This window comes from Meriones unguiculatus, chromosome 3 (genome assembly GCF_030254825.1).
Source record: "Meriones unguiculatus strain TT.TT164.6M chromosome 3, Bangor_MerUng_6.1, whole genome shotgun sequence".
NCBI classification, from domain to species: domain Eukaryota; kingdom Metazoa; phylum Chordata; class Mammalia; order Rodentia; family Muridae; genus Meriones; species Meriones unguiculatus.
This window is the reverse complement of record NC_083351.1, coordinates 15,123,430-15,192,956: the sequence shown is the minus strand read 5'-3', so window position 1 is coordinate 15,192,956 and position 69,527 is coordinate 15,123,430. Positions and strand designations below refer to the sequence as shown.

The window sequence follows — 69,527 nt, the reverse complement described above, 5'->3', positions numbered from 1 at the left end:
CAGGCTGGAGCGGTGCAGCAGCACGTGATAAACCACGATTCTCGTGGGGAATGGTACCCGCCGCTCCAGGTGTTCCTACTGTCCCTAGCGAGGGCGCCGTTTCGTTTGGTTGGCTTTTTCGTCGGTTCTGTGGTGACAGGGACTCTCTGCATAGACCAAGCTGACCTCGAGTTCACGGCCATGCTCCTGCCTCGGACTCCCCAGTGCTGGGATTATAAACCCGAGGGCCACCACGCCCAGCCTCTATCACACACTCGTCTGTGTGAGCAGCCATGGGGGCACATGACACCAGGCTTGAAGCACAGTCCCCGTCCTTCACATAAGTGCGAATTTAGATGTGACGGGACCTGTTCAATAAAGTGAAATGTGCCGCAGCTGCCAAGCGTGAGCCCCAAGCATCTCATGGCCCCTCTTTTGGGTGCTTGGATGGTTGGTTGGTATTTTCGGCATCGTTAGGAATCGAACTTGGGCCTTACGCATGGTACCTAAGCGCTCTACCACTGGGCTGTCCTCCTAGTCAATCAGGCTTGTGACAATCCTCCTGCCTCAGTCTGCACAGGGCTGCGGTTGTAGGCTTGGGCCAGCACACCAGGCTATTGTCCCCCTTCCCTTTACTGTGTCATGTGCGTTGGTGTTTTCCCTGCATGCGTATCTGTTTGAGGGTGTTAGATTCTCTGGAACTGGAGTGACAGACCGTTTTGAGCCACTGTGTAGGTGCTGGGAATTAACCTGGGTCCGCTGGAAGAACAACCAGCGCTCTTAACCGCTGAGCCATCTCTCCAGCCGTATTTTGTATGTCTATGGAGACCAGGCTGGATTCAAGCTCATAGTGATCCTCCTGCCTCTGCCTCCCAAGTGCTGCAATTACAGGTCAAGTGTGTAAGCCACCACACCTGGCTTAGATTTTTTTTCTTTTTCTCTTTTGTGGTGCTGGGGCTTGAACCCAGGGCCTCGTGCACACCAGGCAAACATTCCACCCCCAGCCTTTTGTTAAGGCCTTGCTCTGTAATTACAGTGTGGAGAGACAGAGGCAGCAATGCTTATCACTAGTCCTCCTTCTCACTTAGGGTTTCCCCTCTCTGCTCTCAGCCTTCCTGGGCCCTAGAACAGGCTCTGAGTGGTCAGGGGGAAGTGTTTGGCTGCAACCCTTGTGCCGAGGACAGAGAGCAAGACATGAGGAAAAGCGCACCGGCTCTTCCTCCAGGTCCCAGTGTGATCTGTCAGTCACAGAAGTGGATGTGGAGGGTGACAGGGTGCGCTGGACCACGTGACAGAGGCGCCAGCAACTAGGTAATAAACCTCGTGTGCTGGTGATGGGTGTGTCTCTGCCCTCTTGGTGTGTGGTCTGGGATGGGGGGGGGGGGCAGGGATGTGTGCAAACTGCCCAGAAGCCGAACTGCCAGGAGAATGCTGTTCCATTCCAAGTGTGCTCATTTTCCTAGGCCTTTTCCTTTTTTTCTATTCGCTATTTATTCGTATGTGCCTGTGAGTGCATGCTTTCATACCCAGGGGCTGGAAGACGCCACTTTGCACACGTGGAGGTCAGAAAACAGCTTGCAGGAGTTGGCTCTTTCCTCCACCGTGTGGGTCCTGGGATGCGAACCCAGGGCATCAGGCCCAGCAGCAAGCACCTTTACCCTAAGCTCTGTGATGGCTCTTTTTTTTTTTTCTGTTTTGTTTTTTGTTTTGTTTTGGAGTAAGAACTCATGTAGCTCAGGCTGGACTAAGGTTCAGTACGTAGCTGATAATGACCTCGAACTTCTGATCCTCCTGCCTCGACCTCCCAAGTGCTGGGACCACAGGTGTGCACCACTCCACCGCCATTGCATTTTTCTTTTCAACAATTTTTTTTTCAGCATCGAGGCTTGAATGAGAGCCCCTCACAGGCTACTCAGGTGCTCTGCCACTGAGCCCCAGCCCAGCCCCAGTTCTCCGTGGTCTTATGAAATATCATAAGGCATGGGCATAGCACACTCATCCCACTGTTCACTGCGATTTTAACAACGCTGTGTTGATTTTGCAGTAGCGAGTTGAATGTCGGCATCTAGATCTTCTTAAGTTAGAAAATTGTTTTCTTTCACCGTGAGGAAAAAAAAACATAAAGTTTACAGTGCTAGCCACCTTTCAAAGTCTTGATGAGCAGCAGTGAGTGTATTTAGAAACTTGTGAGACTTTCAAGAACCTTTTCTCACAAAAAAAAAGCCTAACATACAAAAGGCCCATCTCTAGTGCACGCGCGCGCGCGCACACACACACACACACACACACACACACACACACACAGAGAGAGAGAGAGAGAGAGAGAGAGAGAGAGAGAGGAGGGGAGCAGCAAGTTGGCTCAGTGGATAAAGATGCTTGCTGCATAAGCCTGAGGACCCGAGTTTGACCCCCCTCCCCCAGATCCTACAATAGAAGGTGTGATGATTACACACATGAAGAAGAAGAAGGAGGAGGAGGAGGAGGAGAAGAAGAAGACGGTGATGATAGAGGGTCTTGAGGGCAGAGGCCAGTACGGGAAGACATCTGAAGAGGAAAGGTTTGGACACGTGGGTATCATCATCACTCGGTGATTTCCACAAATGATGTCTCCTCAGCCATTGCAGACCAGTTACCCTCACATGTTCGGATATCAGAGCCATTATGGTCTCCAAGTTGTTGTTGTATCTTAGGTGCTGGGACAGGACCCAGGGCCATAAGCAGGCTCAGCAGACCCGTCGTGGCACATGCTGTCTATGTCAGGGTACTTGGAGGACAATGCCCTTGTTTCTCCTGATCACCGTCACGCGTCGTTAATGTGTTATTCACATGTATCGGAATATAGCTTAGTAGAGTGCTCGCCTGGCAGCCACAAAGCTCTGAACGCAACTCTCAGTACCTCATAAACCAGATTTGATAGTGTGAACTGCTAACCCCAGCACTCCAGAAGTGGAAGCAGGAATATCAGGAGTTCAAGGCCAGCCTGGGCTGTAAAAGCCCTTGTCTCAAAAAAGAATCTTTTTAAAAAGAGAAAATATAAGCATATTTATTCCTTTCAAAAGAATAAATCTTTCACATGCTAAAATAGTTGTTTATCTTTTTATTAAAACAAATTCTATTTCTCAAGATGAAAGCACTGTATGGGCAAGGTGACCTTGCTGGTTTTTTTGTTTGTTTTGTTTTGTTTTGTTTTTGTTTTTTAACAGCTCTTACAGTTAGCTAGTTATTACAATAATATTTGGCTTTTTGCAGACTCCCCCAGGAAGGGGTCAGGGGGACCCTGAGACCCTTGAGGGTGATTGGAAGCATCACCCTGCTGATGAGAGGTGGAAGCCAGTGGGAATAGCTTCTCTGAATGCATAGGTAGAGGATTGGAAGGGAAGCCAGGGCTGCAGGGAGGCTTGATGGGCTTTGCCTGCAGGGGGCAGAAGTGAGTGCCAGGAGCCACCAGGCTGGCTAGGTGCCCAGGCTGGGCTGCTGGGGAAGCCGCTGAGGGAAGGCTGACGAATCCTGGCTGCACTTCGCTGGCTTTGGAGATCTGTGGATTCTTCAGAGGCCATGCTCAGAGAAGCCGTGGGGCAAGAAGGGAGGCACTATCACGACAGTGTGACTCCAGAAAGGCAAGCTCTCAGGACCCCAGAGAAGGGTGGCGGGGGGGGGGGGGGGCTGGCAGCAGTGCCTGGTGGCCAGCAGGTGCCACTGGGAAGGGTGTGTCTGACTCCTCCCTGCTGTGAGGCCAGCACCTGCTCTAAGGTGCAGCTGCCTCGGTGGAGGGTGGCAAGAGCCTAGCCAGAGCAGACCTAGGGACACGGACGTGTTAGGCGCCCAGCTGGGTCGTAGCTTGGGAAGCCGTGTGTGCAGGGGAGAAAAGGAACCCAGTGCCAAAGGAACCAAAGACTTCTCATGTCTGAATCTCTGCTGACTTCTTGCCAGGAAGAGGCAGCTGAGCCCGCAATGGTCCTTCCATCAACTTTCCCTGGCCCTGTGGGACACTCCGAACTAATACCCTGGGTCTCTGGGAGTTGGTTTGGGATGTACCCAAGCCATATCTCTGCCTTTATGCTTCTGCCCTCTCGAGTCTTCCAGGTCAGCCAGCTCCAAGCCGACCATTTCCTAGAGAGTGGCCAGCCTCAAACATGGAGGGAACCACAAGACCGCTGGGAGGGAGAGCCCAAAGATCTGTATCCGCGTTAGGGTGTCTGCTGCTGTGATCAAACACCATGACCAAAAGCAAGCTGGGGAGGAGAGGGTTTATTTGGCTTCCACGTCACAGTCCATCCCTGCAAGGAGCTAGCCCAGCACCTCTAGCAGGGCAGGAACCTGGAGGCAGGAGCTGATGCAGAGGCCATGGAGGGGTACCGCTTACTGGCTTGCTTCTTGTGGCTTTCTCAGCCTGCTTTCTTATAGAATGAAGGATACCAGCCCAGGCATGGCACCTCCCACAATGGGCTGGGTCCATCCCCCATCAATCACTGATTAAGAAAATACCCAAGAGCCATACATTATGGGGCATTGTCCCGAGTAAGGCTCTTTCCTCTCAGATGATTCTAGCACAAGCTGATGGCGGACCCTGACAAGTGCTACATCCTACACAGAAGGAGATTTCACTCCGATCTCGGGACTTAGAAGATACTGTGGCCCCTGTGCTGAGTATGAAAACTAGAGGAACAGAGGGGCTGAGTAACTCTCTAGGAGTTCACACAGCTGGGAGAGGGCAGAAGTTGGGGTGGGGGAAGTGAGGTTTGAACCCAGGCTGCTGGTCTATTGAACCTAATGTTTCCAAGGCTATGCTCCATGGATACCATTCCAGGATGCCATAGGGTGGCAGCCACAGGAAGAGCTGTGGAGTCTCTGAGTTGGCGCTGTCACAGAAGGGCGGCAATGGGGAAGGCTTCCTGGAGGAGGTGCTGTGTGGTACAAGTAATTACCCAGGAAAATGAGATCAAAGGATGGGGCCATCTCAAGCAGTGGACACAGAGTAGGCAGAGAGGAGACAGGAGGACCCTGGCTGCCTCAGAGGCTTGTCAGGGTCTTCCACAGAGTGGGGCTGGGACATTGAAAGAGCTGCAGGGGACCAGGACAAGATAGTTTGAAAACTGATTAATGCCACTTCACTCTGGAGTCTGGATCCTTCACACTTCAAATGTCCAATCTAAGACCACTGCCTTCCTGTGACCCCTGGCCACTGATGCTCCCAATTCCTCAGTGACATCCCATCAACTCTTGTTTGCAAAGAATGGGGAGCTGCATCACCATGGCTGGTCCCTCCTAGCCTTGCCCCTTACAACTATCCCGAAGCTCCCTCCACACCCTCCATTCCTTGAGCCAAGCTACCCCTGTACCTCTCTGGCCCTGAAACCATCTCTCTTCATCTTCAAACAATCTTAATTCCCCACCTCCTTTCTTCCCCTGTGCCTGAGCGGCCTCCTAAAGCTTGCAGGGAACCCAAGCTCTTCAGCCAGAGCCCCTGCCTGCATGCTCTGCCTGCTCGTCATGATTCTGGCTTCTGGTGACCTCTCCACTTTCACGGAAGCCAGGCACCTCTGAGCCTTTGCACAGGTGGGAACCTCCATGGAGACTGAGCTACCCATGGGCTACATCTGAGCAGGGGGTCTAGGTTCTCTCCATGCATGGTCCTTGGTTGATTCATCAGTCTCTGCAGGGACCCCTGGGCCCAGATATTTTGGCTCTGTTGGTCTCCTTGTGGAGCTCCTGTCCCCTCCAGGTCTTTCAATCTCCCCCTTCTTTTATAAGATTCCTGAACTGTGCCTAAAGTTTGGCTATGAGTCTCAGGATCTGTTTCGATACCCTGCTGGGTAGTCTTTCAGAGGCCCTCTGTGGAAGGCTCCTGTCCTATTCCCTGTCTTCTCCTACTTCTGATGTCTGTCCTGTTTGCCCTTCTGAGTAAGGATTAAGTATCTTCCCTAAGGTCCTCTTTATTGTTTGGCTTCTTTAGGACTATAGATTTTACTATGTTGGTCCTATGTTATATGGCTAATATCCACTTATAAGCGAGTATATACCATGTGTGTCTTTCTGCTTCTGGGTTACCTCACTCAGTTCCTTCCATGTGCCTGCAGATTTCATGATTTCCTTGTTTTTAATTGCTGAGTAATATTCCATTGTGTAAATGTACCACAATTTCTGTATCCATTCCTTGGGTAAGGAACATCTAGGTTGTTTCCAGATTCTGGCTATTACGAATAAAGCTACTATGAACATAGTTGAGCAAACATCCTTGTTGTATGGTTGAGCATCTTTCAGATATATGCCCAAGAGTGGTATAGCTGGATCTTGAGGTAGCACTATTCTTAATTTTCTGAGAAAGCTCCAGATTGATTTCCAAAATGGTCGTACAAGTTTACATTTCCATCAGCAATGGAGGAGGGTTCCCAATTCTCCACATCCTCTCCAGCATGTGTTGTCACTTGAATTTTTGATCTTAGCTATTGCTCGGTAGTGTTTCTTGAGTGACTGAATGAGGCATGATGTCTGATGCTAAGGAGCTTGGGAACTCTGGACAGATATTAGTACGCAGTGCACCAGGCTTCTGGCCAGAAACAAAGTATGGAAACAGGAAACAGCTATGAGAGGCCAGAGGAGGCTACTATAAAGCCCCCAATAATTTCTCTACAGGAGATAAAAATGAACTGTTGGGCTTTGAAGGATGAATAGGAGTTTATTAGCCACAGTAGCAGGAAGAGCTGCTCCTTCCCCAGTTGTGGTGTCAGTGAGTGAGGCCAGAGATTCCAAAAGCATGCCTGGAGGGCTATCACCTGATGGCTGACTCACTGAGCTGAGGCCCTTCTCACCGAGAAGGATAGCACAGGACCCTCCAGGGCCCACAAGATGAAGATTTAGTACTATGTGGTTCCCTCTGCTGGCTCTCTGTCCCCCAACTGTGTGACCTAGGCTGGGCTGTTTGCCCTCTCTGGACCCCAATTTTCTCTTCTGCAAAGTGGGACGAGTCAATCTAAAACAAGGAAGGTACTGTGAGACTGGGTTGTGTAGAGGAGCCTGGGAACCTTAGGGGCCAAGCAGAGGGCAGTGGGGTCAGGAAAGACATTGCCTAAGCCCGCAAAGGAAGCCTGGCCTAGCTACCGTCGGCCTCTGCCTCCCAGAACCAAGCAGCCGCGGCTGCTCCTTTGTGCCACTAGGGATGTGGTACTTTGCTGTGAGGCCTCCATCACTGGCCGTGAAAAACGATCTTGTTTATCTACGTTCTTATCCTCTGTTTCTTTCCCAGGAGCCAGACTTCAAGAGGCCAGACGCTATTATGATCGCCGCTGTGTCACCGCAGATCTGACACCGTCTTCGGTACGTTGATGCTCACCACGCGTTTGGCTAGGTCAGTAAGTGGTGCCTGAGCCCCTTGGCCTGACAGACTGGTCCCAACACACCAGTCCAAAGAGGCCCCTAGGCTACCCCATGTCATGTCCTATGCATCCTGCTCTTCAAACCATTTTAAAGGTCCATGTATTCCTGTGTGCGCACACACACACCAGGGCATTTGCAGAGAGCGCAGAGCACAACTTTCAAGGGTTGCTCTCTCCTTCCGCATGGAAATTCTCAGAACAGAACTCAGACTGTCAGGCTCCTAAGCAAGTGCAGCTGTCTTGTCAGCCTGCTTTTGACAAATTGCTCCCTCCCCAGCCCCAGACACACAGGCTATCACTCACAGTGCTCCTGCAGAGGCAGGGGAGCCTGTGATAACAAGCTTGGGAGCATGGGGACCCCAGACCTGGTTTCATCACCCGTCACTCTTCTGCCTATCACTTTTCATCTCTGGAAAATAAGGGCAGACACCCCCAACCTCTCACGACAACTCACGGTACAAGACATAGTAGGTGCTCAATAAACAGTAACTGGCCTCAGCTCTCCTTCATGTCTGGACTTCCCTGAGAGGCTGGAACTTTGTGACAGTAGCCTGTCTGATATCTCCAGCTCCTGATGGGCTTCCTAGACACTCAGTGCTGCCTGTAGGCATCTGGGAATTCTTTTCCGTGTACGAGTGTGTCTCCCCAGTGGGCCGCCCCACCCTGGCTGGGTTTTATTGAGGCTTTCTCCCCCTGGAGGAGGGAAGCCGTCTTTGATCTCTCCCTGCGGGTCCTTGCTTTGATGCCCTGCACTTAGGGACTGCTGCCGCTTCAGGCCGGGCCCCAGGCAGCTGCCTCCTCTCTGCCCGCCTCAGTTTCTCAGAAGGAAAGCCTGTGCAAAGGGGATGTTCTGCTGTCTGTCAGTCAGTCAGTCTCTCATTCAGAGTGATGTCATCTTCCCCCCAGGCCCTCTGGAAACTTCCCCTCTTTAAATTTCTGGGACAAGCCAGCCCATGAGAAAGCATGAGGCCAGGGGAGGTGGTGGGCCCATGCCATTCCTCAGAGAGGATGGAGATCCAACCCAGATTGCCTCACAGGACAACTCACTTATTCCTGAGACTCCCAAGGCCAAGGTTACTTGGAATGCTGTGGTCTGTGACATCCTGGTTTCAGTCAGCATGGGGATTTGCAGGCTCACTCTGTCCTTGGGAGGAGGGCAGCTGAAAGCTCTGGGCAGGAGGCTGGGGACCAGAGCTTGGAGGAGGCCTACTGCTAGAGGTAAGCAGATTCTCACCAGATACGTGGATCGCCCCGGGGCCAGTTCTAAGGATCCAACAACTGTGGGGCCAGCCCCTTTGTGTGTGCCATGCGCAGAGGAAGGGCTCCGGAAGGAGGAAGGTGTCCTGGGTTTTGTGATGGGCAGGGACAATGCCTCGACTGCTCCCTGTGCTCCAGGACAGGTGCAGGGTCGGTGGGGAAGCAGCCAGCAGCCTCTGGTGTATGGATGACACGGGGATGGAGTGGCCTACCAACCAGATTCCCTACAGACATGTGGTGGCTGGAACTGGAGAAGAGGGCAGGGAAGAAGAGAGGCAGGGAGTGAGGGGCAGAAACAGAGAGCATGGAGAGAGAGAAAAAAAAAAGATAGCAATGAGGGCTGGCGGGGCAGCTCAGCAGTTAGAACATGGACTGTTCTGGCAGACACCGGAGTCTGGTTCCTGGCACTCTGGTCTGTCTGCTTACAACCTCCTGTAACCCTAGCCCTGGGGGATCTGCACTCACATAGACATACCCACACATTAACATAACTAAAAATCACACACACATGCATGTGCACACACATTTAAACAGCAAGGAAGGAGCAGGAAGAAAGGAAAGCAGGAGAGAGACAGAGTCCTAGACTCATATGTGTGTTCTGGATAGAGCAGATACAGACTGGTGTGGGGAGCATCATAGCTGTCAATCAGCTTCCACGAGGACCCATTGATACCACCGCCTTGCTCTCTCCTGGCTCCCAGTGTGGCACCTAAAGAGAGGCTGGCAGGGTCCAGGACAAGGGTCACCTTTCGTCCCATTCCTTCACCTCCCATTTGGAATCTGAGAACGGTCAGAGTTGGGGTCCTGTGTACGTGTGTGTATGTGTGTGTGCATGAGGACATGCCCATGTGTGGATGTGTGGGTATGTGTGAATAAACACGCATGTGTGCATGCACAAACAGTGTGTGTGTGTGTGTGTGTGTGTGCATAAGCATGGACCTATGTGTATGAAGGAGTACAGGCGTGTGCACACGGTACGACTGACCCCACTGATCTTGGCTCTGGGCCTCCCAGGGGGGTGGGGAGAGCAGCTGTGTCTCAGTCTCCTTCTGGGGAGAGATTCAGCTCAGGGCCCCAACTGTTGCCCCTTCTGCCCATCCCAGCCCCCAGCTTCTTTCTCAGCTCCTTCCAAACCACCAGGAAGATCCCCAGCATGGAAGAATGGATGCTCTGGGGCCACACAGACAGAACGGTACTGTTCCCAGCATTCTCTGCTCCAGGACTGTTAGTCTGCCGCCGCTGCTGGGGTCTCTCTGTGTAGCCAGACTGTAGCAGCTGAATGATAAGCTGTAAACCTCAGTACCTTGCTCTCTTCTGATGCCCACGTCATAGAGGAAGAAAGGGAGCTCATTCAGGTGAAGTGTCCCACCCGAGGACATGCACACTGAGTTATGATGACGAAGAAGAGACCAGCATGCAGGGCAGATAAAAGCCAAGCTTTTTCTCTGGCCTCTGACACGGGGACAAATTCTGTTCTCCCAGTGGCATCAGTTTCCCTATCAAAAGGCCGCAGGTGGGAAACAGAGATGCTTGCAGAGGCTCTGCCTGGAGAGGCCGGGCATCCCACAGCTCCCCAGACGATGACATTTAGACTCAGCCCTGATGGAGACCCTGACTCTGCCAGGTGGCAAGCATCTGGGTGACCTCAGGCAAGTGACTCAGCCTTGCTGAGCCCATTTGTAAACCAGAGTGGTACAAGGAAGAGGGGCGTATATCTAAAGGGCTCCCATAGAGCGGCTGGCACAAGGAGAGGGGAACCTTTGATCCCCTAACCCCTCCTCTGTCTTTGGCAGGGGTATGGGAAGGAGAGGCCTGGGGCAGGAGGGGATTAGCCCTGGGTCCCTCTCCCTGGGCGGCACTTTTAACCAAGTCTCCTGGAGATCAGCCCTGCCCCCTCCCAGGCCCTGGGCCAGGCTAGTGTTTGCCATGGGGATCTGGGCAGCCAGGACCCGGCTTTCATTGCTGGAAAGCTTTTGCTTGCTTTAGGAGGCGCGCTCTGCCGGCTCCCGGGAGCAGATGGGCCGCAGTGGGAAAGGAGCTGCGCCCTAAGAGGATTGGAGGCCTTTCTTCCCATCCTTTGTGTGGTTTCCTTGGGCCGCCAGTGCCCAGACCATAAAGGCCGTTTGTTTGGAGGCCTCTGGGGGCATAGGGGTCACAGCTGGCGTCAGGGGCACCCTAGTGTGTGTGGGACACCCAGAGCTACTGGAGCACCCAAGCTGGGGGAGGGAAAGTGGAAAGTCCCAGGATCCCTACTCTGTCATGCGGACCCTGGACGATCTAGTAACAGACTAGAGGGTATCCTTGGTTCTTTGAAAGCCGGAGCCCCACAGGGGACCACAAGCTACACTGTCTCACACACAGCAAGTGGGCCCCTTGGATTCCTTCCTAGGAACCCCACACCCCCAGAACTCACTACAATCTTAGAAATGTGGTCTTATTTCTGCTACAAGGTCCGGAGGCTCTGCAAACAGGAGGAGAGGGAAGGTTTGGACCAGCTGAAGACCAGCCATGGTGCCAGGGGACTGGAGCTGGGTGTGGAGGTGGAGAGAGTGTCTGAGGAAGGACAGGTGAAACCTCACCCATGAAGTTATGCAAACCAGAGGTGCTGAGTGGCTGCGTTCTGTTGGGTGCTGGGGAAGCAGAGATAAGATTGAGTTGGTCCCGGGGCCTCTGTGCTGGAGACAGGCTGTTGTGCACCAAATACATTTTCTGCCTCTCTGACAATAGTCCTCAGGACCCCAGGGGCTACCCTCTTGCATGTAGTGGGGTCCTTGATCACTATCTTGAGATTTTAGAAGCACCTCCAGTGACATTTACAGCATGCCTGTAGATATGACCAAATGCCCCCTGGGTGGCAATCATGGTCATTCGCTACTGCTGGACACCATTCCTCTGTATGGTGTTGCTGAGACAACTGGAGATGCTACATTGGGGTTGCAGGTACCAGGCTCACAAACACCTCACCCACCTCCTCAGGGACAGGATGACCCAGTCCACGCATGGATGAAACGGGACAGGTGTTCCCATTTCAGCTTCCCGGAGGAGCTGGCATTTGAGCCAGTCCTAGAAGGGTGAGTGGGGGATTCCAGGAAGTGAAAAGAGAGGACATCCCAAACAGTCAGAGAAGAGCACACAGCCCCTTCCACACATCACCCAGAGGGTATGTGGGGATTGCCTTTGTGCAGAACAGCTCTGGGAACACAAATGTGGCAGGACAGGCTCCCGCTGGCGTGTGTGTGTGTGTGTGTGTGTGTGTGTGTGTTGGGCGAGTGGGGGCTCAAGGCCCCTTTGCCTGTGAAATGGAGAGGCATAGGCTAAGCAGGCAGGGAAAGGGACGATGGCAGGCAGACAGAGCAGCCCCGGCCCCAGCTACTGGGCCCTAGAGCTCCAGAGGCAATGGCGGGCAAGGAGGAAGCTGGGATAGAAAGAAGTCGAGGGGAGAGCACTCCCGGGTTTAGAGGCTCCGGAGAGGGACCACTCTGAAGAGCCTGGACTTTATCCTGGGGTGCTGGGGAGCCATGGAGGACATTTTGAGCAGGAGAGTGTTAGTTTTGCCTTGGAAATTTCACTGTGACTGTTGTGAAGTGATTGGATCTGGGGTGGGGGAGCTTGGACCAGAGGCTGGGAGGTAGTCACAAAAATCCAGGTGTGAGAGCAGGCTGACAAACGCACGTGGAGAGCAGGGGACAGTCTCACAAAGCTTGAGGACACAGGCTGGAGCGAGTGGAGGAGGGAGATGGAGGAGACATCTGGGCAGATTCTGGGTGTCTGGCAGCCCGGCCCTGCAACAAAGCCCCAGATTAGAAGCAGCAGATAAAACGCCTCGTGGAGAAAGAGATGTCTGCAAAGCGGAGAATACAAATTATTTTTGGAACTTTGCTCTCATGCACCATCTTTAAATATTGATAAGCAACATTTTTAAAGAGCTTAATGCGACGTGCCAGAGCCATTCTGAGCACGCCGTGCTCATCAACGCGTTAAGTCCTCGAAACAGCCCTCTGGAGGAGAGGGTTCTATCTCCGTTTTGCAGATAAAGAAACAGGCGCAGAGAGAGTAAGTAACTTGTCCGGGGTCACACAGCTAGTGAGCAAACCAGCCTGGTTCTGAACTCAGGAAGTGTGGCTCTTACAGTGTTTTAAGCCTGCTTCTCTTGGGCTAGTTATAAAGTCTCATATGATACAGTCCTTATCTGCCGGGCATAAGTCGGCTGTAATAAAGTCTCTCTCTCTCTCTCTCCAGGACTAGGACAGAACTCAGGCATTTGTGCATGTTTGCCACTGACCTGCACCCCAGTGTCTTGCTCTTGAGCGAAGGCAAGCATTAATATTTCCAAGTCATGGCTGATGGTGTCCGGAAGTGAAACTACAGGCGAAGCATCAGGTGAAGGCAGGGCACAGAGCACAGCTTAATACAACGAAAAAAATAAAAAGCGCCAAGTGTAGCAGAACCCAGGCCAAAGCAGGAGAATTGTTCCAGGCCTGCCCGGACTAGAGAAAAGGAAAAGGTGACAGCATTATGTAGCCCAGGCTGCCCTGGAACTCATGGCTCTCGGCCTGCCTCAGCCTCCAGAGTGCTGCGGTTACCAGAATGAGTCAGCACACCCCGACCAGCAAAGGCAGTGAATCATTTAAAAAGGGGGAAAGGGAATCATTTTGGGCAAATCCTAACCTGGGTGGCACTGCCGCCACCTGGTGGAGCCATCATAGAGGACCCCCTCCTTTTCTTCTTTTCTTTTCTTTGTCTTTTTTTTCCCCTTCACATTTGTGAAAGACATCCCTTCCTGGGTCTGAGGGCTTACCCACAGAATCACCACTGTGGTGGAAACAGGTCCTTGGCTGGACAGGAGGGAGACAAGGCTGCCAGTCTGCAGGGAGGGCACAAGAAAGGACAGAGATCATGGGTACCAGAGTGGGTTGCCAGGACCTGTCCCAACTCTTCCCGGTCTCCTAGACGACTAGCATCAGGCATGTCTGAAACAGCTGGTGGGAGCTCGCGGTGGGGTGGGTTCTACTCTGCAAACAGGCTGTACCCATGACCCCGACCTTCTAATCCCAGGCTTTAACTGACTTCATTAACTCCGGAGGCCTCAAGGGAGAACCTCAGTCATTCCTCGTCAAACCATACTCATAAAAGCCCCCATCTTGGGAGGTATGCAGGAAAACCTCTTGCCCCAAGGCAGAGGATTGAAGGGGATGACCCTGGACATGAACCATTGACCGACTTGGAAAGAGCAGGATCAGCCCTACCCCCTGCCCGCCTAAGGGCAGTGAGGGAGAAAACTGGGTGAGAGCAGAGCATGCTGGGTAGCCTGGCCGAGAGCAATCGGTCCAGCTGCCCACCCCCCACCGTGGTTGCCATGGCAACCGAGGGTCCAGGGAGGAGGAGGAGAGAAGAGACCACTCCCCTTCAGACAATGGGAATCTATTCCAGGTCACCCCTGGCCTTATCTTGAGGAGCTCTCCATACCCCGTGCCCGAAGATTTGGGGTAACAGTCAGTCCAGATCTAATCTGAGGTCCCCTTGAGTGGAGGTACAGACAAGCTCCTCCCTCCTGGAAAATCCAGGTTCTGCTGCCGACTTCTTTTGTGGGGCACCCAGATCCCCCAAGATGAGGCATTGAACATGGCTGTACAGGGGGAGATGTGGGCACAGGGAGGGGGAGGCCCTCCCTGCTCTGGGGACAGAGCGAATATTTTATGAGTAATTTACTATCTGGAGCAAGAGCACTGAGCAGAGAATCAATCTGTCAGTCAGCCACCCAGGCCAAGGAGCGAGGCTGGGCTTCTTAATGCGGGTCTGAGGGACATAACAGAGCCACTGGGAAGCTAACCCCTTAGGGGATTCTGGGAGGAAGCTGGGTGGGACAGGACCATGTGGCTGCTGCACGTGTGCCCTAGATCTAGAGCCCAAAGGCTAGGCAGCACAAGCATCTCGGGGGCGGGGGGAGTCTCCCAGACTTAAGGACTGAGTTTGGCTTCTGCTGAATGTTGACGGAGGACCAGTGGCTCCGCTTGTCTGAGCCTCAGTTTCCTTACCTATAAAGTGGAATGATAACACACCCACAGCACGGGTTCACAGCCCATCCTGTAGAGCCTGGGACACAGCAGGTGCTCAGTGAGAGACTTGCCGTGGACATGACTTTGATGCCACCAGGCTCTCCCGGCAGCCCTTTAAAGCCTTCATCCCAAGGACTCCTATATGGTTTTCTGCATCGCCCTGCTTTGGAGGGGATGGGGCAGCGTGGCCTTCCTCCCATTCTGCAACAATCAGGGTGGTCACAAAGGATGCTGTTGACAGCTGGCGACAATAGCCTCGTAAAGTGTGAACACACAGCCTGGTCCTCATCAGGTGCTTCCAGTGAACAGCTTGGTACCATCCCAGCTCCTCTGAGCGTGAGCTGTGAGGCTTCCCTCACTCAGTTTCCTATATATGAAACTGGCTTCTCTCTACCTGGTGAGGCTCCATCTAGATCCAGGAAGCAGTTTAGAGGGAAATAAACCATGGCTTTCTGTCTTCCCAGGCTTCCAATGGTGCAGGGGCTTCTGTCAGACACTTTCTACACCGTGTTAACCCCAGGCAAGGAAACCTCCCCTTACCACAGCCTTTCCTGTGTGCCAGAGTTCCAGTGACCTGAGGCCAAGCTGGCCCAGCCTCCTTGTCTTACAGAGTGGCAAGATGAGACTCAAAGCGGGAAGGATAACTCCCACAGCCCTATGGAGGGTGCTGGAGCTAGGACTGGCCCTTCTGCGTGCCAGGCTGCCTCTGTCGGCTGGACACAGCCAGGCCTCAATGCCACTTTTTATGAAATTGTGACCAAATAGCTGGCAAAAAGCAGTGTAGGCAAGGAAGGATTTTTGGTGGCTCGGGGTTCATGGGACACAGCCCCTCATGGTGGGGAAGGGAAGGCAAAGGGCCTGGAACAGCAGGGCCCGTGGTAGGGAGAGATGGCAGGAAGAGAGCATGGGCAGAATTGGGGCCCGGCTTTAACCTTTAAGACCCACTAAAGTGACCTGCATCCACCACCAGCATGTGAGTCTGTGGGAGGGAGTCCACATTCAGGATGAACACCCTGATAGGGATGTGGGGGTCTAGATGCCTCAGGTCCCTAGATAATGACGGGGGCAGGAGACTGAGCACTCTACGATCCTGCTGGGGCCCATAAAGCCTGGCCAGTGCCGTGTAGACTCCATCACAAGTCACAGGAAGGTTCTGGAAGGAACAGCCCAGCCAGTCCAGGGTGAGCCTGGAGGGAGACTGCCACTTACCTGGGGTGAGTTTGGAAGCCAGGAACTGTGGGACGAGTGGTCCTATGCCATTCTCTCCCTCCACCCTGTGTCCTGTTGCAATGTTTCACTGAGGATCTTCTTGTCCCTGCTGCTTGGGGACAAGCATGGAGCAACAGCGCAGCCTGTGTCTGACTCCATGCCCCAGTGTCCCTCTTTGACTTTCTGGTGACTGTGAGCACTTACTCTTGTTGCAAGGCCCTGGACTCGGCACCTTACAGGTGTGCCTTTATCTCTTAACTATTCTACAAACACAGACTTCATTGTTCCCATTTTAGAGGTGCAGAAACTGGCACCTTGGAGGGAAGGAGACCTCAGGGCTCACAGCTCTCCACCATATACGGGCACCCTGGAAGCTCATCTCTAGTCTCTTTTCCATCCTGATCTAGAGCTCCAAATCCCCTCCTCACTCCTGGCAGGGCCGACCCTTCATGGTGACTTGCTCTGATCAGACCATGTTGGGGGGGACTGGGCCGTGAAACAGAATGAACGGAGATGTCTTTTTCAGGTCTCCTTCCCCCGGAAACCAGCTGGGGCTGGGTCCCCGAGAGGCTGGCATTTATGTCCTGCCTTTAATCACATTAGCTGACATATTGCAAACAAGGCCCGCAGACACCGTGTTAACGAGGGCCGGGCTGTCTCTCCAGGGGAGACCTGTGAGCAGGGACAGCTGCCCTGGAGAGCTGCTCGCTCGGGAAATGGAGCTTCAAGACAGCCTGCACTGTGGCACAGCCCTTATGTCTCCCACCCGGCTGGGAGCCTGGCATGTGTCCAGTGTGGCAGAACACAGGGTGGAGGGAGAAGGGAGACCACCCCAAAGCTTTTATTTATTCTGAGGCATCTTGCCTGTGGTGGCTCACCTGAACCGGGGGACAGGTCTCACAGACGAGGAAGCCGGCGTTTACCGAGAGCCTACTATGGGTACGGCTTTTCATAATGGTGCCCTCCTCGGGGCATACCTACCGTGTGCCAGGCAGATGTTCTGCATGGCCTGGCTTGTTCAGCTCGGGCCAGTGTTCATTAGTTTGGCTCAGCCTCCAGGTGAAGAAGCAGAAACTCAGCAGGAAGGTGGCTGACTGGCCCAAGATTGCACCTCTGCAAAGGGCCGAAGCAGAAAGGAACTTGGTGGAGCTCAGATCCTGAACATACCCCCAAACGCACGTGTGTTACAGGCTGGATGCCAAGGACGGAAGAGACTTTAGAAAGTGTGGCCTTGTGGGAGGCTTATAGGTCATTGGGTATTGGCAGGACCATGAACTTGTGTGTGTGTGTGTGTGTGTGTGTGTGTGTGTGTGTCTGTACATACATGCCTTGGAATTGGGTCTCTCGTCCTTGAACTCTGTGAACTAATCCTTCTGCCTCTACTTCCCAAGTGTTGGGGCTATCAGCGTGGACTTCCATGCCAGAATCTCAGTCATGGTTTGGGACTAAAGTTTGGTTAGCAGAGTGCTGGCCTGGTATGCACAAGGCCAGTAACCTAGAAAAACATGGGTGTGTTGGAACATGCCTATAATCCCAGCACTCAGGAGGTAGAGGCAAGACAGACAGTTAAGACCAGCCTTGGCTATATATCAAGGTTGAGGCTAGCCTAGGCTACAGGAGACTCTTACCCACCCCCACGAGACAGGGTTTCTCTGTGTAGCCATGGTTAGACTCACTTTACAGACCAGTCTGGCCTCAAACTCACAGCAATCCACCTGCCTCTGCCTCCCTGAGTGGAAAACTCTTGTCTTAAAAAAAAGCCTGTGAGCCAAGGGGACTTTTCTTCTCTTACAAGTGAATAATCTCGGGTTCTTTCAACAGTGATGGAGGGCTGAATCACGAAGTTCCCCGGGGAAGTACTGAGGGACCCACAGTGTACATTCACACGGCTCGCACAGTACATGGAGGAGCTCCAAGCCTTCGCGGCTTCCACCCGGCTCACGCTCTCCCTAGTTCACAGAGGCCACGAGGCAGCTTGAATACCAGAGTGTCTGGTAGATGAGATGATCCCATGGGGTCATCGGAACAAGGGCAGGCAGGAGGCAGAGTTAACGTGGGAACGGGGGAAGTCCCCCACGCTGGGCTCCCCACAGCCTGTGTGCTCAGCCCTGTCCTCAGGCCCCAGGTCTCTATGACCTGGTAGGGTAACCTTGACTTTCTTGCCTGGCTAAGGGTCAAGGATGTCCATGTTTACGAGGCTTGAACCTAGCACATTCAGGATGCTCAGCTAAGGCCCCCCCTACCCACCTTGGTTTCTCCTCAGGATGCCACGCCTAGGGTGACTGTCCCAATGGCATGCAAGCACTCACTAAACATTTTTTTCTTTCTGGGTGGGACATCACCGTGACGTCCTTTTTGTTTGCTGTCCCTCCTTGCCTTCAACAGCTGTTCATCAAGAAGGTGTTATTACGTCTTGCTCAACGCTCACAGGGGAGGGGTTCTGGAGCCCTCAGATTCCAAAAGCTAAGCCTGCTCCAGTCTCACTAGGAGACGTCTCTGCATTAGCCCAGGGCTTCACACATCCTTTCATGTACTGGGTCTAGTCTGTGTGTGTGTGAAGCATGTTTGCCTTTGGGTGGGCTTACACGTGTGCACATGCCTGTATGTGAGCACGGAGGATAGAGGCCAACACTGGGCGTCTCCTGTCACTCCCTACCTTTGCTTTCAAATTACGATTTTATCATTTTCCCCCCGGTTATCATTTATTTATTGTGTGTGATCACCCACGCCGTGGAGGAAGCCTTGCGGGACTCAGTTTTCTCCTTCCGCATATCGACTGGCTTGTCTGCAAGAACCCGTCTCAGGTTTCTGAACACCATGACCAGAAGCAACTTGGAGAAGAGAGAGTTTATTTCAGCTTACAGTTGCAGTCCAGTGCAAAGGAAGGCCAGGGCGGGACTCGAGGCCGGAACCTGGAAGGAGACACCGAAGCAGAAGCCGAGAAGCCGGGAGGAATGCTGCCCCGATGGTTTGTTCCTCCTGCCTTTCCATGCACCCTAGAAGCACCCAATCAGCGACAGCACTGCCCACGGCAGGCTGGGCCTTTCCCTGTCAACCAGCGACTGTCAATCAAGAAAATGTGTCACAGGTCTGGCGGCAGGTCCACCTGACTGACAGGGGTATTTTCTCCACTGAGCGTCTCTCTTCTCAGACGACTCTAGTTGTGTCAGGTTGACAAAAACCTGACCAAGACTTTATCCTTCGCAGTGATTGATGCCACCTTGTTTTTCTAGACAGTCTCTCATTGAACTTGGAGCTCAGCAGTTGGTTAGCTGGGCTGACCTGCAAGCCCTCGGGATCCTCCTGTTTCCACTCACCTCCCGGGTTACAGACTCAGACACCCAGCTTTTTCTGGTGTTGTGGATCCAAATGTAGGTCCTCATGTCTGTACAGCCACCACCTCACTGACTGAGCCATCTCCCCAACCCCTGAATACTTGAAAAAATGCATTTATTGTATGTGTGTATGTACGCGTGCGTGTGACAGGGAGTGTAGGAATATGAGTGTGCACGAGTGTGAATGTCAGGGACTGTGCATGTGCACAGCTGTGTGATTGTGTGAACAAGCTGTATTGTTTGAACATATGTGCATAAGCCTGTGTGTGTTTCTGTGTGTGTGTGTGTGTGTGTGTGGTGTATACATATATGGAGAATACAATATAGGCCACAGAAAGACATCTGAGGTTCTTGCTCTTTCACTCCTTATTCCTTCGACACGGGGTCTCTCACTGAAGCTGGAGCAAAGCAGGTGGCCTGCAGATGCCAGCAATTCCCTTGGGACTGCCTCCTCATAGCCCTGGGATTATAAGCATGGAGGACCATGCCAAGATTTTGTTTTGTTTTGTTTTGTTTTGTTTTAATTATTGTTAACAATTCCTTGAGAATTTTACACAGTGTATTTTGATCATATTCAATCCCAACTCTCCCTCCTAACTCTCCCAGACTCTGTCCCATCTCTCTACCCACCCACCCCAACTTCGTGTCCTTTTGATCTTTAATTTAACAACTCCAGTTTGCACTGTCTGTGTGCTTCTGCATACAGGGCAAGCCACAGGAGCTTGGTTGACCTGCCAGGAGCCACACTCTTAAAGGAAACAAACTCTTCCCCCTGAAGCCATTAACCATGCGTAGCTCCTCAGTTAGAAGGGCTCATGAACCCCTTCCCAGCCCACGCTGGAAGGTTGGTGGCCTGACCTTGTGCGGGCCACCACAGTTACAGTGTTCACGAATGCAGAGGTTCTGTCGCTTCCAGAAGACACTGTTTCGTTCTGGTCTTCCCTGACCTCTGGCTCTTAAAGTCTTTCTGCTGAGCCATCTCTCTAGGCCAATGCTTTTTATGTAGGGGCTGTGGAACTGAACTCAGGTCTTCATATTTGCACAGCAAGCCATCCTGCAGCCCGAGCCACCTTTGGAGACCCTCTGGAGACTCTTTAAAAATTATTTATTAACGTTATGGCCTCTCCCATAGCTAAGTCACCTTAAAATGACTTCTAGTAGCTAATGCAATGGAAATGCTATGCAAATAGTTTTGTTATCTTGCTTAGGTAGTAATAAAGGGCAAAGGAGACTGTGCCATTCGGTGCAGACACGTGGTAGCACACAGGCTGTGGTTATGAGAAGGACATGAAGATGCGTGGGGACACAGAGGGATGACTGTACTTGGCTCCAGGCCCTGGACTTGATGAGGCAAGCAAGATGAATCAGTTAGTTAGGTAAATAAGACATCCACACATTCATTCATTCATCTGTTCATTTCATTCATCAAAGTACGCACGCAGCCCTCCCAGGCTCTCTGGGCTGTGAAAAGTTGGCTTCTGGCTTGCTCGGTTCCCCCCACCCCTGGTGTCTATGCAGGGGAGCACTCTACAAAAAGGCGGGGGAAACTCTCTGCCCTTTCCACATGGGCATCACCAGAGAGCCTGGGTCCCCGAGCTTCTGTGCGGCGTACTTTGAGTGAGCCTTAGAGCCTGTTTCTACTGCAAGTTCCTCAGGCAAGCTTAAGTCAGTTCATCTCTTTCAACCCCTTCTTTTTTGGGGCAGGCTGAGGTTCAGAGAGTTGACTGAGGTCACACGGTTAAGTCAGGTGCAAAGTGAGCCTAGAACAGGCATTCTGACTTCTCGTTCCAAGGGTTTCCTGCTCTGCCAGGACCCCTCACTGTGGGTGTTTCTCTCTGGGTGGGCCTTGCTGGGTTTCTTGAACAAACACCTCCTTTTCTTCTGCATCTGGCCAACAGGGTCGTCTATGAGAATGCCTTCTGGCTGTTTGCAAAAGTAAACTCAGCTTGCTGGGAAAGCAGGGCGTGTGTGGGGTGTGTGTTGGGTGGGAAGTGGGCATGGTACCTGGCGCTGGGTGGTCACTGGGACAGGAATGGGAGGCTAGGACAGGAAGAGGAGAGGCCGCTGTGCCCAGCATGAGGACTCAGGACACATTCCCACCAGAGCCCTGTCCTGTGTCCTTTGCTTTGGAGTCAGGTTGTCCTGGGTTTGAAGCCCTCAGACTCTCCCCCAAGCTTGAAGCCACTCCTTTGTCCACAGCAGGACAGTGAGCTCGACCTGGTGCCAAACCTCACCACAGCCTGCCGCCTGAGGGTGTTCTTCACGGTTTTAAGCAGGTAGAAACAAATCAAAAAGAAGGTCATGTCAAACTCAAACTCCATAAAGGAGATTCAGAAGCTGTGCAAGGTGGAGCACGCCTGTTACCCCAGCACTCTGAGTTAAAAAAAGAAAAAAAAAAAGGTGGGGGAGACAGCTTGGTGGGTGAGGTGCCTATGCAAGTAGGAGGACCTGGGTTCAGATCCCCAGCACCCATGTAAGTAGTCCTTCCAGGGTTGGGCCTGGTGGTGCACACCTTTGACCCCAGCACTTGGGGGAGACAGAGGCCAGCAGATCTCTTTAAGTCTGAGGCCAGCCTGGTCTACAGATTGGACTATGGGTCAGCCAGGGTTATACAGTGAGACATGTCTTTACAAGTTAAATTAACCCACTTATAATCTCAGCCTTCCAGAGGCAGAGACAGGTCACCCCTGAAGAAAAGCTGGCAAGCTAGACTAGCCGAATTGGCAAACTTCTGGCTCGACAAGAGACCCTGTCTCAATACATAAGGTGAAGTGCCCAAGGAAGGCTGACTGGACACCAGTCTCTGGTTTCCATACACATGTGCTCTCACACACGTGCAGACACTCACACACATACACAAACACACACATATCCACGCACGTCATACGCATATACACATACAAACGTAGCTGAACTTAACCATCGTCTGTTTATACACAGTCATCCCTCAGTCTCCCAGAGATGGGTTCCAGAACTCTCTCAGGGATCTCAAAATCCGCAGATGCTCCAGTCCCTTCCAGAGAAAGGCCCTGTGTCTGCGTGGGAGCTGAGCAAACCCTCTGTGCGCATAGCTCATCTCTGGATGGCTTGTCATAGCAAACACGGTGTAAACACAGCGAAAGCGGCTATGCTGGGCTGTTTGGTGAGCGAAGACAGTGTTCCCACACGTTCAGAACAGATGCGGATTTTTTCGTGGATTTTCAGTTTCCACTTGGATGAATCATGAATGCAGAACTGGTGGGTCCAGGGGGCTGACTGCATATTATGTATGCACAGTTCCATCCTACAGAAACAAGGCTGAGTGCTTGCAACAGAGTCTGCGGTACCCAAAACAATGTATTTATTTGTTTCTTTTCCTTTTTCTGAGACAGGATCTCTGTCTTAGTCAGGGTTTCTGTTACAGCAATGAAACACTGTGACCAACAAGCAAGTCGAGGAGGAAAAGCTTTATTCTGCTTACAGTTCCAAATCACAGTCCATCCTTGGAAGAAGTCAGGACAGGAACTCAAGCAGGACTGGAACTTGCAGGCAGGAGCTGAATCGGAGGCCATGGAGGGTGCTGCTTACTGGCTTGCTTCTGGTTGCTTTGCTCAGCCTGCTTTCTTATAGAACTCAGGACACCAGTCCAGGGATGGCTCCACCCACCAAGGCCTGGGGCCTCCCCCACTGATCATTAATTGAGAAAATGCCTTTACAGCCAGATCTCATGGAGGCACTTCCTCGACCAAGGCTCCTTCCTCTCTGATGACGCTAGCTTGTGTAAGGTTGACACACTAAACCAGCCAGTACAATCTCATACGTCCCAGGCTGGCCTCAAACTTGTTATGCAGCCTGAGGATGGTTTAGAATGTCTGACCCCCTTACTTCTACCTCCCGAGCCTCGGCACTCCAGCCATGCGCCCTCCTCTGTGCGCCCATGCTGGCATGGTGTAGTATAAACACCTTGGCAAGGGGGCTGGAGAGTGGTTATGAAAACATGTTGCTCTTGCAGAGGACCGCGGTTTGATTCCCAGGGCCCACGTTGGGGTTTCATAGCCATCCACACTCCTGTTCCGGAGGATCCAGCACGCTCTTTGGCCTCTGAGGCTCAGCATGGACATGCTGGCAACACCCCTCCCCCCAACAATAAAGGAAGATAAGACAAACACCTCAGCAAAAAAAGCAACTTAGGGGGAAAAGAGTTTATTTCAGCTCACAGCTCCAGATGCCTCCCTACCATAGCGAAGATGTCAAGTGACAGGTGCCTGAAGCGCTTAGTTATATCCGAAGTCGAGAGCAGAGAGGGAATGAACCGACGCACGCTCGCTTGCTTACTGGCTTGTGCTCGGCTGCTTTCTCCATTCCTCAGCAGGTCGGGAGCCCCTCCCTCGAGAATGATGCCCGTACCGGGCTGGTCTTCCCACTCCACAGATCTGCCCTCCGGTCAAGCCAATGCAGACTACCCCTTACTGAGACTCCCTTCCAGGTGACTCCAGGTTGTGACAAGTTGACAGGGCTCACTGTTCCATGCAGTGCTGGAGATCAGATCCAGAGCTGGCTTGGTACGTGTGTGTGTGTGTGTGTGTGTTTATATACATACATATATATTTTTTGAGACAGGGTTTCCTCTGTGTAGTAGCCCCGGTTGTCCTGGAACTCTCTTTGTAGATCAGGCTGGCCCTGAACTCACAGAGATCCACCTGCCTCTGCCACCCCAGTGCTGGGATTAAAGGCGTGTGCCACCACTGCCTGACAGATGCTCTGATCATATCCCAGCCCTGCCATCTGTTTCTTTACAGGAATAAAGTATGGCACCCCCTTGTCTGGAGTACTGCCCCTTCAGTGCTTACTCGTTAGCGTATGCTGGGGAAGCAACACAGGCCCTTGCCATGCTGGGCTTATGCTCTGCCACTAGTTTATACAATGGCATTTCTCAGCCTCTTGACCCCATACACACACACACACACACACCATGGGCAGCCTGTTCAAGCAGGTTGTTTTCCCTCCTTAGAGTTCCTGCTTCAGCTGGTACAAAGTAGGGGCTGAGATTCTAAGTTCCTCTATGAAGGTGAGGCTGACCAGAACCACATTTGGGGACGGACTTAGGGAACCTGGATCTTCAAACCCCATCCTTAGAAGGTCACATCTCTCCCTAAAACTGGGAAGAGAAGGGAAGAGGGGGAAGCTACCGTGCCACCAGGCTTCAGTCCTGGGCAGGCCATCCTTCTCCTGGTGTCTACTCCCCCCTGGTGGCCGTGAGACTAAAGCTGGCCAGTCCAGCCTTGGATGCCAGTGGCTCTTTGAACCATTCCAGGGCCTGGAAGCGACGGGGCACAGTGGTGTACACTCGTAATCTCAGCACTGGAGAGGCTGCAGCACAGGGTGCTATGAGTCTGAGGCCAACCTGGGCTGTACAGTGAGATCCCGCCTCAGAAAATACAAAGAAAGCAGATGGAGAGATGGCTCGGCCGTTAAAAGTACATGATGCTTTTGTCTAGGACCTAAATTCAGTTCCCAGCACACAAGCTCTTGGCTCACAGCTATCTGTAAGTCCAGGGATCTGACGGCCTTGACCACCCTCATAGGTACGTGTGCACACACACAGACACACAAGTAGCTCTTGTTTTGAAAAATACAACAAGTCATCCTGATTTCCCCAGCCCTGTCTCAGATGGGAGAATAGCCCAACCTGTAATCCCAGCTACTGTGGAGGCTGAAACAGGAGGATCACCTGGGTGACGGAGATCACGGCCAGACCTTAATAGGTCTAAATGGTATGTGTGTTTTAAAGGGGAAGGCTTTCAGGAGGAGGAAGTGCCAGAGTAGAAATGCTTTGGATGGAAGACGCAAACTCTTTTCAAGATGCCCAGGCTCACAGGCTGGGACCCTTTCTAGCAGACACTGGAGAGCCCCTGAAGGTTTTCGGCAGAGGTTCGATATTCGTGTCAACAAATGGACGAACATGCACCAGGCTGGGAAGATGCTAAGAGGAAGCAAGCAAGGCGGAGGGTGGGCCGGGGTGGGGAATCCCCTGATCTCTGGGTGGCAAAATGTGAAATCACAGAGCAAAAGACCATTAAGGGAGTGATGGAGACAGTGTTGGCTTAGAAGTGTCAGCAGAGCCCCCTGGGGTCCCCGCTGTGCTGTGGGATCACCATTGTTCCATCTTCTGCTGCATTTCTCTCCTCTGTAGCAAGATATGAAGCACCCCGTCTCCAAGGAAGAGTGTGAGGGTGCAGGAAAGTCACCTGCTGAGTCCTGCCTCCCACTGTGTGCTGGCCCAGAGAGAACTTCAATGCAGCCTTTCATTCATCTCTGGTTACCTGGAGTGTGTGTGCCTGTGTGTCTGTGTGCAACAGAGGGCATTTGGTGTCGTTTCTCAGGAACATCCTTTGAGACAGCCTCTCTCGCCGAAACTGGAGCTCATAAATCTCCTAGACTGACTGGCCAATGAGCCCCAGAGGCCCATCCCCCTGTCTCTGCTTTCCCAGTGGTGGGAATACAAGCACATGCCGCTGTGCTCAGCATTTTCATGTGGGTGCTAGGGATTGAACTCAGATCCTCATGTCTGCAAGGTAAGTACTTCTCTGACTGAGCCATCTCCCAGCCTGTGAACATTCATTCATTCATTCACTCATTCATTCATTCTGTCTGTCTGTCTTTCTTTGGCTAGTGCTTCTCAGTCCTCCTATGAGCCAGGTGCTAGAATTAAGACTCAGATTAGATGACCGTCCTTTAGCGTTGGAGAATTTATTTACCCGCTCATTCTGTAACATCTACAGGGCTCTGGTCTGGGCTTCAGGCAGTTGAGTGGTGGTGTCGGGGTGTAGGGAGGACTGCTGGCAGGGGGGCAGGAGATGGCTACGAGTGCTGGTTTTGACGCTGGGATCATGCATCCATGTCAGGGAAGAGCAGAAAGCCCGTGAAGATGCTGTTGGCTCCCTCCATGCCCAGCAGGGAGTTCTTGTCCGTGGCCTGCAGGTGAACAGTCTCACCTTGCTCCAGCTTCAAGACCACGCCGCCAGTGGTGACCTGGAAGGTGTTCTGGGCATAGTCACAGAAGGTCAGCACTCTCCGCATGCTGTCCCGATCCCGGCCGCGCACGAGGTTCACACACAGGTTCCCCCGGGAGCTGGCGTGGTAGGTGAAGTAGTAGAGGCCAGGCACCGCGCAGGTGAACTTGCCGTTGCGTGACTCATAGTTTTCGTTCTCATTGGTGATCACCTTATCGAAGCGGATGGCCTGGTCCCGTCGCAGAAGGTTGCTCATGGTCCTCAGGGCAGAGAAGGCAACCTTCTGGGTAGCCTTGTAGTCCCCAGAATCACCTTTGGGACCACGGGCTCCAGGGGGTCCCGGTGCCCCTTTAGGGCCGATGGGACCCTTGGGGCCAACTTTGCCTGGGATTCCAGGAATCCCTGGGTCTCCTTTCTCTCCAGACTCACCAAGATCTCCAGCCAGTCCAGGAAGCCCTGGAGAAACAGAATCAAAAGGAAAAAGAATCAAACAGATCAAATGGGAAAGAGGAGACCAGAGATCAATGCGACAAAAGGAAGAGGTTGGGCTGGGACCTGGGGTGTTTCCTTGAGCCTCTCTAAGTCCAACACTCCGTGCGGGTGTCAGACAGAGCCACGCAGTCTCCTTCCACTCCCGGTCTTTAACTCTTGTTGTGTTTGACAGTTACGAGGAACTGATGCCCAGGGGTTGGGTGAGTGGCACCCCCATGGAGAAAATGTGAGCCCTGTTCTTGTCCTCAGCTCCCACCTCTTTGACAAGCTTAAGCCGAAAGCAAGGACAATGAATTCACAGCATACATGCTACCCTGCCCCTTCCCATGGCAGACATCCTTAATCAATCACAGCACGCCTCTGGCTACACCTACTTATGGATGGTGGAATTTCTCTCACATCACCCCTCTAAGCAGCCATGGTCCCACCACCATAAGACAGAAGGAAATGTTCTACTAAGAAATCAGAGAGCAGTGTTGAAAGTGTGCACTGTAGATCCTCAGCCTTCCTAACGCCGTGGCCCTTTGATACAGCTCCTCATGTTGTAGTGACCCCCATCCACAAAATTATTTTGTTGCTACTTTATGGTTGTAATTCTCCTACTTTTATGAATTGTAATGTAAACATCTGATATGTGGATCCCAAAGGGGTTGCGATCCACAGGTTGAGAATCGCTGAACTAGAGACACAGATGTGCCATGTGATACCTTCCATTCTTAGTCATGTCAAGAACAGACATAACAAGACACAGTCTCTAAGGCTCAGCCTCCTCACCTGTAAAGTGGGCTGATTGTATTTTGCAGAACTGTGAGGATGCAGTTTGCTTCTGAGAGAAGAGGGGCTACCACAGAGGTGGTTCAAAGCCCCCAGATTAAATGAAGCTTCATAACAAGGAGCCTCCCAAGCTCCAGCTGCCTTACTTAGAGATGAGAGCAGCTTCTTACCCCGGAGGTCAGGACGAACGCAGGACTGAGGCACTGTGCGGTGTTCCCCCTCCTAGCAAGGAGGAAGACAGGACTCCTTGTTTGGTCTGAACCCCACTGCTGCCTCCCCGTACAATTCTTCAGTTTGCAAAAGGGCAATTAGAAGCCCTTCCTGGAAAGGTGCTGGAGTCTCAAATTCTCTTGCGATCTCTAAGGCAAGCAGCTGTGACTCAGGAGATACAAGATGGGACCAGGGCCAGAAACATTAGTGTGCCTCCAAAGTATGCAGTACCTTTCTCCCCCTTTACCCCTGGGGTTCCAGGTTGACCATCGGAGCCAGGGACCCCAGGGATGCCGGGAACTCCAGGAATGCCAGGGGGCCCAGTGCAGCTGCTTTGGGCCCAGGAGACATGGAGCAAGCCCAGAAGCAGCAGTAACAGCAGCGTTGAGACCTTGCCCCACCACGTCTTCATCAGCTCAGCCTCAGGGGCCTCCTACAGGGTGAAAACATGTGGAAAGTTACTGTAATGGTGGCTCTGTCATTCATTAATCCATCCCTTCATTTATCTATCTACCCATCTCTCCAGCCATTCATCCATCTCCAAATAACATCCATTCGCCTATCCATCTCTCCGTCCATCCATCCATCCATCCACCCATCCATTTATCCATCCATCCATCCATCCATCCATCCATCCATCCATCCATGTCTCTAGCCATTCATCTATTCATCATCCATCCATTTATCCAATAATCTCCTTTCCATCAATCCATCCATCCACTTGTCCATCCAATCACCCACCTACCCATCTCTCCAATCATTCACCTAGTCTCCACTCATCCAGCTATTCATCCATCATCTACCTACACATCTTTCCAATCATCTCTTCTATCCACCATCACATATATCTCCAACCACCCATCATCCATTCATCTCTCTTCTCATGCATTTATTTGCCATCCAGCTGTCTACCTACCCACGTCTTCACCCATCCATTCATGCCCTCATGAATCCATGTATGTATGCGTGCATTCATTCACCCACCCGTCTATCCATCCATCCAATCATTCACCCATTTCATCTTCCACCCACACATCCATGCACCCATGCATTCATGTATTATGTATGCATCCGTATGTTTACAGATTGCCTTTCATACACTGGCCCCTGAGGGTGCAGTGACAACACGGCACTTAAAGTCCTTTGTTACTAAGAAGAGCCAAAGAGCACACAAATAAACTGAGATGGAACCAGACAAATTGGTGCTCTGGAAGATGGGCAATGGTGCCCTGAGGGGGGAGGAAGAGGAGGACTTGGTGGGGCTAATCTCCCCAGGACTGTCTTCTCCACAGGGGACAAGTAATGTATTGACTGAGATCTGAAGACTCAGAAAGGCCTGGGATGAGAATGTTTTCATGCTTCAGCGAGGGGCAGGGGCGGGGGAGCTGGAGATGTGTCTCAGAGGTCAAGTACCTGCTACTCTTCCAGAGAACCTGAGTTCAGCTCTCAGCATCCACATGACGAAGCTCACAGCTGCCTGTAACTCAGCTCTAGGCAATCCAACACCCCCAGCCTTTGGGCACCTGCACTCACATGCGCACATCCACACGCAGGCACACACACCTATCCAGAGTTCAAACTAATAGATATATGGGGCTGGAGAGATGGTTCAGCGGGTAAGAACACTTGTTCTTACAGAAGACCCATTTTTGATTCCCTGCGCCCATTAAATTTGCACACAACCATCTGTAACTCCATTTCCAGGGGACCTGATGCCCTCCTGACCTCTGCAGGCACCAGAAATGCAAATGGTATATATACATACATGTAGGCAAAATATTTATTATTATTTTAATAATAATAATAAAATTATTTTTTTCAAGAAAAAAATAATTTATCTGTGTAGCCTTGGCTGTCCTGAAACTCACTCTGTGGACTAAACTGGCCTCGAACTCACAGAGATCCACTTGCCTCTGCCTTCTGATTGCTGCGAGTAAAGGTGCGTGCCACCATCACCTAGCATAAATCTAATTTTAAAAACAAATAATAAAGTCGATTTCTCTAAAAAAAAAAAAAAATGATGCCGCAGCAGGAAAGATGGTGTGGCCTGTGTAGACCACAGAGGCTCAGCACAGAGGTGGCACAGGGCCCAGCTGATGTGAATGCTGGGTCTGTCTCAGGGTTTCTCTCTCCTCATTTCTCATGTCTGAGCCAGGGCGTGTATGCAGTGGCCACATGGTGAGGATGGCTGTTGCTGTAAAGATTATGCCCAGGCTCAGTGAGGCCACGGGACTTGCTCAGATCATATAGCAAGGAAAAGAGTCAGTATCTCTGCTGGTTCCTAGGGGACTGTGGCTCAGTGAGAGAGCTGTGTGGCTCCTTTGTCATCCCAGCGGACTGAGAAGGATGCTGTGGGCTGTTTTGAGCAGGTCTGCCTGCAAGCCTTTTGTCAAAGCTTTTCCTCCAGGAAGCCCTCCCAGGCTACCCTCCTCCCCACGGTGCACAGGGAGAAGGGTGGGTGTGCTTCCTTTCTCCCACATAGCTATGGAGACCCTGGCGAGAACAGGAAACCCTGAGCTCTTGTCAGAATCTGCCACTCCTGCTGCTGTATCCTTACAGGGTCTGGGTGGTGGGTTGTGGCAGGCTGCCCATCTCACAGATGAGGAAACTGAGGCTCAACAGTTTGAAAATACTTTCCAGCATCACCCAGCAAGCTCTTCTGGGGCAATACTATGACAGGACTTCTCTCTGGGCACAGATGGGGACAGTGCTGATGTCTAGTCTATATCGGGAACCTTGAGTCTCAGCTTTGGGGAGGCCTTCAGATCCTCTTGGTTGGACCACAGGCCTCTTCTGCCAGTCCATGATCACAGCCCCCCACCTGTCCCTGACCAACTGCTGCCTGGTTGGGTGACCTCAGACGGGTGCACAACCTCTCTGGGTCATTTCTTGCTTTCAGGGCTGTCAGTGGTATTAAATGAGATGGCACCAGGAGGGTTAAAGTCCCTTGGGCAGCATGTGCTTTTGACGGACATAGCTCTGTCACTCGGGACTAATCAACAATGATCTTCAACCGCAGGTGCCAGGGACTTGTGATCCTGGAGAGGAGAGACCTGGCTCCTTATCCTGCTCCTGCCTCACTGACATTTTCAAACCCCGAGGGCCCTTGAGCTTGGTCTCTGTCAGGGCTCACGGCACCCATAAAAAGGCTCTGATGTCCCCAGAAGGGATTTGGAGATCAGAGAGGTTCTGAGACCGGTTGGAGGTGACCAGAGTGCAAGAGACAGAAGTGATCTTTGGTTTACGTATCTACGGTTCCTGAGACCACCATCCCAGGAGCTACAGGCTACAGGCTGTCTACCCATCATTCTCTGGGCCCAGGCACCCACAAACACATCCACCCCTAGTTCACCCTGGGGAGCCTGTGCTGTGAATCTGGGCTTGGGCTCTGAGAGTTCAGCCCAGTTAATAGTTCAGGGGTCTGTAGCTGGAGGCAAGGCCCGTGTTGGTGCGTTAACCCACCTCTCTCCGCCCCACCCCGGCGTGCTCACCTTAGTACAGAATCCTGCTGTTCCGTGGTGCTTCTAGGCCAGACAGCAGTGGGTTCCCAGAGCCCAGAGCCTGCTGCTGTCCACAGAAAGCGGAAGTCTGGGTCCCTGGAGGCAGGAAGGATCTTCCCTTGTTGTCCCCTCCCAAGGACCAACAAACTGACCCTTCTCCATTGCCCCTCTGTCCCCCCCTCCCCCGTCCTGCTGCCCTCAGGAAGTTTCAGGTCCTGTTTCTGTTTCTGGGGGGAAATTACTGTAAACGATGGCCACAACCAGCATGGTTTCGCCAACTCAGCGCCTGGGGGGGCTCGGGGGGGGCTCGGGGTACAGCCTGTCCTTGGGGACTGTCCCCAGATGGTTGCTTGCCTGCCAGGGCTTTGTGAGCACATGACTTCCACAGGGACCAGAGTTCCTCCATGGATGCAGAGAGGCTCATCCTGAGGCCTGTGCCCTGGTTTCACAGCCAGGGACCCTGACTTCTACCACAGCTCTGCCCCTCGCTGGCTAAATGCTCTCCATACAGGGAGCCCGTGGGTCAGGGGAGGGAGGAGTCCCAGTTTCCTCCACTGTATGATGGAGCCATGTCTATGTGCACTCTGCGGCTCTCACGGGCCTCCAGGAGGAGCGAGGTGGGATTGGGGAAGGAACAGTGCCAACTAGAGCACCCAGCCCATGAACTGTTAATGTCTCTCCTTGTCCCCCGCTTCCCCTCTCCTCTGCCTTATCTCTTCCTCTGCCTCCCGCTCTCCACCTCTGCTCTCTTCTCTGTCTTCAGAAAATAATCTAATAATGAATTTTAAATGTATTCATTACTTATTCATTCACCTCCTTCCACTCCCAACAGGGCTTGGAGCCCTTGATAGCATGAGCCGCAGGCCGGGGACCGTTGCATGTGGATGGACACCAAGTTAGAGCTACAGAGGGGCTTGGAAGTCACTGTGCCCATTCTGTCCCCCATTTTACATTCAGGAAAACTGAGGCCCAGAGGCATGAGCCATCTTTAACAGGCCTTTGGGGGAGGGCAGGTATTCTGAGCTATATAACCTGGGGAGAGGGTAGGGGTAGCAATGGGTCCTGTCTTATGGGACATCCCTTTAGGGGAGCCTGGAGTTTGACACTAAGTGTTTTCTGTGGTAAATGCCACAGAAAATCAGTGAAGCTCAGAACCCACACCCCAGGACAGAGCTGGAAGCCAGAGAGCTCTGGGGCCAGGGTCTAGCTATGCCACTGGGGCTGCACCCGTGTCGAGGGGTCACCCAGCTCCAGGATAGATACCCAGAGGGATGAGAGGGAAAGAGGAGACAAGTTTGATGAAAGCAGATCTCTAGGCTCAGCAAGATTCAAAGGAGAAGAGAGAACTGAGGACCACGTGCCCAGGGGGACCCTCTTTATTACTTATTTAGTTTTAAGACAGGGTCTCACTATGTAGCTCGGGTTGGCCTCAGATTCAAAATCCTTTTGTCTCTGCCTCCTGCTGCTGGGATAACAAGCATGCATCGTGACTGCCAGCCTCCGGTTCTTCTGAGGGTCTCATGGCCATTTAGGCTGAGACTCTGATTCCTGAGTAATTGCCAGTAAGAAAAGGTCAGCCTGAACTTGAACCTGGAGAAGCATCAGGGTGAAGAACAGGAAGCAGATGCAGTTGGGGGGTGGTTGGGATGGTCACCCCGAGTTTGACAGTATCATCTATATGAGGAGGGGCTAAGCTTGGAACAGTCGGGGTCTATACTTGGGGACCAGGAGCTGAGGAGTCAGTCTCTGAGTCTTGGCCTCTGAGTGAGTGGTAGCACTGCTTCCCTCACTTCCTGATAGACAGGGATGACACCTAATATGTGGGAAATGCAAGAAAAACCCCAGTTGCACAGGGCCTAAAGAACTCCCCTGCAGATGGGTTCTCTTTCTATTTCCCGCCCCGCCCCGCCCTCCAGTGTCCATTCCCTCAGCATGGCACTAAGCAGGCACATTCTAAGGTCTTGATGTAACAAGGACAAGGAAACAATGATGGGGAAAGGGTGGGGGCGAGTAGGATAACAGACCTTGTTGTTTCCCAAGTACAGGTTCTGGCTCTGACACCAGAGCTGCCTATGGCTGACATAGGCACTGTGCCGATTTCCTTAAACCAAAGAAACGTGGGAAGAAAGATTCATCACACGAGCCGTCTCTGGATGGACCGATGAACTGCTAAGTGGTTGATGAAGCGACAGCTGGGAATGCTGTGGCCAGTGACCCAGGCTGGCCCTGCCAGTGCCCAGATGCAGTGAGCTAGGCAGGGTGCTTCAGCTCTTGCCTTCTGCTGTGTGAGTGTGTGTGTGAGTGTGTGTGTGTGTGTGTGTGTGAGAGAGAGAGAGAGAGAGAGAGAGAGAGAGAGAGAGAGTGTGCGTGTGTCTTTATTTCGCTCTTTGCCATCTAACCCATTTCATGAGCCTCTACTGGGTGCCAGGCGGGCATCACCTGATTCCCACATAGGACTGCTCACAGCCCTGTGGGTGGCACGGACCCGTGAGTACTATGTGACAAAAACCATCCCATGGACTACGGAACTGTGCGCACCAGATTTACCTGCAGCGCGCCTGCTGCTTTAGGTCAATTTTAGCAGACTTGGGAAACTGGGCTCCAAAGAATCCAGAGTTTGGGGTTCAAATCTATGAAAGTGGGGGACTAATGGGGGGAAGTCAGGGCTGGCTTCACGGGGGTGATGTTGGTGAAGGACATTGCCCAGGTTTGTGTGGGTGGTTTCTATGGAGGGAAGGGGCCGCCAAGATGAAGGCATGAATGTGTCAAGAGACGCCTTGCAGAGTGAAAGGACCAAGTGGGACAAAGAACACTCATTCACCTGACTGACTGATTAATCAGAGATGCTCGTGGAGCTGGTCTAGCCTACCCCTGAGCCTCATGAGCCATCTGGGAAGAGAGCCCAGAGGGTTGCAAATTGTTCTCCCAGACTGAGGGACCTCCCTCAGACATCTCTGCCCCAGAAAACAGTTGCACTTTGTGATTCTTTTGTTTCATTTTTAATTGTGTGTGTAGGTGTGTGTGTGTTTGTAGGGGGTGTGTGTGCGCACATAATGAGGACAGGTGCCTGTGGAGTCCAAAAGAGGACTCCTGGAGTTACGTAGTTGCGAGCTGCCTGACAGGAGCGCTGGGAACCAAACCCGAAGTCCTCTGCAAGAGCAGCAAGCCCTCTTAGCCACTGAGCCATCCTCTGCCTGACAGCTGTGCTTTGCATTTTTCTGTTCGAGGATACCAAGAAGGAGCCCTCCTGGTCCTCTGAAGACTGCAGCGGCCAGTCCCTGCCGTCAGGAATCTCGGCATACACTTCAAAGCTTACAGGCAGGCGTGTTTTACACTGCCTCCCGGGGTCCCCAGAATCTGTGTGTCAGACAACTGGAGGTTGCCTCTCTCTGCTATCCACGTACCCATGATCACCTCAGGACAGGGGTGTGAGTGTTAAACACCTGGATGCACAAGAGGGACTTAGATGGGAGATACTACGGGTTTGTATTGGCTCATTCATTCGTTCTGTTTTCAGTCACTAACGTGCTTTTCTCGGCATTCATTCATTCACTCCAAATCACCACTTCACTCAGAACAAACTCACAGAGGCAAAAATGCACACGACAAGTTCAAGGTCTTCCAGTGAGAAATCTGGGCCAGGCACATTTAGTGATCTATTTATTCCTCTACCTGAAAAAAAAAAAAAAAAGTCTCATAAGGCATCTGTAAAAAACTGTCACAGGAATGATACCAGCAGACGGTTCCAGGAGACGCCCCGGAGGAGCCAGTGGGCTGATGGGTCGGAAGTCAGGTGCGCTCCCCGGAGGAAGCGGTCAGCAGTGTGGAAAAGTCTGAGTGAGGATGGAGGAAGCGGAGGGAGCAAGGTGGGCGGCTCGGGGCTGGAGCCAGCCTGCCCCTCTAGTCAGGAAACAGCAGGAAGCCGGAGAAGACGCTGTCGGAGCCCTCGGTGCCCACCATGCCGTTGTAGTCGTTGACGGCCAGCCACACCTCCTCGCCCTTCTGGACGCGCAGGAGGACGCCCCCAGAGCTGACCTGCTTGCTGTTAGACATGTGGTCGCAGAAGCTGGTCACCTTGACCTGGTTGTGGAACAGCTGCACGCACAGGTTGGCTGTCTGTGACGTGTGGTGGATAAAGTAGTAGAGTCCGGGCACCTTGCAGGTGAACTTCCCCGTTCTGGTGTCATAATCCCCCTGAGGGTTGGTGACCACGGAGTTGAACTTGACCAGGCCGTTGGCTGCCGGGTACTGGCTGGTTTGCCGGGTGACGGTGAATACAGACTGGTGCTTCTGTTTGTACCGGCCCTCCTCGCCTGGCTCCCCGGGAGGCCCCCTGGGGCCTGGATCCCCTGGCATCCCAGAGGTCCCCATGGGGCCATTTTTCCCATGGTGGCCAGGCATGCCCGGCTCGCCCTTCTGACCCTTGGGTCCTCGTGTCCCGGGGATAGCTGGGATCCCTGGAGAGAGAGGAAGGGAATGATGGGCAAGACACAGGAAGAGGGACCCCACGTGGGTCTGGCAGTGACATCGAACCTATACTTTCCAGATGGCTTGGCCCAGGGGGAGGGAACAGGTTGGGTGGGAGGAAATCTGCTGTAAGCCCTGAGCTTGGTCCATTTCAGCCTCACTTTCTGAATCTGTGGTGGAAGGGTCCAATTTTGCTTCAGCCTGATGATCTGGGCATCTGAGTCTCTCCTTCCCTTGACAGGACCCTACTTATCTTTTGATAAGGAATTCCAGTTTCCTTTAACAGGAATCCCTCCTGGGTTGACTACCCTGCCAGTCCCTGCTGAGTTTGTGAAGATTTGTTCTGTAACACTTTCAATGGCTTGTAGGTCTTTTATGCTCAGGCTAGGCAGGAGAATCACTGAGGGTTCAAGACTGCTACTGAGACCCCGTGTCAACAAAACCAAAACCAAAACTAAAACAAAAAGAAACAAGCAGAGAGCATGGGGTTGGGCATGGGTTCAGGAAGCAAGACACCTGGCCTTCAGGCTGTGTGACCTTGGGCAGGCAGTTTCCACCTCTGAGCCTCTGTTACTAAGGCTGAAAACAGTTTAGGCACATGAGAAGAAGTTGTGCTACAGTGTTAGGGGCCAGTGATGGCTGAGCATCCTCCTCATGGGGACGCGGCAGGATGGAGCAGGAGAGGAGCCCGAGTGGCAGGGAAGGACAGTAGAACAAGAGCCACGGTGCGACTTTGAGCCATTTGCTTGATCTCTCTGGACTCATTTTGAGATTTGCAAAGTAGAAGCACATCACATCTCTAAATGTTTATCTGCCCTGGGAGGTGAACGCACCCAGAGTTCCCAGAGCTGGCACCCAGGGGGCCTCAGAATGGTCCTCTAGCAGCTACCTATGTATAGGGCTCCCTAAAGGACAGCCCTGGAGGGGGGCTCGCACGCTCCCCTGAACTGAGTACTTCTTCCCAGAATCATAAGATGCCATTCTGTGACTTAGAGGGAAGAGGGCAGTATGGATTTTTTTTAATTATTTATTTATTCACTTTACATCCCAATCATAGCCCCTTCCCTCCTCTCTCCCCTTCATCCTTCTTCCTCCCCTAGTCCTTAGGAAAGGGGAGGTCCCCCCTACTAACCCACCCCAACTCATCAAGTTGAATCAGGACTGAGCAAGTAGTATGGACGTTCTTAAGGGCACCTTCATTAAGCCCCTGCCCCGTTCCTCTGTCCCATGAGTTCTGCTCAGCCCCACCCTGCCTCCCTCATTCTCAGGCACCACTGCTCTCCTGGAGGAACATGCCACTCAGGGAAGGGTCAGCCCACCTGCCCTCCACTCCTCCTTAACCTAGCTGCCCACTCCTTTCCTTGGCCCTTCCCTCATGAGAACATCCTGGGTATAGTCCTGACCACACCGCCCCCTGCATCCTGATTGGCAGAGCCCATCACACCTGACAGCTACTTAATGTTGTCATATAGGCAAGCTTATGTAAAGCCTTGACACCCTGAGAAGCAGGGACTACAGCACCGTTTCACAGATGTGGAAACTGAGGCACAGTGAGGTTAAAAAAAAATGTGTGCAACCTAGGCCAGAGGGAGACGGTGGGCTTGGCTTTGATGCTCCAGCCTGTGAACCGGAAGCAGCCAGGGTGGCCACCATAGAGTGAGCAGGCTGTTACCCGCCTGCAGGATCCCCTCCTCCCCCCACTTCACTCCTTTCCACAGGACAAGGCAAATGAACAAGCAGCACGGTCACCCTAGAGGCTGAAGTCTGGGCTCTAAGGACAAAGGAACGACGCCTGCAGAGAGACAGAGGGCTCTGCGCTTCCTGCCCAGGGGGTCAGCCTCCTCCTGGGCTCGCAGACTCACCTGGCTCACCCTTGGGCCCCTGGAGTCCATCGTGCCCATCTTTCCCAGGGGCCCCCGGCAGGCCCGGCATCCCCGGGATCCCGTAGCAGCCAGCACTGGCCTGGCTCCTGAGTGGTAGAGCCAGAAGCAACAGCAGCAGGTAGAGTCCACGCTGGGGATGGCAGCTGGGTCCTTCATCCATCCTGAGGAGGGGCTGGGGATGGGGGAGAGATGATGGCGCTGGTTCTCTCCGCTTGCCCTCCTTTCCCTCCTCCTCCTCCTTTCCTGTCCCTTTCCATAGCCCTTCACTCTGGGGAGCCCACATCCATCTACAGAGGGTGGTTGGACAGATGATGGACAGATGGGAAATCCGGCTTGGGCTCCGCAAACAGAGCTAGTCCTGGTCCTATGGTTCAGGAAGGGACCTGGGGAAAACTGCAACTCACCCACCAGGGCAGGGTCCCAGCCTCACCTGAGGGTGTAGGGGACTTCAGGCCTAATCACAGAGACGTCCTGTTCTCCCAGACAGGAGGACACTGTGTCGGAGCGGACAGAGAAGAACTGCCCAGAGCAGGGCCTGGTGCCCCTCCCCCCTCCATAGCACCCTAATCCCACATCCCCTTTCCAGAAAATTTCCCTGAATTGGCACTTTCTTTTAGGTTCTGAGCCAGGCTGACCACAGTGACACCTCTGTCCACCCCTTCCTTTCCCAGCCATAGGTCATGTGCGCTGAAATGAGGAAGTGTCTGCTGTCCCTTCATCCTGGAAACATCAGGGCATGTGCGTGTGTGCGTGTGTGAGAGTGTGTGAGAGAGTGTGTGTGTGTGTGTGTGTGTGAGTGTGTGTGTGTGTGTGTGTGTAGACCTGAGCTCAGAGCACACCTGTCTCCAGGGGCAGGGTGACCATTGAGTTTGTAGCCCGTCTATGGCATTCACTAGGCGTGGGGCTCAACGGCCTTCCATTTCCTTGACAGGAAGCCACAGCCCCTCTTCCGGAAGAGAGCAAGTCTGGCCCCTCAGTCACACACCAAGTGGTTGTCGGGGTGACCTCTGTGTTCAGCAGCTCCCCAGAAACAGGCCTCACACGCAGTTGTCAAGTGATGAGCCTTATTCTAGAGACATCCACATACCCATTCCTGTGGTCAGGCTCAGGGAAGGGTACCAGCGTGAGCTAGCTTTACCTGGCTACACCAGCTGCTCCAGCTGCTCCAGCTGCTCCAGCTGCTCCAGCTGCAGAGCCAGAGCCTCGGCTCCTCGTTCTTGCTGGCGACTCCCTGACTAGTAGACACAATCACAGCAGACACGTTTTCCCCGCTGGAGGTGGGGTATAGGACATTATTGGCACTACTTCTTTCTTTGATAGCCCCCCCACGGTCTTCTCACTGCCACCATCCTGCCCCACCCTGTCTCTAGTCCTGGGGCTTGTGGTGGTCAGGCCCGGCCTCTCCCTGTCTCTTCTCTTTAGTGGGATTTATAGGGTGAGGGAAGTTTGGAGTGGTAGAACAATCCAGCCTTGCCCCTCTTATTGCCTGGACTTTGGGTTAGGTGGTGTCCTGGGTGGTCATGGGGCTGATTCTGCACCATGTGTTTGCTCTGCCCTGACCCACGCCAGCACATCAGGCCTCGATCTCCCAACCCTCTCTTGATTGTGCACTGCCCACAACCTAGAGCCCAGGATACAGTTACGGGGCCAGGGTAAGGGTGCGGGCACTGGCATTCCGGGGCTGCCAGGAACAGGCACAGTGGGCTCTGCATTGTGGGATGGCCGTGAGGGAACCTGTGCTCTTCTGCCTCCGTCGCCTCCGTGCCTGGCCTCGCTCCTCCAGCAGGTGGCAGGCTCGGTCCGTGCTCAGCCCTCTCCACCCCGCCCACTTCTCTGCTTGGCTCGGCTTCCGGGCTCAGAGGAATTGAGATTTACAGGTGAGGGGGTGAGAAGGGCTGGGATGTGGGTTCAGGAGGGGTTCAGCACTCGGCATCTGCTGGGTCAGGCATTCCCCCGGCCTCTCAGCCCCCACAAAATGGCAGGCCAGACAGCCTGGCTCAGACCCTCCGCCTTCCGGCAGGGTTGCGTGAGCACACGCCTCCTTCCATGGAGCCTCAGTGTCCACAGCTGTTTTGGACTCTGGCTATGGAGAGACGGCACATGGGGTCCCTGAAGTCAATGTCTTTCCCAGCCCGTGCGGGTGTGCCCTCAGGGGTTAGGGACAGCTGGGGGCAGAGTGGACAAGAAGAAACCAAAGTGCGCTGGGGGCCGCGTGGTGGCCTGGAGCTGAGGGGGTTCCGTTCTCCCTGGAGTGTTGCTCTTCTGGACCCCAGAGGCACTTGGCTGCAGGGACGGGACATGAGTATGCACTCAGAAAGGGACACGCAGGCTGGGCCAGGTGCACCAGCCAGGGACCGGTAGCCCCCGGTAGCCCCCGACTGTCACTGTGAGCACGTGGGGGTTACCGTGGGAGAAGACACGTTTTCCCCGCTGGAGGTGGGGTACAGGACATTATTGGCACTACTTCTTTCTTTGATAGCCATCACAAGCATGGTTCTCTTATGCTTGTGAGCGTGGGGGTGTGCACGACCGTCACAAGTGTGTGAGTGTGTGCATGTGTGTGTTCGGAGAAGTAACCAATGTGCGCCTCCAGGAGTGTACGCAGTGTTCTGAGAGGAAGTCCCTGTTTTGGTAAGGAGTAGGTGGGTCTCAGCCCAGGAGCGGGGGACCTTGTGAGTCCCCAGGGGAGTGTGAGCAGGAGGGAGTGCATGTGTGGTTACTGTGTGCGTGTGAGACTCCACATGTATGAGACTGTGTGATCATGGGGATACCCCTGAGCATCCCGGATCTTCAGCTGTGGCCGCCCCACTCCCCCACCCCACCTCACCCAGGCAGTCAGCCGACAGCCATCCAGTCTCCATGTCTTCCTGGAAATGGCTCAGGAGACCCAGCTCTGGGAGAGACTGCTGGGTGCCCCCGAGCCACCTGCTTGCCCTCTCTGAGCCAGGCTGCAGAAATACCTGTGTGGTTTGTCCAGTATGGCTGGGAAGACTGGGAGGGTGATTTCAACCCCACCTCCTCCTCTGAGGTACTGACCTGGGGCTCCATGTCTCCTGCTCCGGTCTTGGTCCTGTCAGTCATCTGGGAGGTTAGAATACCCGCCTTGGAGTTTGCTTATCAAGTTTGCTTGATAAAACAGCACAGTGACAGGCCCTGTCTGCAGCCTTCACACACAGGGCCACAGCAGCCCCTCACACCCCCCCCCCATCACTAGTAACACTTAGGAGATTTGGAAACGGGGACCATGCCGTGTGATCTGGAAGCTGGCAGGGGTGACATTGGATTGGAGCCAGGCTGACATGCTGGAACCTTCCCACCAACCATTGTGTACGACGCTAACGCTGCTTCCCCCAAGCGGGCAGCAATGGCCACTCTCCTGCCTCCTGCCTGCCTAAAGCCAGCACCTCAAGCCACAGACACAAACAGGGTCATTTATTCCAGAAAGTGCTTGAAGAAACGGCCAGGCCGTGTGCAGAGAGACATCAGTCCTCAGGGCCCTCGGAGCCAGCCCCCCCACGAGCCTCTTCGCTTGGCAGAGTGAAGAGAGAAGGGGCACAGGGTGGTGCCCCCCTCCCCCGGCAGGGAGTGCGGGGTGTGGGGACGGCTCCCCAGCTCAGGCTGACGGGAAGATAAGGAATCCGCTGAAGATGCTGTCGGCTTCGGTGCCGTGGTAAATGCGACCCTTCGTGGGGTCCTTCTCGATCCACACCTGGTCCCCTCTCTGCAGCTGGAGTGCAGTGCCCCCCGATAACACCTGGAAGTGGCCCCTGCTGTTGGTGTCACAGAAACCCAGGTTGTTCCTGATCTGGCCCCTGGAGGAGGACACGATAGACAGACAAAGGTCCCACTTGGAGACCACTTGGAAGGTGAAGTAATAGAAGCCGGGCACGGCACAGGTGAAGCGGCCCGTGGTGTTCTGGTATGGCTGCTCCTGGTTGGTGATGACCTTGTCGAAGATGACCACGTTGCCAGCTGACAGGGAGTTCTGCCGGACAGCCGAGAAAGCCGGCCGGGGCTGGTCCCTGATGTTGCCCGGGTTGCCTTTAATGCCCTTCGGTCCTTGGGGGCCGCTGTTCCCCATGGGCCCAATGGGCCCTGGGATACCCATATTCCCGGGTTTGCCAGGGGGTCCATTCTCCCCCTGTTCTCCTTTAAGGCCTCGGATACCCGTGCGGATGCCAGCAGCTCCTGTGTGGAAAGAGGGCAGTTGCTGGGTGAGGGGGCATGATGGGTAAGGAGTCCAGGGCCTGGCAGTTCTCACAGAAAAGAGCCTTTGCTTTTGAGAGACGGAGGCTGACTGGCCTGACTGGCTGCATGGCCTGGGGCAAGCAGGTTAAACTTGGCTTCATCTAAAAAATGCAGCACGCGGCAGACCCTGGATTCCAGGACACTCATGCCCATGATGTCACTTCCCTTGCCTCCAGATCACCAACTCTCTTCTCAGGTTTAGGGCCTTATGGGAGCAACTGTATGCATATGAGTGCAGGTGTTGATGGAGTCCTTTGGGCCTGTTGGACTGGGAGGCTCAGGATGACAGGGGGGCGTTCCTTCCAGCTCTGGGCGCTGGTCACAGCTCCTCCCCTCTTGTCTCCCTCAGCGTGGGGTGATGTTTTCTAACTGGGTGGAGTGAACAGGGGAGCAGGGACTGAGTAGGGGGCTGGAAGAAAATGCAAAAAGTAGTTGCTATTGGCTGATCTTTCTCCACATGCTAGCAGGGCTCATTGCTATTGGCTGATCTTTCTCCACAGGGTAGGCAGGGCTCTGCCTCCATTTTCCAGAGGAGAAAATGGAATATAGAGAGGGTCTATAGCTTCTTTGAAGTCAACCAGCAAGGCAATGGCTCCTGACTCTAGAATCATGGGCTTCGCTATTTAGACCTTTCATACCCATTCTCCACACAGCCCAGTCTCTGGAGGAGGAATGGGGAATGGGTGGAGGGGCAGAAAAGGGTCACAGAGAGGCCTGAGGCTAGGGATAAGGTCCAAAAGAAGGCTAGGGCCTCAGGTTCCAGGGTGAGCTGCACACCGCAATGGCTTTCTGGAACTCAAATGCATCATTGCTCCCAGGACCACCAGAAGCCATTGCCTTGAGGATGCAGGATAAGTCTCCCACCCGGCAGAGGGTGCTTACCTGGTTCCCCTCGCTCTCCTTTGAGACCCGGCCTCCCTGGGCGACCTGGTTTTCCTGGAACCCCATCCTTCCCGTTGGGTGCTCGGCACACATCCTCAGCCACCGTCGATAGCAGGGTCATGGCCAGCACGCAGGCCACCAGCCATCCTCCAGAGGTCTCCATGATGTCCCTGCAGAGACACACGGGGACCCTGGGCAGAATCACATGTCTGTCCCATGGTGAATCCCACATGCAAGGTTCTGTGACCCAGTCTGGGGCCTTGGCGTCCACACACGATCTACATATGTTCTCAGCACCTGTGATCAGTAACAGGTCCCTAACACTGACAATGACCTTGACCCTAGTCCTAGCTATAGCCTGACCCTAACTCTGGCATTAATCCTAGCACCCAGACCCTACCCTAATCCTAACCCTAGCCTATAGGACCTAGCTCCCGCCTTAATCCTGACCTGACTTTAACCTTTATCCTATCTTCTAGCCTTAGCTATCTTGACCCCTGGCTCTGACCCTGATTTTAACCCTAGCCTTGATTCTGACCCTGACCCTAGCCCTAAACTTCCCTCCCTCTTCCCCCCCGGCACCTGCCCAACATATGATCTCACACCCACATACATAGACCCCCCCACTCTCTGGACACACAGGCTCACACACTCCCACGGATGATGGATCTCATTGAACAAATATTTACCAAGCGTCAGCACTGTTTTAATTACAATCTCCGGCCCAGATGGCGAGCTGTGCACGCTCACAGGCTTTCCCAAACATCTGACTGCTCTCTGGCAGCCTCAGCCCCCTTCCAGAACCGTACGACGGCCGACTGTCCCTGCAAATCCCTCTGCTAGTCGGCTGCTGGCCTCTGGCTCCCCAACCCACTTCCTGGATGTCTGTGCTTTTGAGGAGGGAACCCTGGGCGTAAGTTGCTACCTCTTACCATTCCCCAAACTCTGGCCAGAAGATAGGGTCCCTGCACTTACCTCTTCTGGGTGCTATGTCAGTGTCCCTGTCCCATCCACCCTTGCACAGAACCGGTTAGCGGCAACGTTGTTCTTCCCTGCCTCGGCTGCTCAGACCCAGACCGGTCCAGTACCTTGGTTTTCCAGCCCCCTCCCCCTCAGGCTTGGCCTCACCTGCCTCTCTGGTCAGCTCAAACTGGATGCTTCAGCCCTTTGCTGGTTGTGGGACACCCACCAGCAAAGGGTTGTCACCAGGCTGCTGCCAAGTTTCACATCCTTTCCCACTTCCCCTTTCTTGGGATCTGCCCCCTGAACTTCCCCGGGGCTAGACACCACACAGAAAAATTTTAAGCAGACCTCAGCGAGTTTGGGACAGGGGATGTCCTATTCAGCCACAGTTGTGGGGAGGGGCTCTGGAGACGGGTGGGGAGGAGCTTCGGGATCCAGGGTAGCAAAGAACATCAGGGCAAATGGACTCTGTCTTCAAATTTGTAATTTGGGGCCTTTTCCATTAGGGAAGACACAAGAGTTCATGACCAAGTGCTTGTAAAATTCAAAGGGGAAGGGACAGGCCACCAGTAAGTCGAAGGCACATGGCAAAGGGGTTCAAAGTTCACCACTTTCTAGCTCTGTCTTTAGGAAGTTACCACATCTCTTCACTCTCAGTTTCTCTTTCTCTTCTTTCTTCCTTCCTCTCTCTCTCTCTCTTTCTTTCTGTTTTGGAGCTCACCCTATAGACCAGGCTGGCCTTGAACTCACAGAGATCTGCCTGCCTCTCCCTTCCAAGTGCTGAAATTAAAGGCCTAGGCCACCACCTCCCAGCCTCACTCTCAGTTTCTGTCTGTAAGCTGGGATCAGATCCTACCTCAGAGGGTTACTGTGAAGTTTTAATGTCAGGCAGCTGCAGAACACTGGGCACCTGGTGACCACTTAGCCACCAAGTTTTTGTCAACATTAAAAATAATTTTTTTAAATTTGTTTGTGTATATGTGGCATATGCGTGTTAGTGTGGGCGCCTGTGACACAGAGCATGTGTGGAGGTCAGAGGCCAACTTCCAGGAGATGGTTGTCTCCTACCATGGGATATGAGCTCCCGGTCTCGGATTGTGAGGCGAGCGCTTTTACTCACTGACCCCAGCAATTTTTTTCTTGAGACAGGTTCTTATATATCCCAGGTTAGTCTTGACATCCTGACCCCCATCTTTCCCTCCTGAGTGCTGGAGTTACAGGTGTGCCCCCATTATGCTTGCTTCATTCAGATCCTAGGCAAGTGCTCTACCCACTGAGCTATATACCCAAGCCCTTTAAGTCAACATTGAAACAATAATGACAACAGAAACAACGGAACCACAAGGCTGGCAAGTGGCTCAGCTTGACTTGCCTGGAATGCAAGTCTTGAAAGTTTCACCTCAGCACTGTTTTTGAAAAAAGGCCCACATACCTGTTTGCATTTTTAAAAATCTACCATTACATCAAGTATGGTCGCACATGCCTCCAATACCAGCAGCCGAGAGGCAGAGACAGGAAGATCAGGAACTCAAGGCCACCTTGGTTGTATTGCAAGTTTGAAGCTAGCCTGGGGCTACATGAGGCCTTATATGAAGCAACAACAAAAACAAAAACAAAGGCCAGAGAGATGTCTCATCAGGTAAAGAAAGGTTCTTGCCATCAAGACTGATGACCTGAGTTTGTCTTCTAACCGGCACATGTGTGCTGTGGAAAATAAATATAAATAAATAAATAACTGTGATAGATGTTTCTTAGAACACGTCAGCTTTTGCAGCCTATAAATGATGAGGCCACCAGGATCTCAGCTGGCTCGATGCAGAGCATCCAAAACTCACATATGCATCAACAGAGAAAAGGGAGGAGAGGGGTCCCCTCAAAACAAGACTTTTCGTAAGATTGCCGTGATAGATACAAAACTGATTAAAGTTCTTTTGGCATCAGACCTGATGACTTGAGTTCAGTTCCTGGGGGGCCCCTGGTGGAGGGTGAGAACCCACCCTCAAAGGTTGCCTTTTGACCCCCAAGCGTGCTCTGTGCATGAGCGCACAACAGAAATAACCAAATGAAACACACACTTTCAAAAAGTTTTACAGTTCTGTGGAACAATAAAGGTTAATGGAAAACCATCATTTACATCTCTATGAGGCTAAAATAATCGGCTTATTAATTTCCGCCCAGTTCACAGCTGTCTTTATAGAGCAAACAGAACATTATGCAAAGTGACATTTCCATGAAGTGGCAGGTGACCCTCGGCGCTCCTTAGACACAGCTCGAACTTGGCTCTGAAAGGACACGGTTTTCTGCCTGTCTTATTCCCGCATGCCGGGCGGTTTCACTCAACAGGCTGTGTGTGCACACCTGCAAGAAATTCAAGCGTTCCCATTACACACATAGCATTAGCCCTCCGGGTGGTGGATCCCAGCACTCAGGAGGCAGAGGTAGGTGGATCTCTGAGTTCCAGGCCAGCCTGGTCTACAGAGTGAGTTCCAGAACAGCCAAGGCTACACTTCTCTGTCTCAAACAACCAAAACCAACCAACTAAAACCAACCAACCAAATAAATAAATAAATACATGGCATTAGTGTGGAGAATAAGAAGGCAGGGCTGGGAGATGGCTCAGTGGGGCAAGTGTTTGCCTTGCAGGCATGAGGACCTGAGTTCAATCCCCAGGACTAGAGTAAAGTTTCCAGGTTGAGGTGGCATACATACAGTCCCAATGCTGGAGGTGAAGACAGGTGGATCCTGTCAGTGACCACTCAGCCAAGCCTACCCAGAGAATTCCAGGCTAGGAAGAGACTCTGTCTACAAACAGACCACCAAGGCCCAAGGAATGACACATGAGGTTCTCAGGTTGTCCTCTGGTCGCCACATAACATGTACACATACATGCCCACACACACACACACACACAAAGCGGGTCAGCAACAACCTCTGAAATGTCACAAAACACAGAGGCATATTCAGGCCTATGGCCTATGCCAGTGGGTGAGCACATTGTTCTTGTCTATAGAGCTCAGAATCCTGGAGCGGAGGCAGTAGACGGGTATATGAGAAGCTCTGGTAGCATTGCTCATGAAGTCATACTTGTTCATGTTTTTGGATGCATAGTGGAGACAGGGGCCTAAAGAATAACAATGTGTGTGTGTGTGTGTGTGTTTTGAACCAGAGGCTCACACATACTAGGCATGTTCTCTGTCACTGAGCTACATCCCTAGCTCTCTTTTCACATTTTATGTTGAGACAGAGTCTCGCTAAGTTACCCAGGTTGAGCTTGTATTTATTCTGTAGCTCAGGCTGACCTTGAACTCACAGTCTTCTCACGAAGCTGGAATTACATCCTGTACCACTAGACCCAGAAACAAATAAACAAACAACTTTTCAATTCTTTAGATTCTCTCTGGTGGAGTTCAGTCTCTATCAGGGGTAAACCCTGTTTGTTTTATGGCAGTGTATTCGTTGGTGGGCGGGGGCGTGGTTCACAGGGATAGCACGTGCTAAGCATGTATGAGGCCCTGGCACTGAAAAAAAAAACTACTGCTGGAGGAAACATCCAAAGAAAATGCCACATTGGAGGACATATTAGCATTTCGCAATGGTCCTCTGCTGTCCCTTTGAGCTTTGATGTTGGGACAGATTTTCCATTCAATTGAGCAGTTGACAAATGTTAACCAACGCTCTCTCCCCAGAAGGAACTGGATCCTGAGGACAGGAGCCACAGACATTGAGGTGTTTAGACCGGGAAGGGTTGCAGGAGCTGAGTAGACTCAGGGGCTGAAAGTCTCCCCTGCCCTGCCCATCTCAGGAGCCCAGGCAACACCCCTTACTTTGCCCAAATCACCATTTCTAACTTTCCCTTTGGATCATAGGAGGCAAAGTGTAGTTAAGTGTGTATGTGATTCTATTTTGTTTGTTTCTGATTTTTCATTTAGAAACATTGAAGAGGCATGATGGCACAGACCTGTAATCCCAACACTTGGGAGGCCTAACTGGGCTGTGTGTGTGTGTCAAAAAAAAAAAAAAAAAAAAAAAAAAAAAGAGGTATAAGGTACAATTTGTACAGAATGAGATGCCTGACATTTGCTATTTGAGCATTAGGTGCCTCTATGTCCATTGCCACCTGGCCAGACCTAGAACATTTCTGCTGTACCCACAAGTGGCCTGGAACCCCTTTCAGGCCACAGGCCTTCCCCTTCTGGAAGCAGAGTGGCTCCCTTCCCATTGGCTCCCTTCCCATCACCCCCCGTTCCAGGTAGAGTCCACCATCTGCCCCTTTGTACCTCCTGGTGGCATCTGAGTGGCCATGCGTGTCAGTTCTATGTCCACAGCCTCCTGGCATCTGTCATACTTGCCCACCCCGTGCCTGCTCCCCAGTTCTTCTGGAAGGAGGATGAAGCTGCTAATGGCTTTATGAGCAAGTTCCCACCCTGTCCCCGTGAACCCCGTTGTTGCCTTGAAATCTCTCTTGTGGTGTTTCCTCCTCCCTGGGGCAGATTCACACTCGCCAGCCTATCTATCCCTCTACCAGCATGGATCATTATTCCCTGCCCCCTAGCCCTGAGCCCTTGGTGGGGACACCTTCCCTTCTCCTCCTTTGGGTCTCCCCTTGGTCACTGCACACTCCTTGCCTCTCTTTGAACAGGCATTGTGGAAGGCCACTGGGCATCATTTTGGGGGTGGCCCAGAAAGTGGGGGTGGGGCCTCTGTCGGTGGGTGCTGAGCCTTCCAGCCCTCCAGAGTCAATGTTACTGGGGGACACCGGGGAAGCCTTTGCAGCCCCTGCCTTCACCTACCACTTAGAAAGCCAATTCCATAATGAACTGCTGGCAAGTCTGGGAAAGAAACCAGAAAGCTGGGCTTGGTGGCCAACACCTTTAATATCAGCACTTAGGAGGCAGAGGCCGCAGGTGAGCTCTGTAAGTTCAAGGCCAGCCTGATTTACATAGTGAGTTCCAGGACAGCCAGGGCTATGTAAAGAGACCCTGTCTCAAAAACCTAAAAACAAACAAACAACAAAAACAAATGAATAAAAAAAGACATTTCTTTTTCTTTTTTCTTTTTCTTTTTTTTTTCCTTTTTCTCTAGGAAACACTGGAGACGTATAGGAAGAAATAAACCCCTCCACCCCCTTCCTTGCCCTGGCTGCCGTGAGGTACCCTGGATGGTGGAAGGGTAGCAGCTAAGTCCAGGAAGAGCCAGGTAAGCCTCTTGGAGAAATCCCAGCCAGAAGTCACCCAGCTGGGCTCCCGGGCAGGTGAGTTGTAAAGAGATCAGGAGGATTAGGAGAAAAGGCTTAGCGGAAAGCCGGGCAGCTGGGGGAGCCAGCTGGGAGGTGTCCCTGCGCCTTGGCCACGCTGTAATTGGGCTGCTCGGAGCTTGTCTGTCCTGCCGGCAGCTCCCCGTGGGTCTTTGTTCAACAGTCCCCCTGACCTCAGGTCTAATCAACCATCTCCTTTCCCCAGAGCTGGGGACGTGCCCAGGGTGAATGGGCATGCTGGGCCAAGGCCCGGTTTTGACATAGCCCTTACAATGCAGGAGCTCACTTGCGCTCTGAAATTTGGGCTAATGACAGTTGCTTCTGCCGGTGCCCCCCCCCTTCCCAACCCTCTGCTGATTGCAAATAAACACCCGGTCGACGCGGGAGAGTAATTAACTCTCCGATGTGGGAGAAGTAATCAGCCCGGAGTGTGCTGCAGGTGGGAAAAGTGAAGGCTTTTCCTAAGTAGTATGCAAATGAGCCATAGTATGCAAAGGAGCCCCGGCTGCTCCTGGGGAGGGCTGTCACGGCTGGGAGGCTGGCTGGTGCAGCAGGATAGGCTCCAGGAATGGGCAGGGTTTGTGAGGTGAAGAAACTCGCCCCTCAGATCTGGGGCGGGGGTGGGGTGGAGTGAGGCAAAGGGGTCAGGGTGGGAGGAGCAGGGTTCCCCATCAGGGTCCCAAGTCCACCTGCCCACCTCGTACGGGGAACTCAGGGAGGCAGAGGAGAACAAGGTTCCTGAATTTGTCTCTCAGGCTCCGCATTCCCTGTGACCTTGAGTGTCTGGACGTCCGCCTTCCTGAGCCTTAGTTTTCTGGGTTCGCTGGGGGATGCTAACACGTATTCGTGGATCAGCCTGTGCCGAGAGCCTGGGAATGACAGCCTGGAACTTAGCAGGTGTTTGGGACACAGGAGCATACTCTCATCGTGGAGATACACCAAGGACCATGTGTTTCCAAGACAAGGCAGAGTCGTACCCAGGACTGCCTCCTAGGGTGCTCCGGGGTGGTTCTTCGAAAGCCTTCCCTTTCTTGAGGGCCAAGCCTGGATTCACACCTGCTCTTCTGGATGGAGGGAGGTTCTAGGGTATACACAGAAGGAGGCACTGATTCTCAGGTTGGCTCGTATGCAGAATTACCCCTGACAAATGAGTGCACATCTCCTTAAAATCCTGTGTCCTTTTTTGTGCTGAAAATGGAGCTGGCTTTAGGGGAGTCCAAGGTGGCTCAGAGTTTGTTGACTAGCCCAAGTTTTGTTCCAGCACCACTGGAATTCCACCCTTGTAAAAGTCTTTTAGGGGTGTGGGAGGGGAGTGTAGGTATTTCTTTCAACTTTGGTCTCCTTTAAAGGTCATGGTGGGTAGGGCACAGGGACAGGGTGGTTTCCTAGAGTAATGGAAACCTTTGCCAACCGAGCGAGTGTGCTGGTTACAGGGTGTATATGTTTGTCGGGGTTCATTAAGTGTGGGGCGTCATGTTCTATACGCTTACAAATCTTACTGCCGTGGAAAGTTTTTCAAATAAAATAAAAGTGGAGCAGGAGACATAGCTCCCTTGGCAGTGTTTGCCCAGCGAGCACAAAGCTTTGGGTTTCCTAACCAGCAGCCACTGTGTAAACCGGAAACAGTTGGGGGCACACCTGCTGTCTCAGCACCCAGCAGGTGGAAGCAGGAGGCTCAGGGGCTGGCCTCCTCCGCTATAGGGTTTGAGGCCAGCTTGGAATACATGAGACCCTGTCAAAATAAATAAGTAACTAAATAAATAAAGTCTTTCCAGGTAGATCACAAGCTATGTGACAACGGTGCTCAGTGTGGCCATCCAGTGATGGGGAGCTCACTGCCTCTGGAGTGATGTGTCTGACCGCTGAGCTGGGATTTTGAACTTAGATCGACTCCAGTCCAGAGTCCAAGGCCTTGACCTGCGTTCTGCAGACTGTCCAAGAACTGTGTTTGACCTGGGATTGAGCTAGAAATGAGCACTGTTAGCTGGGGGCTGGAGACCTCCAGAGGTCTTGCCCTGTCCTGTATGTCTGGGGGTGCAGCGGGTTTGCACTGCCAATGCTGTGAACTGACACAGGAACAAAGTGGCGTCCAAGAGACACACTCCCCAGCATGCTCTGGAAAATCCTCACTAGCCCCAGGTAGAAGCCCAGCCTCCTGGGGACCTGGCTCACTGCACGTGTCTTGGTGAGTCACTAGGACCCAGATGGGTTTTGCAGGTGTGATGAGGAAATCAGCATGGCTAAGCCACTGAGACGCTGTTCTTCTCGCTGGTGACTCTGTTTACCTTGCTTGATAAGGTGCGGGGTGGTGGTTCTCGTGATCTTGGTTGATCTCCGCCCTGCTTTTTACTTTCAGAGCCGTCAATGGCCATATTCTTAAAGAACCCGCAGGGGGCACTGTCCTTCCCTGGGCCCTGTTGAGCTGTCCAGGGTCCTGATTCGACTTAGCCCATTCCCCGGCTGCCTAGCCTTCTGCGCCTTACGGGAATTCCCAAATAAAAGATGACTGCTACCTCTAACGGGCTTAGACTCTCGCGAGAGAGTCAGACACAGAAATGGTTGCTGGAATCGGAAGGCTGTGGGTTTCAGGGACTCAAGCAGCACCATCCCAGGGCAGGCATCTTGGGGGCCTGTTCAGGGAGAAGGGTGGAGGTGGCAGCATCGAACTCGTCAGTACTCAGACTTTCAGCGCTCTGCCTCCCACCCTTGCCACAACTGGAGAGTTCCTTCAAGAGATGGCTAAGGTTAGCACATCTTAGAGAAAGATGGGATCAAGCTCTCCCTCTAGGACAAACCTAGCTTGGCACTGGTCACTCCCACTAGCTCAGTGTCTTAGAGTTGGCCTGCTCCCTAATCCACCCACAGGCAGCCTTGAACCTAAGGGGCTCAGTGTCTCTATCACAGGAAGCACTGGCTATTTTGCTGTTTCCAGGTTCTAAATCAATAGTCTCTCCCTCTCTCTCCTCTCTATGTGTGTGTGTATGAATACAACAGCATTCACTTGGAGGTCAGAGGACACCCTTGGGTGTCTACCTTGTCCACTTTCTACCTTGTTCTAGACTGGATATCTTGTTCACTGCTGCCTGCCCGAGGTGAGCTGGCCCTTGGCTTCTGAGGAGTCTTCTGAGGAGTGCTGGGATGACAGACACACACTTCAGAATCTGGCTTTGCACGGGTTTCGGGGGTGCTTCAAACACAGGTCCTCAAGCAAGTACTTTATACACTAAGCTATTAACCAGCCCAGTGACTTGTTCACAGTGTCCCTGGCGCCTGGCTCCAACAGTGATGTTGACCACCCAAACCTCATCGTGTAACAAGAGGCTCAGAGTAGGACTTAGACTTCGGCACATACTGCTGTGTGGCCTTGAGCGGGTAGCTGTGCATCTCTGAGGCTCGACTTCCATGTAGATAAAATGAAAAGGCAGGCCCTAAGCACAGGCAGGTGGCAAGATCCCAGCCAACTGCATGAAGGCTCCAACAGGCATTGAAGGATGCCCTGTGTGCACCGTAGTGATCTGCCCCAGAAGGGCTGGCTGCTCTCTGCATGGACACTTTGCAGCTCAGTGGATTCGGACACGACTAGGTCTCCAGAAGGCATCCAGCCTTGGGGAGGTCTCCCTGCCCCTCTTATTCTGAGGTACTGGTCCTGAGGTTGCGGCGACCCTCAGGCTCCCCAGCCAAATCCCAGAGCTGGGTGTGGGCTGGCCAAGATCCTCCTCAGCAATGAGGGAGGCATGACTTCCCATCTCTGTTGGGGGACTGACCTAGGGTACTACTGCAGAGTGGGTCCCTTTGCATCTCAGCAGTTGGGGTGAGCAGGTTACAGCAGCGATGAGAGCTTAATGCATTGAAAGGCACGGCTCTCGCTCTACGGTAATTAGCCGCAGCGGCCGTGCTCCTCCTAATTGTCTCTCTCACTCCAGACGGGAGGAGATCAATAGGAAGCGGCTGCTGTGCGCTGAAAGTCACAATTAATTAATTGTTGGGCATGTGTGTGTCTCCATCTCTGTCACATCAAAGGGCCTGGGCGGCAGCTGGCCACATCTCAACAGTGTGGGGCCAGCCCAGCCTCAGGCCCCACATACACGTGACTATGTGCCACAGGCTTGCTGTTCCCTCCCGAAGCAGCAAGCTCCCGGACAGGGATCCCCTGAGACCCCAGGCCCAGAGGCCTCCGCTGACAGCCAGCATCACCCACCAGCCCCAACTCAGGCCATCCCTACCTTGCTTGTCTCCCCTCCCCCATCTAACCCAGACACCCCCTGCAGCTCCTGCAGCTTGGTGGGCTTTTCCAGCTGTTGGTGAAGTATTGACTGGGAACGGAACGCTAGGAATGCTGGGAATGTTCGATGTGGGTGGCGGGCTCTTCTTCTGGGACTGTGTAAAAAGTTGTTTCTCTCAACCTTTGAGATGAATAAAAACTGTTGAAAACACACACACACACACACACACACACACACACACACTGGTGCCTTCTCCATGTTGCACGGCCAGTGAGTGCCAAGTTTACCCTCTTGCTTGCACACGTGTGTTGGAGGTCCAAGGCACCATCTGTGTCAGAGATGGGAAAATAGAGGCACAGGAAGTTGGGCTTGACCCACTGAGGGAGAAGGCTGGGGGTGGAGAGTACATGCTAAGGCTTGTATGCCAGGCAGGGCTGACCCACCTGACCCCTGGGGAGGCCAGGTTGGCACTTCCCAGGAGAGGGTGGCAGAGAGGAGTTCTTGTCTGAGGCCACACTGGGTTGGAATTTACATGATCTTGTTCCATCTTCTCGAAGAGGGAAGAGAAGATGGAGGGAGAGAGATGAAGGAGACAGATCAGTGAATTCAGGAACCCTGCCAGCCAAGTGTGAGCATAGAACAGGTGTCCAGAAAGATACAGGCATGTGAGGCACAATCATACACACACAGCTATGCATACACATATGTACACAGGTCGGCATACAAATACAAGTATATGCACACATACTCCCTCACACATTAGCAGCGTTATCCACCCCATTCTTTCCTGGGGGGAGGTGGCTTCTGTCGCTGCCCTGGGGCCAGGTGTTCAGTTTTTCCATCTGAAGGGGAGAAGACCATCTGTTCTAAAGTATGTATGCTCACCCATGCCTGACACCCCTTGGGGCTCAGTGACTCAGTTGGGTCTTACTGTGTCCCATCACAGTGAGTAGAGCCACTTGGACTCCTGGCACCCAGCTGTGCCCAGGTGTGCTGCAGACTGGCTATGGGAAGAGCTGCCTCCCGGCCCTGCACACCCCCTCACCTCACAGCAGGCACGCCAAGCCCCTCAGCGCTTGCCAGTTGACAAACATTAAACCTCAGCGGAGGCAGCACCCTTGTCTTCTGTCTGCCTCTGGCCTCATCTTGGTGAGAACAGAGCTGCAGTCCAACCTCCTACTCTCGGCTGGCCATCAGGGGAGACCACGTCCACACTCCCATCCCCGCTGCCTCCTGTCACTGAGCCTTTGAAGTGTCGCCTGATTTTACAGTCTGTCTGAAGTCCCTCACTGTTTATGCAGCAGCTGGTCCAGCGAGGCTCTCCCGCTGGGCTTTTCCATGATGGGGACAGCCGATGGGGACACAGGGACACATCCACTTCATCTCTGGGGGACCCCTGAGAGGAAGCCGTGATGACATTCCCGTCTTCGGGGTCTCTGAGACGGAGTTTGCTTATTTTTTCTTGTTTAAAAAGACAAAAAGGGAGTTTCTGAGAACCCCAACGTGCTAGTTCACTTCAAAGAAAAAGGAACAAAGGAAGAAAAAACCCGAAACAAGGGGCAAAGGTGAAGCTCAGAAATGTTTTTGAATATTTTTTTTTCTGCTTCAGCAAATGCCTGGTGGAAGACACCAGACAGGGACAATACTGGGCTGGACAACCTTGGCAAGTCACCTCTAGTCCCCTGATCCCCTGTGGGGGATGAGGGTCTCCCCACCCCCTTCCCAGACCAGTTATCTCTTTTCTAACGCAGAAGTTCAGGCGAAGGGGCCAGGCTACGGCCCAGGATGCTGCTTTAATGGATTCCTCCTGGTAAGACGCCCACAACTCAGGACCAGAGAGGTGAAGCAGCTGGCCCAATATCACACAGCGAGGAAATCTGAGGTCGAAGCAGGGTTATTGTTGAGTCTGTCTTGTAACTGACAAGCTGAGGGCTTTCCCCTGCCCCTCCTGGCTCTCTAAGAATGGGAGTCTCCTCTCTTTTTATAGATATATTTTTCTTATACCTTTCGTTCTCTCTGTGAGGTCAGAGCAGGACGTTGGGTGTCTCTCTCACTGAGCCGGGAGCTTCAGCTAGCATGACTGACGGCTGAGCTCTCAGGATCTTCCACCTCTGCCCTGCAATGCTGGGGTCACAGGCATGCGCCCTTAGGCCTAGATGTATTTTATTCACGTGTGTGTGCACAGGTCAGTAGGGAAGCCTACTGCGTGTGCAGGTGCCCGAGGACACCCGAAGAGGGCAGCGAATCCCCTGGAGCCCTGCCTTATGGGTGGTGAGCCACAGTGGGGTGCTGGTTGCCAAACTTTAGTTCTCTGAAAAAGCAATACGTGCTCTTAACCACTGAGTCTGCTCCCCCATTTCCCTCTTTCAACAGAGGCTTTTCAGGGAGTACCTCAAGGGGGAAGGCTCTGGGGTCAAACAGAACCCTGTTCTCGGTCTGCCCCTCAGTTCGTGCCTCTGGCCTCAGTTACCCTCTCTCGCTCCTGCACAGCTGTGAAGGGTAGGGAGCATCATGGGTACCATTCCCGGCACCTGGGAGTCTCTGAGGATGCTGGCCGCTGCCTGTCAGCATCTTCAGTATAGGCTGGTGCCTTCTGCTTTGTTCTCAACTTCCTGAAACAGGAGAGTACACGGACCGGACTGCTCTCCGAGGCCTAGCTGTCTTTCTCCCATCACAGCCCCTCCCACCAGAGCCCCTTCCTGGGAGAGACAGGCAGTGCCTGCCAGGCTGTGTGCAAAGTGTCAACCTCGTGTCACTCAGAGGCCTCTGCCAAACTGATGAGCCCCCAGCGGGGGGCGCCCAGGGCCTGGCCTCATTCCCCCTGGGCTGGGCCTTTCTCCTTCTCACTGTCACAGCTCTGACTGCAGCCCCTGGGAGGTGACCCTGCTGGTGGTTTGGGTCACTTGCCTGGGGCTAGGGACCTGTCAGTGTGGGCTGGTCTTCAGGAGGCTGAAAGGCTGTGGAAGGCTCAGCCCCAGCAGGGTGCTCAGAGAGGGAGCCTGTGGAGGGCACAGATCAGAACAGGCAGGACAGAACCGGAATCCACCCCACACTCTCCTGTCCCAGGTGAAATTGCCTCTTTAGAGGAGGGATCTCCAACTGCACATTGTGGGGGGTGTGATACAGAGCTGGGTGGTACGCACCCCAAAGGGCTCTAGGGCAGCCTAGAGTGGCTCTCACACCAGTGCTAGGAACTGGCCAGGTGGAAGATGGCGACCTTTCAGCTCTCCTGGGTAGGCACAAGACTCATTCGTTTCTTTCATTTTTGTTTGTTTGTCTGTTATTGGAGCCTTACTGGGAATCGAACCTGGAGCCTTGTGTATGCTGAGCCAGTGCTCCACCACTGTGCTGTGTTCCCAGCCCTTTCATTCACTTTTTATTTTGAGACAAGGTGTGACAAGGTTGTCCAGACTGGCCTTGGCCTCACTCTGCAGTCCAGGTAGGCTCCGAATGTCCAACCTGCTGCCTCTGCTCTCGGCCCATTCATTCTCTTATTCAGTACAGAGCAGTTGCTCCCTCACTGTGATCACCAGTTCCAGAGACCCAGATGTTCACAATGAACAGAGAGACAGAATCCCTCCCCGAACTGTCATTCCAAAGCAGGAATGGTGCAGAGGGCTCAGGCACAGAAGACCTGCCTCCTCGGTCTGTCTCCACAACCAACTTGCTGGGTGGTCATGAGCAAGACATTTCCCTCTCTGGGCTTTAGTTTCAACATTATCAAAGTGGGACTAGTCACCCAGTTTTAGATCACCAAGAGACAAGGCCTGAGAAGCTACTAAAATCAGTTTCCTCTGCTTGTCTGGTTCCCTTCCTTTGGAAATCATGGCTAAAGCAGCAGAGGAAGTGTGGGAAGCTGCTCAAAGCACCTCCACTAAACAAGGATGCCCAGCCCTGAAAGCCTAGAAGCTGTGACCCCAGAAGTGGTCACTTTACATTTTGAAGTACCCAACCCCAGGATCTGCAGACAAGGATTCTCTATTTCTCTGGGCAGTCTGCCTTACAGTTTATGAGGACCAACAGCACTGTGTTTACTCATTCATTCACTCACTCACTCACTCACTCACTCACTCAGTCCTTGTCAATCAACAAACACTTGTCTAGCATTTACCAAGTGGCAACTCCATGCGAGGCACCGAGCTTTTGGAGGGGGAGGTGTCAACTTTATTTTATTAAAGTTATTTCATGGAAGGGTGTCACAGGGTGTGTATAGAGGTCAAGGGGCATTGTGGGGCGGGGTTGGTTCTCTTCTTCCACAGAACTCAGGTCATCAGTCTTGGTGACAAAGTATCTTCACTTCCTGAGGGATCTCACTGACCCGGGAGTGCCAGTTTCTTCAGTGAACCCTCAGCACCTCTGTTCCAGATGCCGGGTGTCTCTGTACCAGCACTGAGCACACTGATCAGCTGATTAGTTCTACGCTTGGATCTACCACGGGCTCTGTGTGCTGAGTGTGGAGGATTGAGGTCCCCAGCCCCTTTGCCAGGCCCTGTGCTAAGAGCAGGGACCAGAAACCCATGGTTCCTTGCACCCTTATCTGCACCTGGCTCCAAGCGTGGAGAACTGTAGCTGGCGCTTTATATGCAGATGTGAAAACCAGTGTCTCCCTGTGGCTAATGAATCATCGGGCTTCACAAGAGAAGCCAACAGACCCCCTTGTCCATGAATTTGCTAATTGAGCTCCTCAAACTCAGACATTAACCTGCATTACCATAAAGACTTTGGAGGATGCCTGAGTTCACTCCCGGCTCTGAGCTAATGGAGAAAATTGGTTGAGGAATAAAACTGAAATGGAATCATAAAACCTTATTTTCACCATTAATTTCAACCTCATCTTCCCCAAATACGTTTAGCTAAATCTTTCTTTCACACTATGGAGCTGGAACAGGGGGCTTGGGGCTGGCAGAGGGCAGATGCTGGGCTGAGGTTGAGGCTCCAGGGGTACCTGGGATGCCTGCCCTGACTCACTCGCAGGTCCACAGCCTTGGGGATGGCTCTAGTGACCATAGAGCCACCTCCATGTGGAGGAAGAAATGAATAGAGGGTGGAGAAAGAGCAGGGGCCAAAAGAGGGGAGGGCTGGGAGGTTAGGACTGCCTGCCTGCCAGGGAGATACAGAGAGACAGATCAGACGAAAGACAGATGGACAGCCTGCCCAATCAGGAGTGTTGCCCAATGGCCAACCTGACAGATATTAGGATGCAATATAAATGGACTGGAGGCGGCTCTGAAAGAACAGACCTACTTGATGTGGAGAGAGGAAGGCCAGCAGATGGAATGGCTACCAGACAGATGGACAGCTGGGCTGACTCACAGCAGACAGAGTGGTGAAGGCTTGAAGCAGGTCAGGGTGGGGTGGCCGGTCTGTCTGCGGAGAAGCTTCGTTGACGTGCTGACTGATAGGCAGTGGGGTGGAGGCTGCAGCTGGGGGTAGAGACGGGAGTGGCTGGCGGGAGTGTCCCCCCACACGCTCTCAGCAGGCGTGGGCAACCGGGTAGCTGCCTTCACATTGCGTGCCAAGACCCTCACGTGAGGAAGACTGGCGTGCAGGGTGCTCCCCTGGGCCCCAGGCCTCCTGGCCTCATTCCCTCCCCCCATCCCCCTCAGAGCACCGTGGCACGCAAGGCAGGGAGTCTGGAATTCTCTGAGGTGGGCTGAGGTGGGGCGCTGCCTGCATACCCTGTGGTCACGGGGGCCCAGCTGTCATCAGCGGTTCAGACCCAGTTCCCGGTCCCTGCCCTTGTCCAGAAGGAGCCTACTGGGTCGGAGCCAACCTCTTTGCCACCTTCCCACCCACCCCACAACTCTGTGTGTAAGAACCCAGTATGAACCCCACTTAGCAGAACAGACAGAGCTCAGGAAAAGGAGGCAGGGAAGGGGGATATCCTCTCCCATTCTGGAGGTGGGGCTCCCAGCTCAGTGCTCCCTGGCTGAGCTGAGAGTCAGCCATAGTCTGAGTTTACTGCAGCAAATCCAGTGGCCTTCAGGGCTGAGCTGCCTCATGCAGTTTTCAAGGCTTTCCACCTGACCTTCAGATGGTGACAAGGTCGGGGACAAGATTTAACAATCCCATAACAGCTATGACTGGTCAGGTCTCCATCTTGAGCTCTAGCCCGACATGGCTGCTTAATAATGGGGAGCTCCTCTAAGGAGTGAATGGGCTCTCCCTTCCAGCTGCCTTGATTTGTTGTTGTTGTTGTTGTTGTTGTTGTTAATATTATTCTGGTGCTGAGAATTGAACCTCAGGCCTCACATCTACTAGGTAAACACTCTACCCACTGAGCTACATTCCCAGACCCCCCACTTCTTTCCTCTTTTTTCTTTTATTTTAGAGGTAAAGTCTCACTGTAGCTCAGGCTGGTCTGGAATTCACTATGTAACCTGGTCTGGTTTTGAACTCACAATTCTCCGGTTGTGAGTTTGGGATTACAGGTGTGAGCCATCACACCTAGCTTTCTCATCTCTTTGTAGTGGCAAGTCTTCAGAATGCAAGAGCAGGAAGGGCTATCACATTTCTGGTGGGGACAGCAGCAGAGGGCAAGTTGGTGGCCAGTTCTGGAGTGATGGCTGAGGGTGGACCAACCCCCAGGACCTCCATGCTTCTTTTTCATCTGTGAGGCTGGCACTGTCCAATTCCTAGAGTCAGCCACCCTGAGGTAGCTTTGGAACTCATAGCCGAAGGCACAGTTGGCATCAGCACTGGACTGGGTCCCTTTTGTCATCTCAAAGATGGTGCCTGAGCTTGGGCATCGTTATCAACCATGGGGAGCAGGAGAGGAGGGGATGTGGTGGCAGATGGTGGCACAGGCAGGAGAGCCCCCCAGGGCCAGCAGGCGGGTGTCCTGAGTGACTTACAGGCTGTGGCTTCCTTGAGCTGCCGCAGGTGATGAACACTGTCCTAGCTCTCATGAAAGAAACATCAGTTCTAATCTCCTTGGGCTCCGCACCCTGAGCCCCTGCTCATCCATTTTTCATTCACTCCTCTAAAAACCACCCCTAGGAGGGAAGAGGAGAGGGAGTTAGGGAAAGCTGGGGAGCTGGGCCATGGCTGGGGTATCTACCCCCGGCTTGTTCAGGGAGCCTTCATAGCACTGAGTCAACGGCATGGGTTTGGAGTCGGACGTAAGTGTGTCCATTCCTGTGGCTGTCCTTGATCAAGCAGCTTCCCCTCCCAGAACTTAGCTTCCTCATCTGTAACGGAGCCATGGAGACATGTGCCTGGGAGCTGTGGCCAGCACATAATAGATGTTCAGTAGGTAACAGCCATGGTGTTTAGGGGCCGGTCTGCTATTACAAGGACCCCTTTCTTTCAAGAAGCCTGCCTGTTCCCGACTGAGACCAGGAACCCTGACGATAGGAAGAGTTTCCTAATTGAAATCTGTCTTCCCGGGGCCTCCACCATCTGCTCGGGAAGATCCTCCCGTGCTGTGACTTCCCCGTAGGCATACCTACCCTTCTTGTCTCTCAGCTACATCTGGGTCCCCGACGCTCCAAAGGAGGGGTTCAGCCAACAGTAAAGTGAGCTCCAGGCATGCCAGACCCATATGCAGAATGCTAGAAATTTCCTCTTTCCCTAATTACAGCCCTCTGCTCCTAATAATATGACCCCCAAGACCTGTAGCCATCCTCGGATCAGGGTTTACAAGTCCTCAAAGTCAGACGGAGGTTGGGGAGGGGGGCAGAGCAGGCCCCAACAACAGACGCCTGCGGAGCAGCTTCAACACCAAGAACAGCCCCTGCGAACCGAGGTCTCTCCTGCCCCTCCCCACCTTCCACCCCACCTCCCCTCCCCTTCCTGGGCCTCCTCCTCCTCCAGATGTCAGGAGACAGGGTGGACATGCTGAACTGTGAGTGTTAAGGAAAATCATGGAACTAAAAACCTAGAGTATTAGGGGTTTGTGGGGAAGGCCACTTATACTTGAGGTTCGAAGCAAGAGTTTGGGTTTCTTCAGCTGTGCTGTGGGAGGAAGGACTTCCATTAGATTTGTTACATGAAGGGTATAGTGTACACTCCTTCTAAGACTAGTCCTTCTTAAGTTCGGTGTGAGCACTGTGCTGGCCTGGGAGGGATGCTGGAATACATAGCCAAGAGGTCGAATGGCCCTGTTAAGTCACACCACACACACACACACACACACACACACACACACACACCAAGTACACACCTAGTCTCATACTAGCCCATTAACAGTTACGGAGGCATTAACACACCCTCTGACACACATGTACGCATGCACACAAAACCTCAAACACACACATGCACACAAAATTGCATTGTAGTGCTGTACAGCAGTCCGGCACACACTCATGTGTTGAGGTCCCTTCGCCTCAGATTACCTTGGTCTCAGAGAAGATATTACCTGTCATGGCCCTAATCCTGCTCACTTGCACACACACACACACACACACACACACACACACAGGTGTGCACACTGACTTGGAGGGAATACGACACCGTAGCTATACCAACCACCACATGCACTCATAGACAGACACAACCCTCTCACACTTCAGCTAAGCCCACAGCAGTGGCTCTGCCTATGCACCAGCCCCTTTGGCCTGTGTTCCCCAGGTGCCTTGGGAGGCAGGTTTGGCTGTGACTCACTGGCTAGCAAGGTGAGTCCCGAGCCAGGCTGACTCGTGCTGTGGCTGGAATGTGAAACGCTGTCTACAGGCTCCTGTGTTTGAGCGTGCAGCCTCCAGTTGGTGACTCTGTTTGGAGAGACCTCCTGTAGTCATGAATGGAGCCTCCCTCCCACTATACATAGAAGCCGCCTAAAGCCATGAATGGAGCCCTCATCCCACAATAGAGGGAACCTTCCTGTAGCCATGAATGGAGCCCTCATCCCACGATAGAGGGAACCCTTCTGTAGCCATGGATGGAGCCTCCCTCCAGCAATGGATAGATCCCTCTCCTACAGCCGGGAGAGAACTTTTCTTATTACTATGCCTTTCTTCCACAATTGGCTATATCCCCCTGTGGTGTTTTGAAAGGGAATGCCTCCTGTTTGCTTATATGTTTCAATGTTTGATCTCCAGCTGATGGCTGTTTGGGGGAGGATTAGGAGGTGTGGCCTTGTTAGAGAAGGTATGCCACTTGGGGTGAGCTTTGAGGTTTCAAAAGACTCATGCCGTTCCCAGGAGACCCTCTCTCTGCAGCCTCTTCCCTCTGAGTGCACGTCTGGGTGTGGGGATAATTGCTGTCAGCATCCGGCAGATGTCAGCCCAGGGAGGTAGGAGGCCACCCCAGGCCACCCCTGGGCTCCCCAGCCCCAGCTCTAGGGTCACCTTGGCTATGTCTAGGCTTGAATTTTCCTGCTCCACCAGCTTCCTCCTTCATTGCTGAATCCATGTTCCTTCCCTATTCCTCCCACATGAAGTCCCCAAGCTCCTTCCTCTTCCCTTGGGCTTCTGCCGTCTCAAAGCAGGAAGGTGGCTCTCTGGTTTATTTTGCATTTTTGGTATTCAGAAAGAAGCTCTCTCGATAATCTCCCCACTCTTAATGCTCGTCACATCCCTCTTAAAGCCACGGGAGCTCCCCCTCCCATCTTTTATTCATCACCTTCCATCAGCCCCAACACAGGAGACACAGAAAAGCACACCCTCCAAGGACTTCGGATCACAAGCCAGCACTGACCCTTCCCCAAGCCATCCTGCCTAGGGAGGTGGGCAGGTGCTTGTGAGGTGCTGGGCACTGGGGATGAACTGAGAGGATGGAGGGAGGCGGCAGATGTTGCTATAGCATCGGAGGTTCTGTCTGGGCCCACCCTTGCTGTTCACAAAGCTTCACCCACCCTGGATGGCTCAAGCTTTCACATCACTGCTATCTGCCAACTTTCTTGAGGTAGCAATGACATTCATCTGTCCCTCGCTCTGAAGCCCTCATAAATAGCCCATGGGGTGGATATACAAAGTGTATACAAAGACACACAAAGTATATACAAAGTGTATACAAAGATACATGGCATTCTCAGGTTCAGGAGGAAGAAGAACTTGGTCTAATGGTTGGACAGTGACCCAGAGCCTAATTAAGGCTCCTTCACTGATGCTCTATTCCACATCAAATTCTACTAGGGTCATGCCTGGGCTAGGTATGGGGGTTCTGTGGCTAAACAAGCAGTTCCCTCACTTGCCCAGGACCAGTCCTTCATTGGCCCATGGGGAAAGTGGCATATCTACCAAGGTATATGTATAAGTTGAGGAGCCCAGGGTCCTATGGGATCTCACAGAATGGGTCCTACCACTCTGAGTTAGGGGAAGGGTGAAAAGGTTGAGAGCAGCATTGTGGGTAAGAATTAGCCCAGCGGGGGAAGAGGGGGAGGGATATTTCTGTAGGAAGAGTCACACATGGCTGGCCAGGGAAGGCCCGAGTACTTGCGAATCCACAAGATCTTCTGGTGAGCAGAGAGGCTATGTGGCTTGCTGAGGACGGAGAGCAGGAGATGAATGCAGAGATGAGCAGAGGGCTATGTAAGAAAACAGTGCTTGGGGCCCTGGCTGCGTCTTCTGGTGTTTCCTTTGAACTCCTGGTCACATTCCTGCTGAGGTGGGGCAGTTCTGTCAGCTTTCTGTATACCAAGGAGTCCAGGAGACATTCTTCCAGGCTTCTGTTTGCTCAAGGAAGTCCAAAGCAGGTGAACTGGATTTTGAAGGGGACAGCACAGACACTGTTCATAGAAGTGGAGGTGTCCTGGGCTCCGGCTCAAATTTCCCACTCCGTCATTCTACTGGTGGCGCCTAGAAAGGCAGGCTGCAGTCCAGGTGGTGGGAGCAGGATGAGGAAGGATTTTTATTCATGTAAACTACAAGGTAGTATGGGGGCCTGGGCTTACATGTCAGCCATGTCTGCGATGCTGTGTGAGCTTGGGAGAGTCCTTGACCTTCTTTGGGGCAGGTTTGGGATATTCCCCTTAATAAACAAGGGGTGAGAGATGAGCCACCAGATTACTTTAAAGTCCTTTGCTTCTTTAATAAGGGAGAGGGGGATTATCCCCCATCTGAGCCTGTGATTCGGCACTCTGTTCTCTCTGGCCTGTGAGCATCCTGAGGGCAAGGATTATCTTATTTATTCTGGAATCTACAGACCCAACCGCAGCGTCTGTCACAGAACAGGTGCCAGGTAAGCATTCATTCACCAAACACGGATTGCTACCTGCTGGGGCCAAAAGCACCGAGTAAATCACACAAGGGACCTGAAAGCAAACAAGCTGACAATAACATGAGCGAGATAAGCCCTCCAGTGGGGAGTGCAGCGAGCACAGCAGCACAGGTGAATGCGACAGCCTTTGCAGAGATGTGCTCTGGTGGCCTCGGCAGAGGTGTGCTCTGGTGGTCGCATGTGGCTGGGCCTTTGGGAGATGGGGAAGAAGGAAGAGGGAATGCAAGGCCCATGGGTCCAAAGAATGAAAGGAAGGGCACTGGGGGAGGATGGTGGCATGGAGGTGGGAGAGGCGGGTTAACCGGGAGCCGGGTAACATCTTCAGGAGGGGAGGAAACCTGTTTGGATGGTGGCAATCAGGGATGTGGCAGGGTCTGGTTTATGGTCTTTTAAAAAATTAAAGTTTCATTTCCACTTAAATAATAATTATCGTCTTAGACAGTTTCTCAGGTGGCCTGAAATTTACTCTGTAAGCCAAGTTGGCCTTGAACGCACAAGAGATCTGCCTGCCTCTGCCTTCTGAGTGCTAGGATTCAAGCTATGGGCACCTCGCCTGGAGAGAATTATTTTTAGTTTTTAATCATGTGCATGTATGCATGCACGTGTGTCTATGCAGGCACATGTGCACACGTGTGAATGCCTGTGAAGGCTAACGGCATTGGATCTTCCAGGGTGGGAATTAGAGGTAATTGTGAGCCACCCAAATCAACATGGGTGTTGAGAACCAAACCTGAGTGTGTATATATATATGCCCGAGCCATAGCGCATTTGTTGGGAATCAGAGGACAGTGTGCTGAAGTAGATTCTCTCCACCACGTAAATGTGAGGATTAAATTCTGGTCATGGCAAGCTCCTTTACCTCCTGAGCCACCTCTCTGGCCCCAAATTAGCGTTTTTTAAAGTTCCATTTTGATGGGATTAGGTGGCTTGGGGGCGGGGAGAGCCATGAGGAAGCTCCTGCAGAGGCTCGAAGGTATAAGACATGGAGCCCTGCCCTTCTGTCTGGGGCTCAGACCTGCTGGTCACGCAGCCCGAGACCGCAGCTGGAGTCCAGAACGCTGGACAGCGCCCAGTCTCCAACCAGGACCTTGGACAGCGGAGCCCCAGCTGTCACACATCGCCAGTTCTTTGAGCCCTATCAGACACTGGGCCTTCCCAAGGAACCCCAGAACCCTCCCTTTTTTTATTAAAACAGCAACATTTTATTTTACTTTGTGGAGGAGGAGGTGTGGCAGGCGTATGTGGAGACATATGCGCCACAGTGTTCATGTGGAGTTAGCTCTCTCCTTCCACCATGTGGGTCCCAGGATTTGAACTTGGGCTGTGAGGTTTGGTGGGAGACACCTTCACCCACTGAACCTTCTTGGTGGCCCACTAACAAAATCTATCTTTGGAGCAGTAGCAGGTTCACAAACCAGTTGAATGGGAAATAAGCTCTGTATCTATGGGTCCTGTGTGGTTTTGTCCACATTTGTTTTGAATTTAAAAGGATTCATCCTTATGTGTGTTAGTGTGTCGTGTGCATGCCTGTGTGAGCGCTACATACCTGATACCTCGAAGGGCAGAATAAGACGTCAGATCCTCTGGAACTGGAGTCACAAATGCTTGTGAGCCATCGTGTGGGTGCTGGGAATCGAACTCCGTTCCTCTGCAAGAGCAGCAAGGGTTCGACCGTGCCGAGTCATCTCTTGTCCTGTGTTCTTTGTGAAGCAAGGCCTCAAGGTGTATCCAGGCTGGCTGTCTTCCCTGCTCAGCCTCCTCAGTGCTGGGGTTGTAGACAGGTGCCACCGCGTCCAGCTCCTTCTGGCTTTCAAACATTTTAACCTCTAAGATTTATTTTCCTCATTTAATGTGTGGGCATGTCTCATATTTGTGGGTGCCCACAGAGACTGCAAGAGGGCACCAGAGTCTCTGGAGTTACAGGTGGCTGTGATCTGCCCAATGAGGCTTTTGGAACTTAACTCCTGTTAAGCAGCCAGCGCTCTTAACCAGAGAGTCGCCTCTCTGGCTTCCAAACATTTTTATTTTTAATCATAGGCTATTTTGACACATAAAAGAGGGAAAACCTGGAAGGCAATTAGCAGGCCTATATGTGTCCATCGTCGAGAGGAAGCACTTGGGGGAGGGGCATGTTTGTTTCAGTTCAGTCTTTTAAAGAAGAAGAAAACCAGTGACACACAAGCAGACTGGAGCTGGAGCCACGGCTTATCTGTCCCACATGCTCTGTGCTGTCATTTCCCAGTTATTCAAAAGCTCCGCATCCCGGTGCAACGTGTGCTTCTGAGGTTTGCATCAACGAGATGACACTGTGCGTGCTCCGCTGTCATTCATTTCTCTCTCCGTATGAGGTTTGGAAGATTCATCCACTCCGGCTCGTGTTGATCCGGTTACTCGGGTTAAATGAGGTAGATTATTTCACCGTGCTAGTTAGGCAGTCTGTTTTCCTGACCCCCGCTGAGGGGCAGCCTGCTTCTCTCTGCTTTTCTGTTAGGCTGGGAGGGGTACCCCTGGACATGGGTGTGCTTTTCACAGCTGGTGGGGCTGGGCGTGTAGTTTAGCTTTTGACAGCTGGCCTCCCATTCTTGGGGGAGCAGATTAATCCAAGACACTGTTCCCCCAAAGCCACAGCTGACACCCCACTCGGTGTTGTTTTATCTGTAGGTGGTGTTGTCCCTCGGCTGCTGTGAGTGTCAGGTGGGGAGGGGTCACAGCTGGCCCCCTAGGCAGACTATGGATTTGTGGGTGGCCCACAGCCCGTGACTAACATGAAGGTACAGAAAGATCAGCTACAGGATCACTAATGTGACATTAATACTAATGCTTCAAGGAGAATACCACACTGCCCTGCGGTTCCCCCATGATTCACCTGTGCGGGAAGCCCCGTCCCGGGTTCTGCTGAAGGCACCGGAGGCTATTACGGCACACTTTCATAGTGTGTTGGCCAAGTCACAGACCTGCTCATCTTAAAGTTTACTAACGTTTGAGCTGAGGGCGACGGGCCACACCTCTGTCTAAGCATTTTTGAGGTAGAGGCAGCAGGGTCAAAAGTTCAAGGTCATCCTCTACTTCATAGGGAGTTGAAAGCCAGCCTGGGCTACAGGAGCCTTTGTCTTAAGACTAACAACAACGAACATTTCCCAAGTGTTTTCAAATGACTCTCCAGAGTAGCAAGACAATTCACATCCCCCCCGCCCCCGACGGCATGCCAATTTGCATTCCCCCAGCAGCCTATAAAGAGAGCTGCTTCCCCCAGTTCCATCACAGTGGTTATTAAGCGGATGCTGCCCTCAGATTGATGCAGTCTGTGGCCTCATTACTGTTCTGCTCTGCATTTCTGTGTTTAGTGGTTGAAAATCTTTGTAATATCTTTATTGGCTATTCAAATTTCTTCCTCTGTTATCTATCTACCTCTGCCCCAATATTCCTATTTCCAAGGTTTTGTTATTGTTTATTTTTTTTCTTTCTATGGTACTAGAGGTAGGGGCCATTTCTTTTATCATGTGCATCCTGGGGATCGAACTCAGGTTGGCAGGCTTGGTAGCAGCCTTCACAACCCACTGAACCATCATCTCCCTGGCCCCTGGGTAAGAAAACATTATTTAGTTTGGAAACAAATTCTGTTTTAGTTACACAGATTGCAGATATTTTCACATTCTGTAGCTTGAAAAAAAATCCTATTCTTATTGTGTTGGGAAGGTAGTGCAGTGATAGAGAGCTTGCCGGGAATCGCGCCCTGGGTTCAATCTCCTAGTAACACACACACACACACACACACACACACACACACACACAGAGTTGTTCTTATTAATCTCTTGGGAAAAATTCGTTCTAGACAGTTCAAACTGGCCTTTAAGTCTTGATGTAGTCCAGGCTGGCTTTACACTTGAGAGCCTCCTGCTTGTGCCTCTCACATTCTGGGATTAAGGGAATGCAGTCTCCCATCTATCTATCTGTCTGTCTGTCTGTCTGTCTGTCTGTCTATCTATCTATCATCCAGTAGAAGGTCTTGGATTTAGTGATTAAGTGATTTAGTGATTAAGCTTTGTCATGTTTTCCTTTATCATTTATATATATATATTATTCCTTGTCTGTATTTTCTCCTCTCTCTGTTTTCCTTTGACATTTTAATTAGCTTTCTTTATACAGTTAAGACCATAGTCACCCCGGAATTTATTTTGTGAGTAGCGTAAGCTGGGAACCCGTTTTGCCTTTTCTGCAGTGTTCAGTTGTCCTGATGCCATCCTTAGATGGTACCTGGCTGTACTCTTGCCATGGTCCAACTCTCCTGTGCCAGGCTCTGTTCTGGAGCTGTGTCTCTGGTTTGTTTGTTTGTTTCATATGTTGGTATCTGGCTGGGACTAGATCAAACTCTCCCATTCTCATGGTAGGCAGCACTGCTGGGGTGACTTTCCTTGCCTCTCCTCCTTGTTCCTTTCCAAAACCATCCTGGCCATTCCGGTTCTTTCTTACTTCACGCACATCGTCAGCCGGCCTGGTCACTTTGCAGGAAAGATGCCGGTGTGCCTTTTGTTCAAACGGCAAGGTGCAACATGAAATGGAGGGACACAGCCGACTCTGCCTCTGCAGGCTTCCTCCACTCCCTGAGCCCACCTTGCTTCTTCTCCTCTTGGCATTCCACACTTTCTGCCAGTGGTTGCCTAGAAAAAACCAACCGCCCAGCCCTCTTCATCATTTAATGCCAAACGAAATGCTTCTTTCTGCCGGAAACCCTTGGTGACAGCCCCAGGCATGCCTCTCTCCGGCCTCCTCTAACTCTTTTGTGCCCATTTCTTGGTTGCTCTGCATGGTGGCTAGTCTTTGAAACTTTACCCAGTGTGTGAGTAAAGTATTGGCGGATGATTGGTATGTAAGGATGGAGTCTGGGCAGCGGGAGCCACACGGAGGTCTGGGGCTGGGTTTGGAGGTTCCATCAGGTCTGGCTTCACAGGAGGTTCTTCCTGCACAGGACACAGGCTCCCCTGAGCATGACTGCTCACGTCTGGTTCCTCTGTTCCCACTTTCTCCATCAGAGGGAGCTAGAGAGTGAGGACTCTCCCTCCTCAGTTGGAGAATCTTCACTTGTTCATCTCTAGGAACATGGAGGCATCTTCCCCCAAAGCCCCAAGCCATTGGCTCAAATGGACAGCCTGAGTCCCACTCTTTCCTTGTCCGTTCCTGTCCAGCCATTGGTGCCTGCTGGACCACATTGGCTCCTGCTGCTAGAGCCTCAGTTTCTCTTCTTTGCCTTACAGTCCCAGCAAGTTGTTCCCATG

General features: G+C 52.6%; 3 protein-coding genes across 6 annotated transcripts; all 3 read right to left on the bottom strand.

Annotated features, from left to right (window-relative positions):
- Window positions 1-25,922: 25,922 nt before the first annotated feature.
- C1qb (complement C1q B chain) lies at window positions 25,923-31,326 on the bottom strand. The gene is made up of 3 exons (XM_021631446.2): window positions 31,169-31,326; window positions 27,909-28,110; window positions 25,923-26,657 (listed from the first exon to the last, which is right to left on the bottom strand). The coding sequence occupies exons 2-3, from the start codon at window positions 28,087-28,089 to the stop codon at window positions 26,077-26,079; spliced, it is 762 nt and encodes a 253-aa protein (XP_021487121.1). The 5' UTR covers window positions 28,090-28,110; window positions 31,169-31,326; the 3' UTR covers window positions 25,923-26,076.
- Window positions 31,327-34,824: 3,498 nt separating this feature from the next.
- Window positions 34,825-38,115, bottom strand: C1qc (complement C1q C chain). Its single transcript, XM_021631452.2, has 3 exons — window positions 37,958-38,115; window positions 37,507-37,699; window positions 34,825-35,634 (listed from the first exon to the last, which is right to left on the bottom strand). Exons 2-3 carry the CDS (start codon window positions 37,685-37,687, stop codon window positions 35,078-35,080), a joined length of 738 nt encoding a protein of 245 aa, XP_021487127.1. The 5' UTR covers window positions 37,688-37,699; window positions 37,958-38,115; the 3' UTR covers window positions 34,825-35,077.
- A 2,827-nt stretch (window positions 38,116-40,942) lies between these two features.
- On the bottom strand, window positions 40,943-43,940 carry C1qa (complement C1q A chain). Of its 4 annotated transcripts, none has more exons than XM_021631449.2 (3): window positions 43,786-43,940; window positions 42,658-42,827; window positions 40,943-41,715 (listed from the first exon to the last, which is right to left on the bottom strand). In XM_021631449.2, exons 2-3 carry the CDS (start codon window positions 42,818-42,820, stop codon window positions 41,141-41,143), a joined length of 738 nt encoding a protein of 245 aa, XP_021487124.1. In that variant the 5' UTR covers window positions 42,821-42,827; window positions 43,786-43,940; the 3' UTR covers window positions 40,943-41,140. The 4 variants fall into 4 exon arrangements, with proteins under 4 accessions (XP_021487124.1, XP_021487125.1, XP_021487126.1 ...); XM_021631450.2 differs by having other exon boundaries at window positions 42,658-42,848; window positions 43,786-43,915; XM_021631451.2 differs by lacking the exon at window positions 43,786-43,940 and adding an exon at window positions 43,633-43,779.
- Window positions 43,941-69,527: the final 25,587 nt, after the last annotated feature.

Bases quoted from the DNA above. Each gene is read 5' to 3' on its own strand.
- C1qb (XM_021631446.2), bottom strand. From the start codon at position 28,089: ATGAAGACGTGGTGGGGCAAGGTCTCAACGCTGCTGTTACTGCTGCTT. The intron at 26,658-27,908 runs GTACTGCATACT...CTGTTTCTCCAG, and splicing joins AGGGGTAAAGGGGGAGAAAG to GGCTTCCTGGACTGGCTGGA.
- C1qc (XM_021631452.2), bottom strand. From the start codon at position 37,687: ATGGATGAAGGACCCAGCTGCCATCCCCAGCGTGGACTCTACCTGCTG. The intron at 35,635-37,506 runs GTGAGTCTGCGA...CTCTCTCTCCAG, and splicing joins GGGGCCCAAGGGTGAGCCAG to GGATCCCAGCTATCCCCGGG.
- C1qa (XM_021631449.2), bottom strand. From the start codon at position 42,820: ATGGAGACCTCTGGAGGATGGCTGGTGGCCTGCGTGCTGGCCATGACC. The intron at 41,716-42,657 runs GTAAGCACCCTC...CTTTCCACACAG, and splicing joins AGGAGAGCGAGGGGAACCAG to GAGCTGCTGGCATCCGCACG.